Genomic DNA, 72,089 nt, shown 5'->3' with positions numbered 1-72,089 from the left:
ATTTCTTTAAAAGGCTTGTAACTTTATTTTCACCTCTTTATGATGTTGGATTTTTTTTGAATTATTCTTACTTGATTGAAAATATTTATACATGTGTAAATTTCATGCGTATAAACGATTGCGGATTAATATAATTTTATACGGTTACTATTTTTGTAAATTGACAATAGATTTGATAAAGTAAATAATCGTGCCCTTGTGTGTTTCCCTTCCAGTGGTGGTGGTTGTTGTCTCTCACTAAGTCCTTGTGACTTACTCTTTCATTCTCTATTTTTTTCAGATTTCCAAGCAGCTAAGTAGAGAGCTGCTAGTAGACTCAAGTTCTGCCGCGTCACTTTTTTTTGGTAGGCTTCTTTGATGGATGTCTCTGTTGTTTATGTATTTGTTGAGTCAGATTATCTGCAGCTATTTGGAGTTTAGGAATGTTTTATTTTGAGATGTACAAATATGTAAATATGTCAATTTGAAACTCCGGATGAGAATACAGGTTTATAAACAGGATTAAAACCTTGGAAAATGTTAAAAATACGGAGGATACTCTGTCGAAATTTCAGTTGATAGCAATTTATAAATTGTAAATTATAGTTGTCATGTGTCGTCAATAGGCTTGCCGGACTAGAATGTTCTAGTTCGTGCGCCGGTCACGATTGTGAATTTTGGGTCGTGACATTTAGTGTCAGGCATGCGGAACTTGGTGCTTACTGAAACAATAGAAAAGGAACACCATGGCTAGATATATTCCTTGGTCCAGGTACATCATTATCATTATTATCATCTTTATAAACCAATTAATTGTTTCTACCTGGAAGAGTTTTTCAAATGACGAGACATGATATAAGATTCTGTCGAAAATGCTTTGTAGACACACGTCTGATCGAGGGCATGTTCGGGGTCCGATTTGTGTCTGTACCCAATACAGACATATGTGATTTTCTCAAATTACTGATAATAATTTGACTATCTTATAAGCAAACAGGATGTTTAGAGTGATCTAAATGCAGCATAAATGTATATTGTGTTAGTTATCACATCTGTTATAACTTGAATTTTTGTTCAATTATTTCATAAGGATGCTTCAGAGACATCAGAAGAAACCAGGTCTGAAGAAAGTATGGGAATCCATCTCTCAGGGCCTCCAGATGTATCCCTTCAGTCCCAAACTTCTGAAAGGTGCAGTGGACGTTTGCCACTTTCACGCAGCGTCTAATAAATTATGGCGGATCCTAGATGAATGTTGTTACAAGTAAGATCCTTATACCTTGAAAGCATAAATGGTTTTAATCATAATCTCTATGAAAGATCTTTTGAATAAAATGTTGGTTGTCATTCCATAGTAATATTTTTATAAATATGTTAGAAAGAAGCCTTAATTTTATCTTTGGTTGTAAATGCGTATCTTTTGTCCAAAATGTCATATTAGATAGAAACTTAATCTTATATCATAGTTCAATAGCTAGTTTGAAAGATTTAAACTTGCAAAAAAAAAAAAAATCTGTTGCGGAAACATTTATATGAACTTGACGGTGTAAAAAAGTTTTTCTCTATTTTGTTTTTATCTTGAAAATGGAAGTGGAGAATTTCATTTCATAAATCAGTTTTGGTTTTGTACTTCTAAGCATTACGTTAAGGTTGGCATGAGTGGATTATACATCAAGAAGAGAACTGAATTACGTTACAAACTTAGAATGTTTGTTTTCTGCATAATGGTGTGTATGACAATTTCAAGAGTGGATCCTCTCATGTTGAAATAAACATGAGGACGTTATGTTTCTAATATCAACCTTATATCTCCCTATCTCCACTTTTTAACAAAAATCTCTCGCATAAAATTGAACATTTGTCGGTAATTTACACAACTTTTCTCTAACCAAAACTAAGCATTGTCAGGAAACCATCTTTAGTCATCATGCGACAAGTCTACAGGTCGCTCGTACTTCAGAATCCGTTGGTTGTTCGAAAGGGCAGTGAGTATTGATATGCTTTGCACCTCAGTTGGAGAGTTTTGAGAATTTCAATCTTAGTAGACAAATTAGAATCCACTGTGTTCAAGAAGAAAAAAAGCATGGAGCAGGATGTGATATTCATCAATCCTTATAGAAAGAGAAAATCAGATGAAGAACAGAACTTGGAAGTTTCAGAGACAAAACTTGTGTTTTCCATATTTGGTAGAAAAGCTATTTATCGAACAAAGAAACGGGAGTATTCTTGTGTTTCGTCAAAGTTCTGGTTTGTAATTAATAGCAAGTCTATTTTTTTTAATCTATCTTGATATTTTTTTTTTTAAAAAAACAATGTACTGGTCATGTATGTATGATTAAAGAGTTTGTACATATTTTCATACCGACAGATGGTTCATCACAATTTCTATTAGAGTTTGATTCTTAGTTACCAAAATATTACATTATGGTATTTCAATGTAATGTATGTAGCATTTCAAAATAGGTTTAGTCACACTCTAAACAAATGTGTGTTTGTATTCTGAGGAGTACCAGCAACACACCCTTCAACACACACATTTGTACAGGTAACTATCCTTGCCCATGCGCATACTTATAAAACAGATTTTTACCCTATCAATTTTTGTGTATCCAATGACTTTGGTTCCAATTGCCGTCCATTACCATAAAGCCTTATGCAAATCAACTCTAATAAGAAGAAGAAAAAAAACTCTCTTTAAAGAAACAAGGGAAAGGTTATGGGGGTTTTAAAGGGTTTCATTTGTCAAATTTTAAAGTTCCTCCAAATTTGGAGGTTTTGGGGGGTTAAACATACTAATTGACAATTTTGCCCTCATAATAATTCAAAATTCCAATTTTAGACATTACTGAATTATTACCATCTTTTTCAAAGACAACTTATTCAAAACAACTTATTTATACAAAACAACTTATTACGACCTCATTTTCAAAAACTGCTTATTCAAAACAACTTATTTATACAAAACAGCTTATTACGACCTCTTTTTTAAAAAACAGCTTATTCAAAACAACTTATTTATGCAAAACAGCTTATTACGACCTCTTTTTAAAAAAACAACTTATTCAAAACAACTTATTGATGCAAAACAGCTTATTACAACCTCTTTTCAAAAAACAACTTATTCAAAACAGCTTATTGATGCAAAACAGCTTATTACGACCTCTTTTCAAAAAACAACTTATTCAAAACAACTAATTGATGCAAAACAGCTTATTACGACCTCATTTTCAAAAACAGCTTATTCAAAACATCTTATTTATGCAAAACAGCTTCTTACGACCTCTTTTTCGAAAACAGCTTATTTATGCAAAACAGCTCATTAAGATCTCTTTCAAAAACAACTTATTTATGCAAAACAGCTTATTACGACCTCTTTTTTAAAAACAGCTTATTTATCCAAAACAGCTTATTCCAACCTCTTTTCAAAAACAGCTTATTTATAAAAAACAACTTATTACGATCTCTTTTTCAAAAAATAGCTTATTCAAAACAACTTATTTATAAAAATAAAAAAAAAACTTATTACATCATCTTTTTCAAAAACAGCTTATTTATGCAAAACAACTTATTACGACCTCATTTTCAAAAACAACTTATTTATGTAAAACAACTTATCACGACCTCTTTTAGAAAAACACCTTATTGATGCAAAACAGCTTATTACGATCTCTTTTTCAAAAACAGCTTATTCAGAACAACTTATTACGACCTCTTTTTCAAAAACAACTTATTCAAAACATATCATAATAAGTTGTTTTGCATAAATAAGTTATTTTGAATAAGCTGTTTTTCATAAATAATATGTTTTGAATAAGCTGTTTTTGAAAAAGAGATCGTAATAAGTTGTTTTGTATAAATAAGTTGTTTTTGAAAAGAGGTCGTAATAAGCTGTTTTGAATAAGCTGTTTTTGAAAAAGATGTCGTAATAAGCTGTTTTGCATAAATAAGCTCTTTTGAGTAAGTTGTTTTTTTAAAAGAGGTTGTAATAAGCTGTTTTGCATAAATAGGTTGTTTTGAATAAGTTGTTTATTAAAATGAGGTCGTAAAAAGCTATTTTGTAGAAATAAGCTATTTTGAATAAGTTGTTTTTGAAAATGTCGTAATAAGCCGTTTTATATAAATAAGTTGTTTTGAATAAGCTGTTTTTGAAAAAAGAGATTGTAATAAGTTGTTTTGCATAAATAAGTTGTTTTGAATAAGTTGTTTCTAAAAAAAAAGATAGTAATAATTTGTTTTTCACGAGATAAGCTATTTTTAAAAAAAGAGACCGTAATAAGTTGTTTTGTATAAATAAGTTGTTTTTTATAAAGTGATTGTAATAATTTTTTTTTATTCTATAAATAATTTATTTTTAATGAGATAAGCTCTTTTGAATAAATTAGAAGATAAATTACAAACTAGAACACATTGTATTAATTTTAAGAGAAAAAAGGGTAAAATAGTAAAATTATAACATAAGTCATTCATCTCCTTTCTTTGGTGGAGTGTTTTAACTCCCAAACAAGGGGAAGGTTTTCCCTCCTTTCTCCCTTCCCTCCCTTTCCTTTCCTTCCCCTCCTTAGCCTTTCCTTTCCTTCCCCTCAAAACTCTCAAACAAAGCCTTAGTAATTTATTATTTTAGGCCAATTTTAATAATGTCTATTTTTATGTTCTATTTTGGATTTTCAGCCCATTAGGGTTTTATTATTTTCCCATTTATTAACAGTTATAGTCTAAGAAGAAACTTTTATTCATTCAATAATATTTTATATTTTATAGAGTCATTCAATAATATTTTATAGAGTTTTCTCAATTTCTGGTGGATTCTGCAACCCTATTTTTACAAGTTTGTCGCATGCAAACTTTTTTCTTTTCAATCTAGGTTTAGCGCTCTCTAGCTGCTTCTGAGTGCATCATGAAGTACCCAAACTTCACAACTATAAATGGTAATAACTAATTTCCAATAAAAAAAACTAATAACTTAAATTACATTTTACTATTTTTTACGGGATTGAAGAGTTACGACCCGGAGCATTAAGGAGAATGTTAAACTTGGCCCGGAGCAATGGTTAAGCAAGCAAAACTCTTACAAAGCAATTCAACTGGTTATGACCTACAGTGGTGAAGATTTTTATTTTCTCACCTAACATTTTTATTTCCATATAGAAGAAACTTCAGCAGCTATTAAGTAAAAATCCAGAGAGCATTATTGGTGGTGGGACTGTCAATTTCATTTGATTGTTTCCACAAAACTTCCATAAAGATCATTCATTGTTGACTTCACATGTTGACGCATAACTTTTTCTAACACTTCACTTAACAATCCTTATTGTTAATCTTCTTGCTTTATACTACCACACTACATTTCTCAGTCATACAAACAAACCTGTTCTTTAATTTTGCGAGTAAACCTAGAAGATGGCTGAAGCTGTGCTTGAACTTGTCCTTGATAATTTGAGCTCACTCGTTCAGAAGGAGCTTGGCCTACTTCTTGGTTTTGAAAAAGACTTCAAAAGTTTTTCAAGCATGCTCACTACAATCAAAGCTACACTTGAAGATACTGAGGAGAAACAATTTACTAACAAAGCTATCAAGGATTGGTTGCTTAAGCTTAAAGATGCTGCCTACGTCCTTGATGATATCCTGGACGAGTGTGCCACCAAAGCAGTGGAGTTGGAGTACAAAGGATCCAAGGGTGGACTACCCGATAAGGTACAAAGCTCTTGCCTATCTTCTCATGAGATAGAAATTATGCATGAAGTAAAAGGGATGTCTAGGGAAAATGCTCTTGAATTGTTGAGGTGGATGGCTTTTAAAAGTTATAAAGTTCCTTCAAGTTATGAAGAGATTTTAAACCGTGCAGTCGTGTATGCTTCTGGCCTTCCATTAGCTATAGAAGTAGTGGGTTCCAACTTGTTTGGAAAGAGTATTTCAGAATGTGAGTCTACATTAGATAAGTATCAAAGAATTCCAAACGAAGATATCCAAAAGATACTTAAAGTAAGCTTTGATGCTTTGGACGAAGAACAACAAAGTGTCTTTTTGGATATTGCTTGTTTCTTCAAAGGATGTATATTGGCAAAAGTCGAAGAGATACTTAAACTTCATTATGGTTATTGCATAAAGAGCCACATTGGAGGATTGGTTGATAAGTCTCTCATAAAAATTAGTGAATGTTACACTTTGAATGAAGTGACATTACATGACTTGCTAGAGGTCATGGGTAAAGAAATTGTCCGGAAAGAATCACCTAAAGAGCCTGAAAAGCGTAGTCGGTTGTGGTGTCGTGGTGACATAATTCAAATTTTACAGGAAAACAAAGTAAGATTGATATCTATGAACAAATATTTATTTTACCCTTAATTACATTTACATGTTCTCAATATTTTATTTGTATTGTGGTTGATTCTTTTTTTTTTTTTTTTTTCTGTTAAAAGGGAACAAGTAAAATTGAGATGATATATCTGAATTCTCCCTCAATGGATCTGGTAATAGACTGGAATGGAAAGGCTTTCAAGAAGATGACAAATCTCAAAACACTTATTATTAAAAATGTCTCTTTTACTAAAGATCCCAAGTATCTTCCAAGCAGTTTGAGAGTATTGAAATTGAATGGATGTTCTACAGAGTCTCTATCATCTTGTATTGGCAGCAAGGCAAGTGAAATAATTTCATTTTCTAAATGTATATATTTATAAATTCACAATGATTTTGTTCTGTCAAGAAAATAATATCATTACGAGAGTATAGTGTTTTATTTTTAATTTATTTGTTTGTTTCTTCTTTGTGTTTATGCAGAGGTTTGAGGATATGAAAGTCTTGACATTGGACAATTGTCAATATTTAACCCATATACCCAATGTCTTAGGTCTTCCAAATTTAGAACAATTCTCGTTTCAAGATTGTAATAATTTAATTGCAATTCACGATTCGATTGGGAACCTAAATAAACTTGAAATCATAAATGCATGGGGATGCAGGAAGCTTGAGAGTTTTCCACCCTTATGGCTGCCCTCTCTGAAGGAATTGGACATCTCTTATTGTAGGAGACTCAAGAGTTTTCCAGAATTATTATGTAAGATGACAAATACAAAAGAGATTGGAATGTGTATAACTTCCACAAGAGAATTGCCATTTTCATTTCAAAATCTCAGCTTATACCTAGAGGGATGTGAAATGCTCAGGTGCCCAAAACATGATGATAAAATGTATTCTACAATGTTTTCAAATGTGGAATTTCTTCGTCTCAATACTTCCGATCTCCCATATGAATGTGAATGTCTCCAAATAGTTCTTAAGTCGTGTGTTAATGTGAAATTTCTAAACTTATCCTTTGGCAATTTCAAAATTCTTCCCGAGTGCCTTAGTGAATGTCACCTTCTGAGGACCCTCCTATTGGATTTCAACACGCATCTTGAGGAAATTAGAGGGATTCCACCGAATCTCAAATATCTTGATGCATATGATTGTAAATCATTGAGTTCCTCAAGTAGAAGAATGTTATTGAGTCAGGTTTGTTGTTGTTTTTTCTTGCAATAGTATTTGATATGTAGTATTTCACATATAATCAACAATGTGTAATATATATCTTATGCTAAACTAACAGCAATTACATGAGGCTGGGTGCACCTCATTTTATTTCCCAAACGGAACAGAGGGGATTAGGAATAGGATTCCAGATTGGTTCGAGCATCAAAGCAGGGGTCAATCAATTTCTTTCTGGTTCTGTAAAAAGATCCCTTCTATAACTTCTATAATTATTCTTCCGGATGTTCAATATAATTTCAGATTTAATTTGTTTGTCAATGGTTATGAATGTACATTTCCAGAATTCAAATTTAGATCGCCGCATTTTTCGGGACATACATTTTTGTTTGATATGAATTTGGAAGAAAATATTCAAGGCTGTAAAATATTTCACGGGATCAATTTCGAGTCTGAAATGGACAAAGCACTTTTAAAAAATGAATGGATCTATGTGGAGTTTAAGCTTCATTTTTTCATTGGGGTTCCTGTGAATGTGATTAAAAGGTTAAGAAGTACAGAAATGGGAATCCACGTGTGGAAGGAGAAAAACAACACGAATGAGGATGTGATATTCACCAATTCTTATAGTAGAAAGAGAAAATTAGATGAATATCTCAATGCTTCATTATCACAATTTCATCCTTCGCTGAAAAAGCATAGATTTGTGGAAGTGGGAGTTTCAGAGACAGAAATTTTGCAGCAGCAACATCTAGCTTTAGTGTCAGGCATGCGGAACTTGGTGCTTAATGAAACAATAGAAAAGGAACACCATGGATAGATATATTCCTTGATCCAGGTACATCATTATCATTATTATCTTTATAAACCAATTAATTGTTTCTATCTGGAAGAGTTTTTCAAATGACGAGACATGATATAAGATTCTGTCGAAAATGCTTTGTAGACACACGTCTGATCGAGGGCATGTTTGGGGTACCCAATACAGACATATGTTATTTTCTAAATTACTGATAATAATTTGACTATCTTATAAGCAAACAGGAGGTTTAGAGTGATATAAATGCAGCATAAATGCATATTGTGTTAGTTCAACTTAGTTATCACATCTGTTATAACTTGAATTTTGTTCAACTATTTCATAAGGATTCTTCAGAGATATCAGAAGAAACCAGGTCTGAAGAAAGTATGGGAATCCATCTCTAAAAGGTGCAGTCGATGTTTGCCACTTTCACTCAGCGTCTAATAAATTGTGCCGGATCCTAGATGAATTTTGTTACAAGTAAGATCCTTATACTTTGAAAGCATAAATGGTTTTAATCATAATCTCTATGAAAGATCTTTTGAACAAAAATGTTGGTTTTAATCATACCCTTGCCCATGCGCATACGTATAAAACAGATTTTTACCCTATCAATTTTTGTGAGTATCCAATGACTTTGGTTCCAATTGTCATCCATTACCATAAAGCCTTATGCAAATCAACTCTAATAGGAAGAAGAAAAAAAAACTCCCTTTCTCCTAATGATTCATGTTATATGCATCAATTCTAATATTTGTTTGGTTGACAGTTCCTACTTCCCCAAATAGTTTTTATTTACAGAATTTAACCGAAAAATCATATGGTACAAGAAGAAAGATCAACATTCCAAACAACGCAATCCGAACGTTAGTCACCAAATCGCTATAAACATCGCACGATGCAAGAAGCGGGTTAACAACGACGCTTGAACCTGAATCACACATTTCAACTTTCATTTCTCCACAATGACCTTCAAGCTTGTCTTTCAAAACCGGCCACATTGGTTGAATGTATCTCGCATTAGCACTAAATCGTAAATCCAAAAACACCAACCCGCAAGCCTCTCCAATACCATGAAATTTCCATCCATCGATTGTCATAGACACGTTACGAAACTTTGCTTCTTGAGTTGAAGCATCTACAGGTTTGTTGTAAAACAGCTTTGAAATAGAGAAAGTTGAGAGGTTTTCTTGACGGTGGAAGAGGAAGAAATGAAGAGAATCATAGTGAATTGTGCTTCCAATAGTGTTGGAGTATTCCGCAAGAAACTCGACACCCAAGTTGGCTGTGAAGGTTTTTCCATTGGTAACATTAAGAACAGTTGAAGTTGTTGAATGGAGTGTGAAAGAAGGAGTTAGGGGGATGAAGAACAAGGCGATCGAACATGTGAGAATCAAGATCATCCATTCACCAAGAATTGCGAAGAGTGTAGTTGCTGTTGCATAAGCTTGATTCAAAGATGAATCATCAAGATCAATGGTGTAAAGAGATTGTTCTTTATTGTTTTTCATGGTTGAAAGATTTTTGGTGAGAATGTGAGAAAGTGAAGATATAACAGAATTGAAAGAAGTTGTTTCAAGATTAAACAACTGAGTATGAATATAATGTGAAATAAGCGTTAGGTTCCAAATACTAACATATTATAAATACAGATAGCTTTATGAAGTGTGTATTAACCAATATTTAAAATGTCAAAGAAATACAAGTTGAAATTATAGTTTCCTCAAATCTATAAAACCATGCATGTATGCATATGTAGGGCTGAGCAATTAGGGACGAGTTTGGTTGAATGTAATCACATTTGTCATGTCAGCGTGTCTGTGTTGGTGCATTAGGTTATTATTTTCTCTCTTTCAATTTCTATAACAATATCTCGCCACTTCCAACGATATGCATTACTAACTTTCATGAAATTCAAGATGGCTGCATCCTAAGTTTCATGAAATTCATTTTATTTCCTTCATTAAATCGTCAACAAAAATACCACAATCTACACTTCAGAGCCTGCAAATTCAGAACACTTAACCTTCAATTGAACAAACACATGTGCTATGAAGTCAAGGATTTCTAACATGCAGGTTTGGAACAATTCTAGACAATACTTTATTTTTAGTAGCTAATTGATTGGTAGACTTAAGGGCAACTTTCTATAAGAAATTTGTTGCAACAAGGAATTCCTTGTATGCCTATAGCATTTCGTTTCAGCAGTGTCTGCATACTTTACCATTAAAATAACATACTTTACCTTTAGGTTATAGCATTTTATCCAATTTAAGAAGACATAAATTTTTACCTTGTTTTTACCTTTCTTTAAGAAAAATGATGGTTACTTTGCAGAAATACGAAATGGGAAGGAAGTTTCCCACTTGGTAAAAGTGTAGAACCATATAAAAGAGGGTTCTACTAATAGTGCAATGAAAACCTGAATCGTTAAATTGGGGAGAGAATATTAAGCTTTTTTATGAGTTTACTAAATACTCTTTTCGTCCATATAGGTAAGCACTCGTTGCATCTTTTATATTTCTTAAAAAAAGTTGTTAATACAATTAATGTGTTTATTTTGTGCGTTAATATTACCAACTTGTCCTTTGTTTGTTTGTATTAAATTTGACTTTTCACTCAGGGCTTCCAGATGTATCCCTTGAGTCCCGAACTTCTAAAAGGTGCAGTGGACGTTTGCCACTCTCATACAGCGTCTAATAAATTGTGCCGGATCCTACATGAATGTTGTTACAAGTAAGATCCTTATACTTTGAAAGCATAAATTGTTTTAATCATAATTTCTATGAAAGATCTTTTGAATAAAAACGTTGGTTGTTATTCCATAGTAATATTTTTCTAAATATGTTAGAAAGAAGAGCCTTAATTTTATCAATGGTTGTTGATGTAAATAAGTATCTTTTGTTCAAAACAACTTTTCTCTAACCGAAACTAAGCATTGTCAGGGAACCATCTTTAGACATCATGCGACAAGTCTAAAGGTCGCTCGCACTGCAGAATCCGTAATTGGTTGTTCAAAAGGGCTGTGAGTATTGATATGCTTTGCACCTCAGTTGTACTGCAGCTCAGTTTTTGAGAATTTCAATCTTAGTAGACAAATTGCAATCCACTGATTCAAGAAGAAAATAAGCATAGAGCAGGATGTGATATTCATCAATCCTTATAGAAAGAGAAAATCAGATGAAGATCAGAACTTGGAAGTTTCCGAGACAGAACTTGTGTTTTTCACATTTGGCAGAAAAGTGATTTATCGAAAGAAGATACGGGAGAATTCGTGTGTTTCGTCAAAGTTTAGGTTTGTAATTAATAGCAAGCCTCTTTTTTTTAATCCATCTTGATATTTTTTTTTTAAAACAATGTACTAGTCATGTATGTATGATTAAATTGCTTTTAAGAATACAAGAGTATGTACATATTTTCATACCGACAGATGGTTCGTCACAATCTCTGTACAATGATGTGAACCTTCATTTCAAAAAGTTGGATGCTTAACTTATATTTTTTAATTTTTCAGCTCAATTGTTTGATTATTAGTTACCAAAATATTACATTATGGTATTTCAATGTAATGTATGTTGCATTTCAAAATATAGTCACACTCTAAAGAGAAATTTCCACATAAAATAAATAAATAAATTCAAATGTGTGTTTGTATTCCGAGGATTACAAGCAACACACCCTTTAACACACACATTTGTACAGATTGGAATGTGTATAACTTCCATAAGAGAATTGCCATTTTCATTTCAAAATCTCAGCTTATCAATACAGGGATGTGAAATGCTCAGGTTCCCAAAACATAATGATAAAATGTATTCAATAATGTTTTCGAATGTGGAAGTTCTTTATCTCGGAAGTTACTATCTCCCATATGAATGTCTCCAAATAGTTCTCAAGTCGTGTGTGTTAATGTGAAATTTCTAGACTTATCCTTTGGCAATTTCAAAATTCTTCCCGAGTGCCTTAGTGAATGTCACCTTAGAGGGTTTCCACCGAATCTCAAATGTCTTCGTGCATTAGGATGTAAATCATTGAGTTGCTCAAATAGAAGAATGTTGTTGAGTCAGGTTTGTTGTTGTTTTTTCTTGCAATAGTATTTGATGTGTAGTATTTCACATATAATCGACAATGCGTAATATATATCTTCCGGATGTTAAGTATACTTTAGGATTTAATTTTTTTGTCAATGGTTATGAATGTACATTTCCAGAACTCCAATTTAAATGTCTGCCTTCTTCGGGACATACATATTTGTTTGATATGAATTTGGAAGAAAATATTCAATGCTGTAAAATATTTCACGGGATCAATTTGGAGTCTGAAATGGACAAAGCACTTTTAAAAAATGAACGGATCTATGTGGAGTTTAAGCTTCAGATTTTATCTATGATGCCTGAGAATGTGATTAAAAAGGTTAAGAAGTACGTGTTGAAGGATATTGCAATCAGAATTTCTTTTTTAGAATCACATAAATATCCATAGAATCACATAATTATATCCATAGAATCACACTGAAACAATAATAATTAAAGAAAAGAAAAAGGGCTATTGGATTGAAGGATATGGAATGAAATTAAATAAAGATTTATTGAAAACAAATACAACAAACACAACAGTCTTCTTGTTATTGCTAACTATATGGTTGTTACTTTATGGAGTCTATAGAAGCAACAAAGCAGGAAGGTTTGACAAGATGTGAATGAGTAAATTGCAGAAGTGGCATCAAGAGGACTGGTTCATAGCTAATGCCACGACCAGAAGAGGTAGGCATGGCTCCCGTACATCAAAAACAATTGATGTGGCAGAAGATTGCGATGATGCAGCAGACAACACAAAGCACGGTGGCAAGGGCTGCAAGAAGGAAGGTATAAGTGCAATATAGATGCTTAATTTTCATTTCGGCAAAATTGGACATATATTGGCATGTGCTTAAGAGGTGATGAAGGTGTTTTTGTGATCGCCAGAAACACGTGTAATATGAATTTGGGTGAAGCGATATTCATGATCTAAACTTTTATAACTTGAATTTTGTTTTCGATAAAGCAGTGGTGGAAGCATTCAACAATGTTAGAGAGGATGCTATACATTGTTTGGTTATGTTTTATTATAATGAATAATTAGTTTTGCTTCTTAATTTACAAACTCTCACATTGTGCTTGAGAGACAAATAAATAAGGTCACTCATGTCTTAGTCGAAGTAACTATATTTTTAGTTAGCTCTAGGATTTTCGTTGATGTTTATACCTTGGAAATGTTATAAACATCTTGGATTTGTCTGACTTGTGCAATATTGTACACAACGATACAAAATTTACTATTTTGAACTTCTTAACACATGCAAATGCGACGTTTAATTTTTTATTGGTAGGTTTAAATTGTTTTTCCTATATCATTTTCAGGTCTGTATTTTTTTTAATGTCTAACACCAATTCAAATAATCACCTCTTTATATTTTATTGTCTTTTTTTTTTTTTACGTCTAAATTTTTTACTCTTAATATTTTTTTTAGAGATACTCTTTATATTTTAATAATAACATAAAAAAAGATATTAAATTAATAATTCTTCTGTTTTTCCATACATCGGTCAGGAATCAAACCTTGGACCTAATGCTGATTCTTTTTAAAGTTATTAATTATAAGAAAACATAGTGATGTAAGCAAGTTCTTTAATTAATCCTCTGGTCAATGGTCTAACTTCCTGGATGTTGCCATTGTTCATAATCTTGTTTTCTTCTTGCTGTCTAACCAATATTCCATTAAACTAAATTAAGAACCCCCATTGTACTCTAGAGCTAATATAATCAACCTTGCAATTATGTAAGCACTCGTTGCATTTTTCACATTTTTTAATATTACCAAATTGTTATTTGTTTGTTTGTATTTAATTTGACTTATGTGTCCAAATAAAACTATAAGCGTCAAAAACAAAAATAATAGTTCCGGTACTTATTACACTATTCTTTGGTTTTTAATTTATTTATTTTAGTTTTTTCCGAAAGTTGAACAGCAATCACATTGAAGAAATTAGCAAGAAGATGTGGCAGTAGAATGTTATTTAATTAATGTGTGATTGGTCCACACGGCTATAGGAAGTAGTCAGGAAGTTTAACAGACCATTTTTGTCATAAGTTTTCTCCTTGTTATATAGTTACATACTGAAGACTCTCACATCACATACCACAAAAACTTAAACTCATATTCTGCATTCTCAAACTCTTTTTTCATCCAGTTTCTCTCAATTTTCATGGCTATGCAATCACCTTCCTCATGCTCTTCATTTTCCTATCGATTCACTTACCAAGTGTTCCTCAGCTTCAGGGGCAGTGACACTCGTAACGGTTTTACTGGTCATCTCTACAAGGCTCTTACTGACAAAGGAATCCACACCTTCATTGATGACCGTGACCTGCAAAGAGGGGATGAAATCAAGCCATCACTTGACAATTCCATTGAAGAGTCTAGGATCTTCATTCCTGTGTTTTCTATCAACTATGCCTCTTCTTCATTTTGTTTGGACGAACTTGTCCACATCATTCACTGCTACAAGACAAAGGGTCGACTTGTTTTGCCTGTTTTCTATGGCGTGGATCCTACTCACATACGACATCAAAGTGGGAGTTACGGTGAACATCTCACTAAGCACGGAAAGAGTTTCCAAAATAACAAGAAAAACATGGAGCGGTTGCATCAATGGAAGTTAGCTCTGACTGAAGCTGCTAACTTGTCCGGCTACCATTTTAGTCCTGGGTACTCCTCTTTACTTAATTCTTGTTTTCCTTTTTGCATTTTATTTATTTAATATTTATTCCTCAATAATACCAACCGAAAGCCTAAATTGGAAACACCTTTTTATTTACGTTTTTAAACAAGTATTAGTTATTTATAAGTCAAAATAGTTTGAATTTAGAAATGTATGATATATTATGAGTACATGGGTGTGACTGTGATGTTGTTACATACTGACTTATCTTATTGGACATGAATAGATATGAATACAAGTTTATTGGAGAGATAGTCAAATACGTCTCTAACAAGATCAGTCGGCAGCCCTTACATGTTGCCAATTACCCTGTTGGATTGCAGTCTCGAGTACAACAAGTGAAATCGCTTCTTGATGAAGGATCTCATGATGGAGTCCGCATGGTAGGACTTTATGGCATTGGAGGCATGGGTAAATCAACACTTGCAAAAGCAATTTATAATTTTATTGCTGATCAATTTGAATGCTCATGTTTTCTTGAAAATGTGAGAGAGAATTCAGCTTCAAATCAATTGAAACATCTCCAGGAGGAACTCCTTTTAAAAACACTTTCACTGAAAATTAAGTTAGGAGGTGTTAGTGAGGGAATTCCTTATATAAAGGAAAGGCTACATACAAAGAAGATTCTTTTGATTCTCGATGATGTGCACAATTTGGAACAACTGCATGCTTTGGCCGGAGGACGTGATTGGTTCGGTTGTGGAAGCAGAGTTATCATTACCACTCGTAACAAACACTTACTAAGCAATCATGAGATAGAAATTATGCATGAAGTAAAAGGGATGTCTAGGGAAAATGCTCTTGAATTGTTGAGGTGGATGGCTTTTAAAAGTTACAAAGTTCCTTCAAGTTATGAAGAGATTTTAAAACGTGCAGTTGTGTATGCTTCTGGCCTTCCATTAGCTATAGAAGTAGTGGGTTCCAACTTGTTTGGAAAGAATATTTCAGAATGTGAGTCTACATTAGATAAGTATGAAAGAATTCCACATGAAGATATCCAAAAGATACTTAAAGTAAGCTTTGATGCTTTGGACGAAGAACAACAAAATGTCTTTTTGGATATTGCTTGTTTCTTCAAAGGATGTAGATTGGCAGAAGTCGAAGAGATACTTCAACGTCATTATGGTTATCGCATAAATAGCCACATTGGAGGGTTGGTTGATAAGTCTCTCATAAAAATTATTTGGTGGAAAAAAGTGACATTACATGACTTGCTAGAGGTCATGGGTAAAGAAATCGTCCGGAAAGAATCACCCAAAGAGCCTGAAAAGCGTAGTAGGTTGTGGTGTCGTGATGACATAGTTCATATTTTACAGGAAAACAAAGTAAGATTGATATCTATGAACAAATATTTATTTTACCCTTAATTACATTATATGTTCTCAATATTTTATTTGTATTGTGGTTGATTCATTTTTATTTTTTTATCTGTTAAAAGGGAACAAGTAAAATTGAGATGATATATCTGAATTCTCCCTCAATGGATCTGGTAATAGACTGGAATGGAAAGACCTTCAAGAAGATGACAAATCTCAAAACACTTATTATTGAAAATGTCTCTTTTTCTAAAGGTCTCAAGTATCTTCCAAGGAGTTTGAGAGTATTGAAATGGAATGGATGTTGTTCAGAGTCTCTATCATCTATTATTTGTTGCAAGGCAAGTGAAATAATTTCATTTTCTAAATGTATATATTTATAAATTCACAATGATTTTGTTTCTGTCAAGAAAATAATATCACTATGAGAGTATAGTGTTTGATTTTTAATTTATTTGTTTGTTTCTTCTTTGTGTTTATGCAGAGGTTTGAGGATATGAAAGTCTTGACATTGGACAATTGTCGATATTTAACCCATATACCCAATGTCTCAGGTCTTCCAAATTTAGAAAAATTCTCGTTTCGATTTTGTGATAATTTAATTGCAATTCACGATTCGATTGGGAACCTAAATAAACTTGAAATCTTAAATGCATGGGCATGCACCAAGCTTGAGAATTTTCCACCCTTATGGCTGCCCTCTCTGAAGGAATTGGACCTCTCTTTTTGTAAGAGACTCAAGAGTTTTCCAGAATTATTATGTAAGATGACAAATACAAAAGAGATTGGAATGTGTATAACTTCCACAACAGAATTGCCATTTTCATTTCAAAATCTCAGCTTATCACTACGGCGATGTGAAATGCTCAGGTTCACAAAACATAATGAGAAAATGTATTCAATAAGGTTTTCAAATGTGGAAACTCTTCATCTCCATTATTGCAATCTCCCATATGAAGGTCTCCAAATAGTTCTCAAGTTGTGTGTTAATGTGAAATTTCTAGACTTATCCTTTGGCAATTTCAAAATTCTTCCCGAGTGCCTTAATGAATGTCACCGTATGAGGACCCTCGGATTGAATTCCAACGAGCATCTTGAGGAAATTAGAGGGTTTCCACCGAATCTCAAATATTTTGAAGCATTAAGATGTAAATCATTGAGTTCCTCAAGTAGAAGAATGTTATTGAGTCAGGTTTGTTGTTGTTTTTTCTTGCAATAGTATTTGATATGTAGTATTTCACATATAATCAACAATGTGTAATATATATCTTATGCTAAACTAACAGCAATTACATGAGGCTGGGTGCACCAATATTTGTTTCCCAAACGGAACAGAGGAGATTAGGATTCCAGATTGGTTCGAGCATCAAAGCAGGGGTCAATCAATTTCTTTCTGGTTCCGTAAAAAGATCCCTTCTATAACTTCTATTATTATTCTTCCGGATGTTCAACATTTCAGATTTAATTTGTTTGTCAATGGTTATGAACGTACATATCCAGATTTTAAATTTAAATGGGGATTTTCTTCGGGACATGCATATTTGTTTGATATGAATTTGGAAGAAAATATTCAACACTTGAAAATATTTTACGGGATCAATTTCGAGTCTGCAATGGACAAAGCACTTTTAAAAAATGAATGGATCTATGTGGAGTTGAAGTTTCATTTTTTCATTGGGATTCCTGAGAATGTGATTCAAGGGTTAAGAAGTGCAAAAATGGGAATCCACGTGTGCAAGGAGAAAAACAACACGAATGAGGATGTGATATTCACCAATCCTTATAGTAGAAAGAGAAAAATAGATGAATATCTCAATGCTTCATTATCACAATTTCATCCTACGCTGAAAAAGCATAGATTTGTGGAAGTGGGAGTTTCAGAGACAGAAATTTTGCAGCAGCAACATCTAGTTTTATTGTCAGGCATGCGGAACTTGGTGCTTACTGAAACAATAGAAAAGGAACACCATGGCTAGATATATTTCTTGGTCCAGGTACATCATTATCATTATTATCTTAATAACTCAATTAATTGCTTCTACCTAGAAGAGTTTTTCAAATGATGAGACATGATATAAGATTCTGTCGATAATGCTTTGTAGACACACACTTCAGATCGAAGGCATCCAATACCGACATATGTGATTTTCTCAAATTACCATTAGTGTTGACAAATCAGTGTCGAGTCTGGTGTCCGTGTCTGTGTCGGTATTTCATAGGAAGGATGTTTTTTTATCCAGCTTGATTGATGGACATTTTAGAAATTATAACTGAACATTGTTACACATAACTTTTACCAATTTTGTTTTGTTCAAAATGTCGAAATAAAGGTTCTCAGAGTTTGCAACCACTTAAAGTTCAATAGGTAGACCATCTTATTGTAAATTTTAGCCACTTTATGCTTATAAAGATTAAGAAAATCTAGGCGTGTTCTCCCCTTCTATTTATTTACTTATTGTGTACTATGTGGATTGAATGCATCGTTTGAGTGAAAAAGTTAATAGCATAAACACTATTTATTGGTTATTAATAGCTTTATTGGATGTAGTTAAATTTTTATTAATCTCATTAATTATGATTCAGATTGGAATTGTTGAATTACTTTTCACAGGGGTTTCTGCTAGGAAGTGACATCTATAATCTATTATATCTTAATGCACTTAATCATGTATCTATCCCTATGTCATATGATCGGCAATGAAACAACGCTTATAAAAATTCGACTATGTTATAAGCACATAGGACATTTACAGTGAGCTAACTGCAGCATAACTGTATATCGTGTTACTTATCACATCTATTATAACTTGAATTTTTGTTCAATTATTTCATAAGGATGCTTCAGAGACATCAGAAGAAACCAGATCTGAAGAAAGTATGGGAATCCATCTCTAAAAGGTGCAGTCGACGTTTGCCACTTTCACACAGCGTCTAATAAATTGTGCCGGATCCTAGATGAATGTTGTTACAAGTAAGATCCTTATACTTTGAAAGCATAAATGGTTTTAATCATAATCTCTATGAAAGATCTTTTGAATAAAAATGTTGGTTGTCATTCCATAGTAATATTTTTATAAATATGTTAGAAAGAACCTAAATTTTATCATTGGTTGTTTTAATGTAAATGTGTATCTTTTGTCCAAAAAGTCATATTAGATAGAAACTTAATCTTATATCATAGTTCAATAGCTAGTTTGAAAGATTAAAACTTGCAAAAAAAAAAAAAAAACAAAAAAAAAAAAACTGTTGTGGAAACATTATATGACCTTGATGGTATAAAGAATCTTTTTTTTTTCTATTTTGTTTTTATCTTGAAAATGGAAGTGGAGAATTTCATTTCATAAATCAGTTTTGGTTTTGTACTTCCAAGCATTACGTTAAGGTTGGCATGAGTGGATTATACATCCAGAAGAGAACTGAATTACGTTACAAACTTACAATGTTTGTTTTCTGCATAATGGTCTGTAAGACAATGATCCTCTCATGTTGAAATAAACATGAGGACGTTATGTTTCTAATATCAACCTTATATCTCCCTATCTCCACTTTTTAACAACAATCTCTCTCATAAAATTGAACATTTGTTGGTAATTTACACAACTTTTCTCTAACCAAAACTAAGCATTGTCAGGAAACCATCTTTAGTCATCATGCGACAAGTCTACAGGTCGCTCGCATTGCTGAATCCGTTGGTTGATCGAAAGGGCAGTGAGTATTGATATGCTTTGCACCTCAGTTAGCTCAGTTGGAGAGTTTTGAGAATTTCAATCTTAGTAGACAAATTGGAATCCACTGTATTCAAGAAGAAAAGAGAAAATCAGATGAAGATCAGAACTTGGAAGTTTCTGAGACAAAACTTGTGTTTTCCATATTTGGTAGAAAAGCTATTTTTCTTGTGTTTCGTGTAATTAATAGCAAGTGTCTTTTTTTTAATCCATCTTGATATTGTTTCTAGTCATGTATGTATGATTGAAGATTTTGTACATATTTTAATATCGACAGATGATGGTTCATGAAAATATCTGTACAATGATGTGTACTTTCATTTCAAAAAGTTTGATGCTTAGCTTATATTTTTTAATTTATCAGTTCAAGTGTTTGATTATTAGTTACTGATGACATCTTGTCATTACGTAATTTTTATGTACTTTTTATCACATTTTGGAGTTCACAAAGCAACTTATGCAGCAAGAAAAGCAGAAATTCTGTAGAAAATACAAAGAAGCAAATCGTGTCACGATTTCTAGAAAACGTGCCACGATTCGAGAAGACTTAATCCAGTTTCGACATTGAAGAAATCGTGTCACGATGGTCGAATCGTGACACGATTGGAGGAAACCCTGATTCAGTAAATTGCGATTCAAAGAGGATCGTGCCACGATTTAAGGCGAAATTCTGTGCCTATTTAAGCTGAAGACTATTCTGAAAACAGAGGTTACGATTTGGAGAGAGCAAAGTGCGATTTTGAGACTACAAGACGGCAAGAAGGGCGATTTCTTCACTCTTTTACCAGTTCATGTATGTATTGATTCCTCTAATGATTATGTTATTTGTAAACACCATTATGAGTAGCTAAATCCATTAGAGGTTAGGTCTGAGATGATTCTTTGTAACCCTAATTGAAACATGTTGCTGTGAAACTCTATTATTTGTGAATGACAATCTAGTTTTTATTCAATTAATGCTTTTTATATCCTGATCAAATATAAACATGATTTAGTGAGAACGAATGACTACTGACCATAGCTTTCGACTTAGACGTAATTGAATTGTTCTAATAAACATGGTTAGTCTAGGAATGGATAATCGTTTGTTAGTGATATTAGGTTAACGTGCTTAAACCTTCAAAGGTTATTAGACCACCTAAGGAATTAGGGGCTTTAACCCTAGAAGAGGGTCCTAACTCAAGGGATTGATTAGGAATATTTTGTTAACTATCGTAAAACTAGTGACTCTTTCACAAGAATATGTGCAGTATACCAATTAGGGGAACATAGATGATTCGAAAGACCTAAACTCATCTCTCTCTTATTCTTTAAACCAATCTTTATTTTATGTTATTGCTTATGCAAACAAATCAATCAACTGCCTAGCGGCAAATTAAAAGAACTTTTATACATCTTAAGTTACAACGTAATTGAATTATTGAGATTAAAACCAATCCTTGTGGAACGATATTTTTACTACTTCGATAGTATTTGGTACACTTGCCAAAATTCTATCAGTTACCAAAATATTACATTATGGTATTTCAATGTAATGTATGTTGCATTTCAAAATAGGTTTAGTCACACTCTAAACAAATGTGTGTTTGTATTGCGAGGAGTACTAGCAACACACCCTTTAACACACACATTTGTACAGGTAACTACCCTTACTCGTGCACATACTTATAATACAGAATTTTACCCTATCAAGTTTTGTGAGTATATTTATTTGATTGTTAGGTCCTACTTTTCCAAATACTTGCACCAACTGATAAAAATTGTCCACCACTTATTCAAATAGTTTTTATTATAGAATACAACAGAAAAATCATATGGTCCAAGAGATTGCCAAACTCCTATTCTAAAGATTGCATTCTTAACTTCCTATTTATCTATAACAGTTGTTAAAACATTCATAATTTCAGGACTTACAACAGAAAATGGTCAACAAGCTCTTAACCTTAAGTGCGGAGTTCAAATACATTCAAGTAATTATCGTAAAATGACCGTTAGTGTCATTTAATAAATAATTTTTTTATTCCAAAAAAGAAAAGTAAAGGTTATCAAAAATATTATCGTCAAAATTGTTATCCAAAAAAACATGGTTAACAAACTTTCAATCATCCAAAGTGTTGCATATTATTATTACACTATTGTTTATCTCTATTACACTTTCATCATTCAGAATGAAAGAAAAAAAACTGAAACTCTACAACACAACTAACACATAGAAACTATGAGACTCAACATTCAAGAAAAAGTGGCAGAGCAAAAGAAATGCTCAACAATAAGAGGAACAGCCACAGCAATCACAAGAAGAAAGATCAACATTCCAAACAACGCAATCCTAACGTTAGTCACCAAATCACTATAAACATCGAACGGCGCAAGAAACGGGTTAACAACGATGCTTGAACCTGAATCACACATTTCAATTTCATTTCTCCACAATGACCTACAAGCTTGTCTTTCATAACCGGCCACATTGGCTGAATGTATCTCGCATTAGCCCTAAATCGTAAATCCAAATACACCAACCCGCAAGCCTTTCCAATACCATTAACTTTCCATCCATCGATTGTGATAGACACGTTACGAAATTTTGCTTCTTGAGTTGAAGCATCCACAGGTTCGTTGTAAAAAGGCTTCGAAAGAGAGAAAGTTGAGAGGTTTTCTTGACGGTGGAAAAGTGAGAAATGAAGAGAATCATAGTGAACTGTGCTTCCAATAGTGTTGGAGTGTTCTGCAAGAAACTCAACACCCAAGTTGGCTGTGAAGGTTTTTCCATTGGTGACATTAAGAACAGTTGAAGTTGTTGAATGGAGTGTGAAAGAAGGAGTTAGAGGAATGAAGAACAATGCGATCGAACATGCAAGAATCAAGATCATCCATTCACCAAGAATTGCAAAGAGTGCAGTTGCTGTTGCATAAGCTTGATTCAAAGATGAATCATCAAGATCAATGGTGTAAAGAGATGCTTCTTTGTTGTTTTTCATGGTTGAAAGATTTTTTGTGAGAATGAAGTTGTTTCTAGATTAAACAACTCAGTATGAAGATAATGTGAAGTGAATAATTGTTTTTATAACCATTAGGTTATAAAAACAATTATTCACTTCACATTATCTTCATGGGAACCATTCATATACATTGGTACATTATTATTTATTGATAAATAATGAACCATGACATTGATTTAAGTGTATATGGTTATAACCTTTGGCAAAATGGTGCTTAATGAACCATAACATTGATTCAAGTGTATATGAAGATAACCTTTGGTAAAAGAGGGCTTAATGAACCATAGCATTGATTCAAGTCAAATGGGTGCTTTCTCTCATGTGAAGGGTCATATAATGGACTATAAATGCTTGGCATTTGGGAATTAATTTGGACACACAACAAAGACAATAGAAACCAGAATTATGTTGCATTAACAACATAATTCTCCCTCATTCTCTTACTCTAAATCATCCATCAATTCTCTAATGCATGAGTGACTTGTTGGAACCATAAATCTGTAAAATATTGTTAGGAGATACACTTGGTGTGGTTGTGCAATACATGAAGGAACTCATAGTATCCTGAAGGGATTCGCCGGTCATTCCTTATTGCATTCAATATATAGTTATTGGTGGGGTGTGAATCGAACCTAAAGGTTAGTGTGGCAACTCCATGCGCTTTGAATTTTACATGCATAACCATTAAACTTTTCAGGTTTCAAGTGCAGCAGCAACTTCCCAACAATCAAGATATACAACAATCTTTGAAATTTATGTGCACACTTCATCATGTTCATCTTTATCATCTTCTTGGTCAAGTTATTGCAACAGACGCCCAACACTAATTTCAATAAAAAAATAGTTTATAGAACGACTGTGTCCAAATACAAATGCATTGTTCGATGCAAGAATTTTGACGATGTGTGATTCAAATACAACTTCAATATAAACCGCTAAGATGCACGTGGATAATGTATTATCTCATTCCGTAACATGGTCCCTGCGGATCCAATTTAACTTAAACTCACGTGACAAAATTACAAGCAACAAAAATGTGAGCACATGCTCCCTAGCCAACACATTATATTCTAACACACCACCAAAAATGACTTCATATAAAAAAAAAACATGATATCTACACGCTCTTAAATATTAATTTAAAATTTCTATTAATTCAATCAAAGAAAAAGTAAAACCTATATGATTTGAAGGATCATTGTTGCGGACTCCAAGAAGCAACAATTAGCGAAACGTATAGGACTCCTACGAGACCTTAACACCATATATTTACCAAAAACCTTAAGACATTAGGTGTGTGGACCGTCTATTTAGTATATCCAACATTTTCATCATTTTGTAGTCGATGTGGGACTTAAGCACTCGCTTGATTTCCAACAATCTCACATACATTTTATTCAATAAGATAAAGAGTAGTGGTGTGTAAAAACTAAAAAGAGCGTTAGATTATGCTAATATTCCACTTATAATTAATCAATCTTCAATAGCTAACTATGTTTGGCTTCAACTACGTTGCAGTTCTTCCCAATACCCAACAATTTTCCAGTGTTTTTTGTAGAAAAGAAGTCCACATCCAAGTCCCCACAAGAAACACACAATGTCTTTTCCTTGCTTGGCCATATTCCAGCTTCAAATCCAACTCTAACAACCATCTTCACATCAAAATTCACCACCCCCTTATGCAAGAACTTTGCTGAATTCGTCGTTTCCAAGTCAACCTTCATATCTTGTTGCTTATCTTCACCGTAAAGTATCACCACATCGAAATTATTGAGAATCAATTGGATTTTTTTGTTTTGGTTTGTTATGGTCAGTCTCACCTCGAACATGCATGTAAGCTGTGAATTCGATACAATGAAGTTTGAGACAGAAAGTGATGTTACCGCAAAACTAGGGTCGTGAGGATGCATAACAACAGTGCAGGAGCCAGAAAAAAAAAACTTGGTGGGGCACTAAAATTAATTATAATATATAAACACAAATTAAAGTTGTAATCAACATTAAGTACGCAAGTTGAAATGACGGAGTTTGACTAAAAAGTTAGGGTGGATACTTAAATAATTACGTATTTAACAACTACTATAAATTATGATTTTTTTGTACTGAGAGAATTTTCAGTTGACATGACAATATGCTAAGTATAAGCATCACAAAAATCACGTATGCCACTTTTGAAATCGCATAAAACTATAAACGTTGAAAAATTGTTTAAAGATCGCAAAATAGACCTATAATTGAATAATTTAAATTTTGCGGGTGGACGACTACACTACTTTGTGGAAATTTAGATTAACCGAAACCTGTCACCGACACAAAATTAATTGTATAAAATCTCGCAAAGTAGACCTATAATCGTTAATTTTTTAATTTTTCCAGGTGGGCCGTGATCAACCCTAGCCCATGAAGGGCTCCACCACTTCATAACAAACAAGCTATGCCAATGATAGCCATGAAAATGACAAAAATGGATACAACCGTCAAGGTCAGACGCAGGACAAAACCAGATTCCGGCGTCCGATATCTTCTTGTTGGGATATTTGTAGTAGGAGGGTGCTCCATGTTTGTTATTTTGGATTTTGGAAATAAGGTATGGCCTTAATCTTATTAGTGATTAGTGATATGATGCTAGCTATAGTAGCTAGTAACCAATTCAGTTTGGTCTAGTGTTGTTACTATATATCTTTCAAAAGCAGTGCATTAGTATAGGTATTTGTTATGAAGGTGAAGGTAAAGGTGATGCAGTGATCAAAAGTACTATATTATTTTTTAAAGTAGGTCCCTTTAGTATCAACAAAGGATGATTAACTTCTGCTTCTTAATCTGTATGATTAGAAAACAAAATCTTGATATCTTGTGCTTTGCTTCATGGGAACAACTTTTCCTATCATACATCATGAGTTTAGATGTATAGATTTGAAAAAACATAAATTTAGTACCATCCAAAAATACACTTTCAGACAAAGCAATGCAGTCTGAATGTACACTTCCAAAAATATAGACTAAACTGAAATTGTTCCTCAACAACTACAAGAAAAATATTCCCAAATAATCAAAATTACTAATGTAATCTTCAAAATTTTCAGATGTGTTGATCAAATGGAGAGTAAAATGTTCCAAAAAATTGTCTTGAAAAAGTATTAATTTGACCAATATTTCAGATTTTTGAGGATCAAATTAGTACTTTGCATTTTCAGGGGCTAAATAAGATTAGTTCAGATGTTTGCTGAAGACTAGATTTGACCACTGTTAACTATTTCAAGGCACAAAATGTCCATACAATTAAGGATGCTTCAACACCTGAGATGCCTTTGAGAAAATATAGTTCATAATTCACAATTAAAGATTCACATAATTAATAAATTTAATCAACAAATATGCAAGCTCAATCAAGCATACATATAATTCATCTTGTGCAAGTATTCACAACAATCACCAAAAGTTCACCAATGCACATATATACTGATTCACATATTCAAGTAAGGACTCGACTCACCAAGTAATAAGTACATGCAATGTTCTATACTCTTCTAGATGCATGTGGTACCGTAGGATTCTGGAGATAATTTTACCGTTAAAGAATTCGTCGACATAATAATCAACCCGCATTTATGTCTCATAAAAGTTATGTAATAGTGAACCCGTATTTTCAACCCACATATTTACTATATATAAAGAAAAGGGTTAATACCTCTTTTCGTCCCTGTAATATTAGCGAATTCCAGTTTTAATCCTTGTAAAAAAAAAAAAAAAAGATTTTGACCCTGTAATTTCAGATTCTTCCAGTTTTTGTCCCTTATTCCACCACGTCAGTAGAATCTGCATACATGGCACGTAAAATGAGGGACCAAAAGTGGAGGAATTTAAAATTACAGGGACCAAAAGTTGGAGGAATCTGAAATTACAGGGACGTAATTTATGCAGATTTTGTTGACGTGATGAAAGGAGGGACCAAAAGTGGAACAATATGAAATTGGCTTAAACATACTTTTTACCCTTTATGTTTGCAAAAGTTGCAATTTTGGCCCCCTTTTAAAAAAAATGGCAAAAGTGACCCTCCATATTTTCCCCCTTTAGCAAAACCTCAATTTTGACTGGTTACGCTTATGTGGCACTTCACTTGAGTGAGTTTTTTTTTTTTTTTTGGTTACAAAGCTAAGAAAAAGAAAAAACAAGACAGGAAAGAAAAAGGTAAAAACACGCCTAAGCTCTAGGAAACGCAGTTCCCATGGCGTCTAATCTAATCAAAGGAATGAGATCATAAGGTGGGGTTGTATGTCTTGCAAACTCTTCGTTTGAAATTGCACCAAGCTTTACCATGAAATCTGCACATTGGTTTCCTTCTCTATGACAATGTTGTATGGAGAAGTTTGTTGATAATAGCATGTCTTGAATGTCTTGAATTAGTTATGTCACATGTGTAATTTTTAAATTAAAAATAAAAAATAAAAAAGGAATTGGAAGGGGGCACGTGAGAATCCAACCCTTCTTTCTTCATCAATCTCTTCCCTCCTTCATCTTCTTACCCCCACAATTCATCAAACCCAGCAACTTCAAATTCTTTTTTCATAATTTTTTTTTTGACACAAACTCAATATATAAACATAAATTTCTCACAAGAAACATGGATAAATTATCTAAACAACAACGACCATAAAGCTTCATCCAAGTTAACAAGTAAGGTGCTCAAACATAGCTATGTTCATGAAATCATGTAAAAAAGTCTCTTCTTTTAGAGTCAGTTTACTCAATGAAACAAAGTAAACATTTGATGAACACATTCATGAACCCATATCCTGCAAGTTCTGATGCTCTTGATTTTGCAGCTGAAGCCTAAGAAAATAAACGCAGATCCAAAAAATTTGGGGGTGAGGTTTTTGCACAATTTTACCAAAATCAACCTTTAAATACGTTCAAAACTGTCACCAAAAACCCCAAATCAACCGCAAAACGCTTCTCATCCACCACCACAAAACCCCTTTCTCATCCGCAAAACGATTCAAGAAAAAGTGGCAGGGCAAAAGAAATGCTCAACAATAAGAGGAACAGCCACAACAATTACAAGAAGAAAGATCAACATTCCAAACAACGCAATCCGAACGTTAGTCACCAAATCGCTATAAACATCGCACGATGCAAGAAGCGGGTTAACAACGACGCTTGAACCTGAATCACACATTTCAACTTTCATTTCTCCACAATGACCTTCAACCTTGTCTTTCATAACCGGCCACATTGGTTGAATGTATCTCGCATTAGCACTAAATCGTAAGTCCAAATACACCAACCCGCAAGGCTCTCCTTTACCATGAATTTTCCATCCATCAATCGTCATAGACACATTACGAAACTTTGCTTCTTGAGTTGAAGCATGCACAGGTTCGTTGTAAATAGGCTTCGACAGAGAGAAAGTCGAGAGATTTTCTTGACGGTGGAAGAGTGGAAATGAAGAGAGTCATAGTGAATTGTGCTTCCAATAGTGTTGGAGGTTGATGTCAGATATTCTATCCAGAATAAAATATAATAAAAAATAGTAGTTGATAGGTCCATGTATGTGCTTACAAACATACTTCACATACATCAACTTTTTAACTACCATTTTTGTTTATTTTTCATGTAAGAGTGAGTAACTCCCTCTTATTGAAGTGATAGGAGGTTTCCTTAGGCTTTGTTTGCGAGTTGGGTTTTGGAGGGGAATGGAGGGGAAGGAAAGACTTTGTTTGCGAGTTTTAAAAAAACAAGGGAAAGGTTTTGGGGGTTTTTAAGGGCTTCATTTGTCCAATTTTAAAGTTCCCCCAAATTGGGAGGTTTTAGGGGGGGTTAAACATACAAATTGATAATTTTGCACTCATAATAATTTAAAATTTCAATTTTAGACATTACTGAATTATTACAATCTTTTTCAAAAACAACTTATTCAAAAGAACTTATTTATACAAAACAACTTATTACGACCTCATTTTCAAAAACCGCTTATTTAAAACAACTTATTTATACAAAACATGACCTCTTTTTTAAAAACAGCTTAATCAAAACAACTTATTTATGCAAAACAGCTTATTACAACCTCTTTTCAAAAAACAACTTATTCAAAACAACTTATTGATACAAACAGCTTATTACAACCTCTTTTCAAAAAACTACTTATTCAAAACAGCTTATTGATGCAAAACAGCTTATTACAACCTCTTTTCAAAAAAACAACTTATTCAAAACAACTTATTGATGCAAAACAGCTTATTACGACCTCATTTTCAAAAATAGCTTATTTATGCAAAACAGCTTATTGATGCCAAACAGCTTATTACGACCTCTTTTTCTAAAACAGCTTATGCAAAACAGCTCATTAAGATCTCTTTTTCAAAAACAACTTATTCAAAACAACTTATTTATGCAAAACAGCTTATTACAACCTCTTTTTTAAAAACAACTTATTTATCCAAAACAGCTTATTACGACCTCTTTTTAAAAAACAACTTATTCAAAACAACTTATTGATGTAAAACAGCTTATTACAACCTCTTTTCAAAAAACTACTTATTCAAAACAGCTTATTGATGCAAAACAGCTTATTACAACCTCTTTTCAAAAAAACAACTTATTCAAAACAACTTATTGATGCAAAATAGCTTATTACGACCTCATTTTCAAAAACATCTTATTCAAAACATCTTATTTATGCAAAATAGCTTCTTACGACCTCTTTTCAAAAAACAACTTATTCAAAACAGCTTATTGATTCAAAACAACTTATTACAACCTCTTTTCAAAAACCAACTTATTCAAAACAGCTTATTGATGCAAAACAGCTTATTACGACCTCATTTTCAAAAACAGCTTATTTATGCAAAACAGCTTATTGATGCCAAACAGCTTATTACGACCTCTTTTTTCTAAAACAGCTTATGCAAAACAGCTCATTAAGATCTCTTTTTCAAAAACAACTTATTCAAAACAACTTATTTATGCAAAACAGCTTATTACGACCTCTTTTTTAAAAACAACTTATTTATCCAAAACAGCTTATTACGACCTCTTTTCAAAAACAACTTATTTATACAAAACAACTTATTACGATCTCTTTTTCAAAAACAGCTTATTCAAAACAACTTATTTATAAAAAAAAAAAAAAAAAAACTTATTACGACATCATTTTCAAAACCAGCTTTTTTATGCAAAACAACTTATTACGACCTCATTTTCAAAAACAACTTATTACGACCTCTTTTAGAAAAACAACTTATTCAAAACAGCTTATTGATGCAAAACAGCTTATTATGATCTCTTTTTCAAAAACAGCTTATTCAAAACAACTTATTTATAAAAAATAGCTAATTACGACCTCTTTTCAAAAAACAACTTATTTATAAAAAAAACAGCTTATTACGACCTCTTTTCCAAAAACAGCTGATTCAAAATTGTTTATTTATGCAAAACAGCTTGTTACGACCTCTTTTCAAAATACAACTTATTCAAAATAACTTATTTATGCAAAACAGGTTAATATGATCTCTTTTTAAAAAACAACTTATTCAAAACAGCTTATTTATCCAAAACAGCTTATTACGACCTCTTTTCAAAAACAACTTATTTATACAAAACAACTTAGTACGATCTCTTTTTCAAAAACAGGTTATTCAAAACAGATTATTTATGCAAAACAGCTTATTCAAAACAACTTATTTATGCAAAACAACTTATTACGATATGTTTTGAATAAGTTGTTTTTGAAAAAGAGGTCGTAATAAGTTGTTTTGCATAAATAAGTTGTTCTGAATACGTTGTTTTTGAAAAAGAGATCATAATAAGCTGTTTTGCATCAATAAGCTGTTTTGAATAAGTTGTTTTTCTAAAAGAGGTCGTAATAAGTTGTTTTGCATAAATAAGTTGTTTTTGAAAATGAGGTCGTAATAAGCTGTTTTGCATAAAAAAGCTGGTTTTGAAATTGATGTCGTAATAAGTTGTTTTTTTATTTATAAATAAGTTGTTTTGAATAAGCTGTTTTTGAAAAAGAGATCGTAATAAGTTGTTTTGTATAAATAAGTTGTTTTTGAAAAAGAGATCGTACTAAGTTGTTTTGTATAAATAAGCTGTTTTTGAAAAGAGGTCGTAATAAGCTGTTTTGGATAAATAAGCTGTTTTGAATAAGTTGTTTTTTTAAAAAGAGATCATATTAACCTGTTTTGCATAAATAAGTTATTTTGAATAAGTTGTATTTTGAAAAGAGGTCGTAACAAGCTGTTTTGCATAAATAAACAATTTTGAATCAGCTGTTTTTGGAAAAGAGGTCGTAATAAGCTGTTTTTTTATAAATAAGTTGTTTTTTGAAAAGAGGTCGTAATTAGCTATTTTGTATAAATAAGTTGTTTTGAATAAGCTGTTTTTGAAAAAGATGTCGTAATAAGCTGTTTTGCATAAATAAGCTCTTTTGAATAAGTAGTTTTTTTAAAAGAGGTTGTAATAAGCTGTTTTGCATAAATAAGTTGTTTTGAATAAGCTGTTTATTAAAATGAGATCGTAATAAGCTATTTTGTAGAAATAAGCTGTTTTGAATAAGTTGTTTTTGAAAATGATGTTGTAACACCCTGTTTTCCCAACGTAAAAATTTCAAAACATTTATCAGAGTAATTCACATAAACGGAATGTCACACTTCTTTTCTTAAAATCATAAACGGAATAATTAACTAATTATCCTTCAAAATTCAATAACATAATTTTTAATACTTCGCAGCGGAATTTATTCAAACATCTTAAATAACTTTGGCACTAAGGCCTCATCAAAACATCTCATAAAAATCAAATTAACAATTTAGTCATGTAAATTCATAAACATTACGTAAGGAATAGAAAAGCATGCAACAAAGTTCTCATCCCGTTACGTATCAGAGCACCTAAGACACACGTGAGAGATAGTCCACTCACGACAGCAATTTAACAACAACTTAAACTCGATCACCTGCAAGTTACTCATACGAAGAGCAACATTTCCAAGCAGAAGGGGTGAGATTTCACAAACAATAATATCAAACATATAATTCATTAATTATATTTAACAACATAAATAACTTCATATATTAGTAATAATAATCCTTAATGTAATAATTTTTATAACTCAACCAACTTCTGTTTATCATTAACTTCATATTCATCACACTATAAACATCATCATATAGCACATAATAACCAAATCATAACCAACATAGATCATCACATCATAAATATCATCTTTAATACACAACATAATCATCACTTTATGATAATAATCAATCACAACATAATCATCACTTAATAATAATAATCATATACAACTCAACATAATCATCACTTAATTATAATAATCATATATAATACAACATAATCATCATCTCATCATAATATAATAACACATATTCATCATCTTATAATAATAATAATAATAATAATAACACATAAACAACAATGATTAATAAATATTAATACTTCACTTAGTTCTTTATTAACAACTCATTGACAAATGACAGCTCAACGACAACGACAACGCAACTTCTACAACTTATCAACTCGACAACTTGACAATCTTGACAACTCGACAACTTGACTATGCAACTTAGACCTCTTATATGCATGTGGTACCAATACGGAGCATCAAGCCCCTATCGCTATTTGAGTATTATTATACTTCCGGAGCATCAAGCCCCAATCGCTGAATGCTAATGCATGGACTCGACCTCTTAAACATCTTAATTCAACGACCTCTTAAATAGTCCAATAATTTGGAACATCATCACCAACATCTTAATCAACTTAGACCGACTCATGCAGCTTAGTTAAATAACAACAGCAACACATCAGTATACAAAAACAACATGACATAATAATATCAAATGCAAGTCAACAACGTCTCAATTATTCACATATAATTCAAGTAATGCATATATAATTATATCACAATATAACAACATCAAATGGTAATCAACATCTTAAAACATCATATATACATATAACACTTCATCAATCATGAACAATATCGTATTCACAAACATATACATATACATATATTAATTCATCAATCATATTCAATTATTCACTGTGACCTACGTGCAGTAATTTGACCATAACTCAAGTTCTATAAATCATTTTGAAGTCAAACCAACGGAATTAGAAAGCTAACAACCATACCTACAACTTTCGTGTTTACACCTAAGACCAATTCTGTACCAATCAATACCAGTTTTCATTTCAAATTCGGACAAAGTTGTGCTGAAATTCATAAAATTTCACTGTGACCTACGTGCAGTAATTTGACCATAACTCAAGTTCTATAAATAGTTTTGACATCATACCAACGGCATTAGAAAGCCAACATCCATACCTACAACTTTCGTGTTTACACCTAAGACCAGTTCTGTATCAATCAATACCAGTTTTCATTTCAAATTCGGACAAAGTTGTGCTGAAATTCATAAAATTTCACTGTGACCTACGTGCAGTAATTTGACTATAACTCAAGTTCTTTAAATCGTTTTGACGTCAGACCAACAGAATTAGAAAGCTAACATCCATACCTACAACTTTCGTGTTATCACCTAAGACCAATTCTGTACCAATCAATACCAGTTTTCATTTCAAATTCAGGGCAGAGATGAAAAGAAAAATCAGAAAAAGCAACCTATATTATTCAACTTCACTTTCATTCAAAATCATCACAATCATCACTCTTAACCCTAATTCTCAAATTCTCAAAAACTAAACTTACAACATGTTAAATACAATTTTCAGAATCATAGACTCAAGATTATTGAATGTTAGTCCCACCCTTACCTTAGGTTAATCGATCGAACTCTACAAGATTGCTCCTCTTCTCACAAGATTCTTCTCTTTTCTGACTTCTCTCTTCTCTTGGTTTCTCACTTTCTCCCTTTTTCTCCCAAAAACAGTTTGCACGTAATCCTTATTTTCTAATCTAACTCTCCCCTTTTATATAAATCATTAACCTACTTATTTTCTCTTAATTCCAAATATGCCCTACAAGTCTCAATATTCTATTCTAATATATATATATAAAATATTTCTATATTTCTATAACATATATATTTCTACACCAAATAACATATATATTATACTTTTGTCAAAAAAAAAAATATATATATTATACTAATAAATATCAACATATAACTTAACAATATATCACTCATCTAATTTCTAAAACAGCCCCCACAACTTAATCTTATTTTATTTTCAAATCCTATTCCATTAAATAATAAAATAATCCACTTAATAAATCACATAATCATATAAATATATCCTAAACTTATTAAAACAATCAAATAATTCAAAGAGGGCGTTACAAATGTCGTAATAAGCTGTTTGTATAAATAAGTTGTTTTGAATAAACGGTTTTTGAAAAAGATGTCGTAATAAGCTGTTTTGAATAAATAAGCTGTTTTTGAAAAAAGAGATCGTAATAAGTTGTTTTGCATAAATAAGTTGTTTTGAATAAGTTGTATTTTAAAAAAAAGATCGTAATAATTTGTTTTTCAGGAGATAAGTTGTTTTTTAAAAAGAGACCGTAATAAGTTGTTTTGTATAAATAAGTTGTTTTTTATAAAGTGATTGTAATAAGTTTTTTTTATTCTATAAATAATTTATTTTAATGAGATAAGCTCTTTTGAATAAATTAGAAGATAAATTACAAAGTATAACACAATGTATTAATTTTAAGAGAAAAAGGGTAAAATAGTAAAATTATAACATAAGTCATTCATCTCCTTTCCTTGGTGGGGTGTTTTAACTCCCAAACAAGGGGAAGGTTTTCCCTCCTTTCTCCCTTCCCTCCCTTTCCTTTCCTTCCCCTCCTTAGCCTTTCTTTTCCTTCCCCTCAAAACTCGCAAACAAAGCATTGGATTATGTTCTATTTTGGATTTTCAACCCATCAGGGCAGGGGCGGATCTTGATCAAAATATTAGGGGGAGCCGCAAATATTAACTAAAAGGTCAAATGTATTTAAAGGTTTTTAAGTTTTTCATTTTTTCCAAAGTCGTCCTTTAAGTTTCAAAAGTCCCAAACAAATCCTTTAAGTTTCAAAAGTCCCAAACAAATTATTTTAGTTTTTGAATCGTTTCAAACAAATCCTTTTAGAGGATGATGGTGATGATTTAGATGATAGCAACAAAGAGCATTATCCACCATTTGTCATGCCTAAAAAATGACTAATTTTAAGTGGGTGTTAGGAGCCAAATTTGGTAGCAAAGATGAGTTCAAGGAAGCAATTACCAACTATGTTATCTACAATAGGACTTGTTTGAAACGATTCAAAAACTAAAAGGACTCGTTTGAGACTTTTGAAACTTAAAGGACGACTTTGGGAAAAATGAAAAACTTAAAGGACTTTTAGATGCATTTGACCTAACTAAAATGTTATAATTAAAATTCATAAGAGATTTATATACTTTTTTTCTGAAAGAAAAAAAAAAAGTAAAATATCTATTAAAGGAGAGGGTTTTCTTGTAAAAAAAAAAGTAATAATGTAGGCTTTTAAAACCATTTGTTGCACTTAGCATATTGTGAGCTTTTAGAACCAGTGCTCTTTCAAATAAGGCTAAAATATGATTTTTGTCCCTGCAAATATGTCTCGTTTTGGTTTTAGTCCCTGCAAAAAAAATTTGTTGTTTTTGGTCCCTGCAAATATGTCTCATTTTGGTTTTGGTCCCTAGCTCCACTTTTGTGATAATTTGCACACGTGTCACATGATGACTTAACCATTTATTAGAGAAATAGTCCCTGCAAAATCTTTTGATTTTGAAAAAGGTCCCTGCAAAATATTTTGTTTTTGGAAATAGTCCCTGCAGGGACTATTTCCAAAAAACAAAATATTTTGCAGGGACCAAAAACAACAAAATTTTTTTGCAGGGACTAAAACCAAAACGAGACATATTTGCAGGGACCAAAACCATATTTTAGCCTCCAAATAATAATGATAAGAGAATTAATTTACCCACATCCACTTTTACTAATACTACTATTTACTACTACTAGTTTATAACTATTAGCTATCTGAGAAGGGTGAAAAGAAGTTCTATCGTTTTCTTCACCCCTTCTCCAAACCCTTAAACCTTTCTCAATCAATTTTTATATCAAGTTTCTCAATCAAATTGAATATACAATAATTTCTCAATCAATTTTCCCCATTTTCCATTATCATCATCTTCTGCCCCACTTTTGTTTCTTCTGTTCAGTCCAATTATCTTACACCCCCTGACCCCTTTCGTCTTCTTCAGATGGTTATGTTCTCCAACCCCATCTCTAATTCAAATCTTAACTGGGCTTTCCAGAACACTAAAGGTATCACTGTATTCTTTCTAATCAAAGGCAATGGAATTTCAAAAGAGAGAAAACAGGAGAGTTAAAGGAAGGAAAGGAATTGAGATTCGAATCTGCGGCGACATGGATATGAAAATTTGAGATCATTGGCCGAAAGATTCTGTGTGGATGGTTAATGAAATGAACATATGGGGGTGCCATGAGGGAGAAGTGTTCAGCCATGGAAGATGAGCTCTGCACTAGCACTATATATAAATAAAATAAAATAAAGTGGGGGGTGCCGTGGCTACCCTCCGCTCCCAAAAAGATCCGCCACTGCATCAGGGTTTTGTTATATTTCCATTTATTAACGGTTATAGCTTAAGAAGAAACTTTTATTCATTCAATAATATTTTATATTTTATAGAGTCATTCAATAATATTTTATAGAGTTTTCTCAATTTCCGGTGGATTCTGAAATCCTATTTTTACAAGTTTGTCGCATGCAAACTTTTTTCTTTTCAATCTAGGTTTAGTGCTCTCTAGCTTACGCTTCTGAGTGCATCATGAAGTACCCAAACTTCACAACTATAAATGGTAATAACTAATTTCCAATAAAAAAAACTAATAACTTAAATTACATTTTACTATTTTTTACGGGATTGAATAGTCATGACCCGGAGCATTAAGGAGAATGTTAAATGTGGCCCGGAGCAATGGTTAAGCAAGCAAAACTCTTACAAAGCAATTCAACTGGTTATGACCTACAGTAGTGAAGATTTTTATTTTCTCACCTAACATTTTTATTTCCATATAGAAGAAACTTCAGCAGCTATTAAGTAAAAATCCAGAGAGCATTATTGGTGGTGGGACTGTCAATTTCATTTGATTGTTTCCACAAAACTTCCATAAAGATCATTCATTGTTGACTTCACATGTTGACGCATAACTTTTTCTAACACTTCACTTAACAATCCTTATTGTTAATCATCTTGCTTCATTTGATAGTCATGTTGCTTCATTTGCTATCACACTCATTATTCTATTATAGTAGCAGATAGTCAAGTGGCTATTTGGTGTATAAACAAATATCTAACTAATGTCACCAATTTTAAAAGCATGTGCATGAGAAATGTTAAAGATACAAATAGTATTATTTATACCAAGAGACATAAATTTTTACCTTTTTTTTACCTTTCTTTAGCTAAAGTTACTTTACAGAAGTACGAAATGGCAAGGAAAATTCCCACTTGGTAAAAGTTGTTAAGAATCATGGAATCATAGGGAGAAAAGTCATAGATGTAAGCAAGATAGCAAGCATAAGAGTACTCATGAGGGAGATACTCAAAGTAACTCATTGTAGAAATGAATAGATTGATAAAAGATGATGAATGAGTACAATAGTTTTCCTATATATAGAGATTAGTTTGAGTAACTAACTCTAACTAACTTCTAACTAAGCTACTAACTCTAGTTTAGCTATCAACTAACTATAGTTGATTACTAACTCTAGTCTAACTACCTTAACTAACTTCACATAACTTCCGGCTATTTTAACAAAAGTGTAGAACCAAATAAAATCAGAGGGTCCTACTAATAGTACAATGAAAACATGAAGAAATTGCCAAGAAGATGTGGCATTACAATGTTATTTACTGTGTGATTGGTCCACACGGCTATAGAAAGTAGTTCAGGAAGTTGTTACATACTGAAGACTCCACATCACATACCACAAAAACTTAAACTCATATTCTGCATTCTCAAACTCTTTTTTCATCCAGTTTCTCTCAATTTTCATGGCTAGGCAATCACCTTCCTCATCCTCTTCATTTTCCTATCGATTCACTTACCAAGTGTTCCTCAGCTTCAGGGGCAGTGACACTCGTAACGGTTTTACTGGGCATCTCTACAAAGCTCTTACTGACAAGGGAATCCACACCTTCATTGATGACCGTGAGCTGCAAAGTGGGGATGAAATCAAACCATCACTCGACAATGCCATTCAAGAGTCTAGGATCTTTATTCCTGTGTTTTCTATCAACTATGCCTCTTCTTCATTTTGTTTGGACGAACTTGTCCGCATCATTCACTGCTACAAGACAAAGGGTCGTCTCGTTTTTCCTGTTTTCTATGGCGTGGATCCTACTCACATACGACATCAAACTGGAAGTTATGGTGAACATCTCACTAAGCACAGAAAGAATTTCCAAAATAACAAGAAAAACATGGAGCGGTTGCATCAATGGAAGTTGGCTCTGACCGAAGCTGCTAACTTGTCCGGCTACCATTCTAGTCCTGGGTACTCCTCTTCACTTAATTCATGTTTTCCTTTTTGCATTTTATTTATTTAATTTTTATTCCTCAATGATACCATCTTAAAGCCTAAATTCGAAACACCTTTTTATTTACATTTTTAAACAAGTATTAGTTATTTATAAGTCAAAATAGTTAGAAATGTATGATATATTATGAGTAAATGGATGTGACTGTGATGTTGTTACACACTGATTTATCTTATTGGACATGAATAGATATGAATACAAGTTTATTGGAAAGATAGTCAAATATGTCTCCAACAAGATCAGTCGTCAGCCCTTACATGCTGCCAGTTACCCTGTTGGGTTGCAGTCTCGAGTACAACAAGTGAAATCGCTTCTTGATAAAGGATCTGATGGTGGAGTCCGCATGATAGGACTTTATGGTATTGGAGGCATGGGAAAATCAACACTTGCAAAATCAATTAATAATTGTATTGCTGATCAATTTGAATGCTCATGTTTTCTTGAAAATGTGAGAGAAAATTCATCTTCAAATCAATTGAAACATCTCCAGGAGGAACTCCTTTTAAAAACACTTTCACTGAAAATTAAGTTAGGAGGTGTTAGTGAGGGAATTCCTTATATAAAGGAAAGGCTACATACAAAGAAGATTCTTTTGATTCTCGATGATGTGGACAATTTGGAACCACTGCATGCTTTGGCTGGAGGACGTGATTGGTTCGGTTGTGGAAGCAGAGTTATCATTACCACTCGTAACAAACACTTACTAAGCAATCATGAGATAGAAATTATGCATGAAGTAAAAGGGATGTCTACGGAAAATGCTCTTGAATTGTTGAGGTGGATGGCTTTTAAAATTTACAAAGTTCCTTCAAGTTATGAAGAGATTTTAAACCGTGCAGTTGCGTATGCTTCTGGCCTTCCATTAGCTATAGAAGTCGTGGGTTCCAACTTGTTTGGAAAGAGTATTGCAGAATGTGAATCTACATTAGATAAGTATGAAAGAATTCCACATGAAGATATCCAAAAGATACTTAAAGTAAGTTTTGATGCTTTGGACGAAGAACAACAAAGTGTCTTTTTGGATATTGCTTGTTTGTTCAAAGGATGTAGATTGGCAGAAGTCGAAGAGATACTTCAAAGTCATTATGGTTATTGCATAAAGAGCCACATTCGAGGGTTGGTTGATAAGTCTCTCATAAAGAGCAACTTTAATAAAGTGACATTACATGACTTGCTAGAGGTCATGGGTAAAGAAATCGTCCGGAAAGAATCACCTAAACAGCGTGAAAAGCGTAGTAGGTTGTGGTGTCGCAATGACATAGTTCATATTTTACAGGAAAACAAAGTAAGATTGATATCTATGAACAAATATTTATTTTACCCTTAATTACATTTACATGTTCTCAATATTTTATTTGTATTGTGGTTGATTCATTTTTATGTTTTTTCTCTGTTAAAAGGGAACAAGTAAAATTGAGATGATATATCTGAATTCTCCCTCAATGGATCTGGTAATAGACTGGAATGGAAAGGCCTTCAAGAAGATGACAAATCTCAAAACACTTATTATTGAAAATGTCTCTTTTTCTAAAGATCCCAAGTATCTTCCATGCAGTTTGAGAGTATTGAAATTGAATGGATGTTCTTCAGAGTCTCTATCATCTATTATTTTCTGCAAGGCAAGTGAAATAATTTCATTTTCTAATTGTATATATTTATAAATTCACAATGATTTTCTTTCTGTCAAGAAAATAATATCACTATGAGAGTATAGTGTTTGATTTTTAATTTATTTGTTTGTTTCTTCTTTGTGTTTATGCAGAGGTTTGAGGATATGAAAGTCTTGACATTGGACAATTGTCAATATTTAACCCATATACCCAATGTCTCAGGTCTTCCTAATTTAGAAAAATTCTCGTTTCAATTTTGTAGGAATTTAATTGCAATTCACGATTCGATTGGGAACCTAAATAAACTTGAAATCATAAATGCATGGGGATGCAGGAAGCTTGAGAGTTTTCCACCCTTATGGCTGCCCTCTCTTAAGGAATTGGACGTCTCTTATTGTAAGAGACTCAAGTGTTTTCCAGAACTATTATGTAAGATGACAAATACAAAAGAGATTGGAATGTGTATAACTTCCACAAGAGAATTGCCATTTTCATTTCAAAATCTCCACTTATCATTATTGGCATGTAAAATGCTCAGGTTCCCAAAACATAATGAGAAAATGTATTCTATAATGTTTTCAAATGTGGAAACTCTTCATCTCGATGCTTACTATCTCCCATATGAATGTCTCCAAATAGTTCTCAAGTCGTGTGTTAATGTGAAATTTCTAAGCTTATCCCGTTGCAATTTCAAAATTCTTCCCGAGTACCTTAATGAATGTCACCTTATGAGGACCCTCGTATTGAATTTCAACGACCATCTAGAGGAAATTAGAGGGTTTCCACCGAATCTCAAATATCTTGAAGCAATAGGATGTAAATCATTGAGTTCCTCAAGTAGAAGAATGTTATTGAGTCAGGTTTGTTGTTGTTTTTTCTTGCAATAGTATTTGATATGTAGTATTTCACATATAATCAACAATGTGTAATATATATCTTATGCTAAACTAACAGCAATTACATGAGGCTGGGTGCACCAATATTTGTTTCCCAAACGGAACAGAGGGGATTAGGATTCCAGATTGGTTCGAGCATCAAAGCAGGGGTCAATCAATTTCTTTCTGGTTCCGTAAAAAGATCCCTTCTATAACTTCTATTATTATTCTTCCGGATGTTCAATATATTTCTTTCAGATTTAATTTTTTTGTCAATGGTTATGAATGTACAGTTCCAAAACACGAATTTAAATTGCCGTATTTTTTGGGACATACATATTTGTTTGATATGAATTTGGAAGAAAATATTGAACTCTGTAATATAGTTCACATAGCACTTTTAAAAAATGAATGGATCTATGTGGAGTTTAAGGTTCAGTTTAGTAGGATGCCTGCGGATGTGGTTCAAAGGTTAAGAAGTACAGAAATGGGAATCCACGTGTTGAAGGAGAAAAACAACACGAATGAGGATGTGATATTCATTAATCCTTATAGTAGAAAGAGAAAATTAGATGAATATCTCAATGCTTCATTATCACAATTTCATCCTTCGCTGAAAAAGCATAGATTTGTGGAAGTGGGAGTTTCAGAGACAGAAATTTTGCAGCAGCAACATCTAGCTTTAGTGTCAGGCATGCGGAACTTGGTGCTTACTGAAACAATAGAAAAGGAACACCATGGCTAGATATATTCCTTGGTCCAGGTACATCATTGTCATTATTATCTTTATAAACCAATTAATTGTCTCTACCTGAAAGAGTTTTTCAAATGATGAGACATGATTTAAGATTCTGTCGAAAATGCTTTGTAGACACACACTTCTGATCCAGGGCATCCAATACCGACACATGTGATTTTCTCGCTATTGGTGTTGACAAATCAGTGTCGAGTCTGGTGTCCGTGTCTGTGTCGGTATTTCATAGGAAGCATGTTTTTTTCCAGCTCGATTGATGGAAATTTTAGAAATTATAACTTAACATTGTTACGCATAATTTTTACCAATTTTGTTTTGTTTTGTTTTTCTCCTTGCTCTATTGGTTCAGAATGTCGAAATAAAGGTTCTCAGAGTTTGCAACTGCTTAAAGTTCAATAAGTAGACCATCTTATTGTAAATTTTAGACATTTGATGTTGAAAGTCTTCATGAGTTATTGTAAAGATTAAGAAAATCTAGGCTTGTTCTCCCCTTCTATTTATGTACTTATTGTTCTATATGGATTGAATGCATCTTTTGAGTGAAAAAGTTAATAGCCTTTAAACACAGTAAATTTATTGGTTAATGAAAAAGTTTTTGAATATTATTGGATGAAGTTAAATTTACTATTAATCTCATTAATTATGATTCAGATTGGATTTGGAATAGTTTAATCACTTTTCACGGGGGTTTCTGATAGGAAGTGACATCTATTATATCTTAATGCATTTAATCATGTATCTATCCCAATGTCATATGATTGGCATTGAAACAATACTGATAAAAATTTGACTATCTTAAATGCAGCATAAATGTATATTGTGTTAGTTATCACATCTGTTATAACTTGATTTTTTGTTCAACTATTTCATAAGGATGCTTCAGACACATCAGAAGAAACCAGGTCTGAAGAAAGTATGGGAATCCATCTGTCAGTGCCTCCAGATGTATCCCTTCAGTCCCGAACTTCTAAAAGGTGCAGTGGACGTTTGCCACTTTCACGCAGCGTCTAATAAATTATGGCGGATCCTAGATGAATGTTGTTGCAAGTAAGATCCTTATACTTTGAAAGTATAAATGGTTTTAATCATAATCTCAATGAAAGATCTTTTGAATACAAATGTTGGTTGATAAATATGTTAGAAAGAAGCCTTAATTTTATCATTGGTTGTTAATGTAAATGTGTATCTTTTGTCCAAAACAACTTTTCTCTAACCAAAACTAAGCATTCACAGGAAACCATCTTTAGTCATCATGCGACAAGTCTACAGGTCGCTCGCACTGCAGAATCCATTGGTTGTTCGAACGGGAAGTGAGTATTGATATGCTTTGCACCTCAGAATCTCCAAACTCGCTCGCATTGGAGAGTTTTGAGAAATTCAATCTTAGTAGACAAATTGGAATCCACTGTGTTCAAGAAGAAAAGCAGCATAGAGCAGGATGTGATATTCACCAATCCTTATAGAAACAGAAAATCAGATGAATATCAGAGCTTGTAAGTTTCTGAGACAGAAGTTCTGTTTTCCACATCTGGCAGAAAAGCTATTTATCGAACAAAGAAACGAAAGTATTCTTGTGTTTCGTCAAAGTTCGGGTTTGTAATTAATAGCAAGTCTCTTTTTTATCCATCTTGGTATAGTTTTTTAAAACAATGTACTAGTCATGTATGTATGATTAAATTGCTTTTAAGAATACAAGAGTATGTACATATTTTCATATCGACAGATGATGTTAAAACATTCATAATTTCAGGACTCACAACAGAAAATGGTCAACAAGCTCTTAACCTTAAGTGCGGAGTTCAAATACATTCAAGTAATGATCGTAAAATGACCGTTAGTGTCACTTTAATAAATAATTTTTTTATTCCAAAAAACAAGAGTAAAGGTTATCAAAATTGTTAACCCTGTTTTTGAGCTCCATTTTATTATTATCTATCTAAATTATTGCAATCAAAGATTTAACTTTTAGGTCTCTTGATGCTTCCATTAGTAGATACCTCCATTCAGAAGAATGAAATTCTATTCTGTAGTTCTAATTCAGCAGAATCTTGAAAAACAATATAACACAAATATCCATAGAAACAATAATAATTAAAGAAAAGAAAAAGGGCTATTGGATTGATAAAGAAAAAAATGTAAAAGGGAAGAAAGTGGCATTGCATTATTACATTTTGAACAAATACAAACTTTCAATCATCCAAAGTGTTGCATATTATTATTACACTATTGTTTATCTCTATTACACTTTCATCATTCAGAAAGAAAGAAAAGAACTGAAACTCTACAACACAACTAACACATGGAATTGAAATCCATCAAGAATGAAAGAAACCATATTTACAATTCCTATAGAAGAAGAAAAAACTGAGACTCAAGAAAAAATGGCAGAACAAAAGAAATGCTCAACAATAAGAGGAACAGCCACAGCAATCACAAGAAGAAAGATCAACATTCCAAACAACGCAATCCTAACGTTAGTCACCAAATCACTATAAACATCGCACGACGCAAGAAACGGGTTAACAACGACGCTTGAACCTAAATCACACATTTCAACTTTCATTTCTCCACAATGACCTACAAGCTTGTCTTTCATAACCGGCCACATTGGTTGAATGTATCTCGCATTAGCAGTAAATCGTAAATCCAAATACACCAACCCGCAAGCCTCTCCAAATCCATGAACTTTCCATCCATCGATCATCATAGACACGTTACGAAACTTTGCTTCTTGAGTTGAAGCATCCACAGGTTTGTTGTAAAAAGGCTTCGAAATAGAGAAAGTTGAGAGGTTTTCTTGACGGTGAAAGAGTGATAGATGAAGAGAGTCATAGTGAATTGTGCTTCCAATAGTGTTGGAGTGTTCCGCAAGAAACTCGACACCTAAGTTGGCTGTGAAGGTTTTTCCATTGGTGACATTAAGAACAGTTGAAGTTGTTGAATGGAGTGTGAAAGAAGGAGTTAGAGGAACGAAGAACAATGCGATTGAACATGTGAGAATCAAGATCATCCATTCACCAAGAATTGCAAAGAGTGTAGTTGCTGTTGCATAAGCTTGATTCAAAGATGAATCATCAAGATCAATGGTGTAAAGAGATTGTTCTTTGTTGTTCTTCATGATTGAAAGATTTTTTGTGAGAATGTGAGAAAGAGAAGATATAACAGAATTGAAAGAAGTTGTTTCAAGATTAAACAACTCAGTATGAATATAATGTGAAGTGAATAATGCCTTTTATAAGCAGTAGGTTCCAAATACTAACATATTCTATTAGTTTTTTTCATAAGGTTAAATTAAAATTTCCATTTTAATTTATGTTTACAGTTACTGGGATTGTTACAGTTACTAACTACTTAAGTAGTTTTCTGTTATGATGTTTCAGATATAGTTGAACAGCATAACAGAAATTTGTTGGTTAGTTGAGTGGGGGATAAAAGCAACAATGAGTATGGGTCTAGTTCTCACATGTCATACAAAATCTTATACGATGTTAAATAGGTTTGTATCTCAATCTCAAAAGTAGTTTATAAGACGACTGTCTCCAAATACATATGCATTGCGCGATGTAAGAATCTTGACGATGTGTGATTCAAATACAGGCGCGTGGACAGTTCATAAATATTTTATTCTCTCATTATGCAACATGGTCCCTACGGATCCAATTTAACTTAAACTAAGGTAACAAAGTTACAAGCAACAAAATGTGAGCACATGCTCCCTAGCCAACGCATTATTCTAACACCACCAAAAATGACTTCACAAAAAAAACATGATATTTACACACTCTCAAATATTAATGTAAAATTTATATGAATTCAATCAAAGAAAAGGTAAAACCTATATGATTTGAAGGATCTTTGTTGCAGAGTCTTAGAAGCGGCAGTTAACTAAACGTCCAGGACTGGTACAAGACCTTAACACCACATATTTCCCAAAAACCTAAAGACACTAGGTGTACGGACCGTCTATCTAGTATATCCGACATTTTCTCCATTTCAAGTCGATGTGGAATATAACCACTCGCTTGATTTCTAACAATTTCACGTACATTTTATTCAATAAGATAAAGAGTAGTGGTGTGTAAAAACTAAAAATAGCGTTAGATTATGCTAACATTCCACTTATAATTAAGCAATCTTCAATAACTAACTAACTATGGTTTAGCTTCAACTATGTTGCAGTTCTTCCCAATACCCAATAGTTTTCCAGTGTCTTTTGTAGAATAGAATTCCACATCCAAGTCCCCACAAGAAACACACAATGTCTTTTCCTTGCTTGGCCATATTCCAGCTTCAAATCCAACTCTAACAACCATCTTCACATCAAAATTCACCACCCCTTTGTTCCATTCCTCAACTAGATTCTCTTGCACCACCTTATGCACGAACTTCGCTGAATTCGTCGTTACCAAGTCAACCTTCATACTCTTGTTACTCATCTTTACCAAAAGTATAGGTTGTTGCACCTCAGCTTCCGAGAGCACGGTTTCACCGTAAAGTATCACCACACCGAAATTGTCGAGAATCAATTGGATTTTTTTGTTTTTGTTTGTTATGGTCAGTCCCGCCTCGAACACGCCTGTAAGCTGTGAATCAGACACAGTGAAGTTTGAGACAGAAAGTGATGTCACCGTAAAACTAGGGTCGTGTGGATGCATGACAAACCAAGCTATGCCAATGATGGCCATGAAAATGACAAAGATGGTTACCACTGTCAACGTCAGACGCCGGACAAAACCAATGTCAGAAGATCTTGTAGGGATATTTCTAGTGGGAGGGTGCTCCATGTTCATTACTTTGGATTTTCAAAATAAGGTTTGTGCTTTAATCTTACTATATATCTTTCAAAAGCAGTGTATTGGTATAGGTATTTGTTATGATGGTGAAGGTGATGCAGTGATCAAAAAAAGAAAGTATATCATGAATTTGAATATGAGGAGATAGAAATAAAAACCACACATTAATAAAGTAAGAAAACGCGTTAAATGTTGCATGAGATAGAGTAGCTTTGATGCTTCCTAGAAAGCAAAATGTGCATATATGGAAATTTAGTGGAAGTGTAGGAACTACTGATTTTTAAGGTAGGTCCCTTTCAATGACAAAAACTATGTTATTTTGTATAATACTAATAAGGTAGGTCCATTTACATTTATTACTTTCTCTCAAAGTAGGAAAGATTCATTATGTGCTTTGTTGAAAATTATAGTATCAACAAAGATTGGTTTCTGCTTCTGTAATCTGTATGATTAGAAAATAAGCTCAACTTTTCCTATCATACATCATGAGTTTAGTACCATCCAAAAATACACTTTCAGACAAGCTATGCAGTCTCAAATGTACACTTCCAAAAATATAGACTAAACTGAAATTGGTCCTCAGCAACAACAAAAAAAATTCCCAAATAACGAAAATTACTAATGTAATCTTCAAAATTTTCAAATGTTGATCAAATGGAGAGTAAAATGTTCTGAAAAAAGTATTACTTTGACCGATATTTCAGATTTTTGAGGATCAAATTAGTACTTTGCATTTTCAGTGGCTAAATAAAATTAGTTTAGATGTTTTCTAAAGACTAGATTGGATGTTTACTGTAATATTTAACAACTATTCCAAGGCACAGAATGTCCATACAATTAACCGTAAGTTGGTATTATTATTTGTATGATCACTATTTACAGCGTCAAAAAAAGTACTGAAAGAATTACAATAATGAAAATAAGAAGAAGCAAGGCCAAACATTTTTCTCTTAGGTAGCTTTTAACTACAAAAGAAAACTTTGAACATCAAATACAAACAAACTCATCAAGTAAAGAATCAAGATACCTCATGATGAACAACGTCCTCCATTTTCCTCGGACATCATTCCCTTAAGACTCCTTGCTAACCAAATCGCCGTCTCCCTTGGGGAGACCTTATCTTTTCCAAATGGCTTTAGTACAACTTGAAGTTCCTCCAATCGATTATGTTGCAGCAACTCTGCAGACAATTCCAAGAGCTCTTCAAGTGCTTCTGCTCTCTGCCTGAATGATTTCACGTCAAGTATTTCCTTTTCCGGTGGTTTGTCTTTGGTTGTAGGCATGTTGCATTTACTGTGCTCAGATGAATCAGATTCCGAAACTAAAGAAACAGTGTTACTCACATCTTGAGGATTTTCAGAAATGCTCGATGATTTCAAGCTTGCAGCATCGGAGAAACTTGAGGATTTAAGTGTAGGAGGGGTGCTTGTGCTTGTATTTCTCATCTCCAACTGATCAGATATATTAGATTTCAAGGTTTCAGCTTCAGAGGAATTCGAAGATTTAAGAGTCATTTGAGGGTTTGTGTTTCTCATTTCTATGTCATCCCTCATAACATTGATAAACTTGCCAACATCGACATTCTGAACTCCCATTTCAACCGATTCCATTACCGGCTGATCACTCCCAACGCGGTAACTACTATGGCGTATAACATGGATCACGTCATCAAAGGCTGCAGGAAGATGACTAGTATCTGGCCTTTCTTGTGCTGGATTCTGCGTTACAGTTCCTTTCTCTTGCAAAACTTTCTGGCTCGATGCTTTGGTAGAGGTAATTACAGGAGCAGTTTCAGAGACCAATGACAATCGCTCCTTCACCGTGAATTTGTCATCATCGGTGACAGTTTCAGGTCTATTATTGAGTTTGTTTACCGAACCAACTTCTTCACAAATAGACTTTTCTCCAGAAACTGAGTGTGGATGTTTAAGAGACTTGGTTAAAGCCATTTCATTAGAAGTATCTCGAAGACCTTCGATTTCTTCGGCCACTTCGGTAGATGTATCAACATATCTATTATCACACATAGAAGCAGTAGGTATATCAACTGATCTATCATCACATATAGAAGCAGTAGATACAGTTGTCTGATTTCTCGGAAGACTATCTTCGGAAGCAAACATTTTCTTAGAATTTTCAACAGGCTGATCAAGTGTTAAATTTGAACTCACTTTTTCATCATTACTAATAGTATTCTGAAAATTCAGGGTGACTTCAGAGGTTTCCTCTGACGCTTCTTCAGCCATCGTACAACGCGAACAGGTTGTCGACGGACTACTGTCAGGACGTGAGTCTACACCGACACTTTTTGTTACATTGTCATGATCAGGAAGTATATGTTCTCTCATGTCAATAAAAGTTGTTGCATCATCAGCAAGTTCACATCCCTGAATAGAAACCGAAGACGAGGCAGAATTACTACTCTCTGTTTGCATTGCTTTAGAATTTCTTTCAAAAGCCTTGTGAGGTTCTCTAGTAATTGGTCTAGAAATACGCGGTACATTTCCATTGAACAAATGACAATGGCTCATCTCAGATTCCTGGTCTGTATTACTTGGACCTAGCTTCCCGCTATCGTTCGCTGCATTTGGAACATCAAACCCTGCCAGCCTCATTCGTCCTGGAAAAGTAGGCCGCCGAAGTAAGCTTGGAGGAGTTCTTTGTCTTGGCCTAGGAGGAACTCCATCCCCTTCTACTTGTTTGATAGAAGCAGATGGTGGAGTCATATCATGTTTCGGTTTAACTTTCGGTGAGGGCTCGGTCATCAGTAACTGCCAGTACATAGAAGTAAATAATTTTAATGCTATGAGGAAATCTTCGAAAATAGCTGGTACTATGTAAAACTTTTTACACTATCAAGAAATCACCATCAATCATGTATGTGACTTTAAAGATAGTTTCAGTTAAAGTCTAACTTTTTTATGATTTGACGATTACAACTAATTGAAAGTGTAAAAAAGAGTAATACTGACAATGTATATCAATCAAATCCAATTTCAAAAGGTAATGTACCTGTAGTTTTGACTGATGTGATCCATATATCCGTTTTGAAGAATCAGGGGATGCCTTTACAAGTGGAACAGTCGGCGACTCAAAATTAGGCTTCAAACTCGGAGCAATGAAAGTAGGTTTAGGTAATTTAGATGATATGTCTGTATTTACTTTCTGCGCTGATACTCCACCAGCCTTTAGACGACTGCCTCTCATCGGAGAAGTTGCTTCTCTACCTTTCCCTTCTTTCAATGCCATCATTATATTTCTAATTGTTTTTGGCTGTTTAGATTCAACATTAGAATGCTGTTCATTTTGAGATGATTTTATCACCTCTTGCTCGGAGCCATCATCATCGATCAATGCAATATCCATCTCAGTGGCTTTGTTATCACACTTCGGCGCTGTTGTTTCAATATTTCTCTCATTTGACAGTAAACTGTCTTTGTCACTACTTGAACTAGTACTGTTCTGACTTTCAGCCATATGTCTTTTAGTATAAGTGGCAGAAGAAATCGGTTTTTCAGGAGAAAAGGCTGTTAGAGGAGCGAAAGATGGACGGTATTGATCGACGTAAGGTTGCAAATAAGGATGCTTCAACACCTCAGATGCCTGTGAGAAAATATAGTGAGCTTGTTTGGGAGGAAAAAAAAAACAAGGATAATAAATAAATCATTTCTAAATTGGAAAAAAATGTATTCTCAAGAGATTCATACTGTTGGTCGATGCTCGGGACTTTTTCTCAACATGCCTTTTATTAGTATTTTCCTGTAGCAAGTAAACAGATCCACGGTTTCAATGAAGAAAATTATCAAAATCAACGGAAACAAAAATGAAGTTGTGCAACAAAACGTGGCCTATAACAATGTCGTTAAGTGCGCAAACACAGAAAACAGAAAACACAGGTGCAAACTAGCAACTATATCTTGTTATAAGTCTGATTTCGTCGAAAAGGTTATAACAAAATAGTATTGATCGTAATGGCAAAAATAGATAGATGGATGCTTACAACGAAGGAGAATAACATGGAGGTAAAGGTCCAATAGAGGAACGGTTTATCTTGCTTATCAATCCTGCCATATCCTGAAGCATAATTCACAACACATTGTTAAAAACGCAAGAAATTAAAGAAATTACACACGGTGTGATATCTCCACATACATAAAAATCTAAAACAAAACAGTGTAGAGAATCACATGGCAAGCATTCATCGTGTTGCCTATAAAGTAAAAAAGGTCAGAAGAAACTTACAAACGCTTTAAAGGCAGGACGATGAGCAGCCATCTCGTATACACAGCAGCCTGAATAAACAAAAAAAATTAATTTCAGTTGGACAAAAACCAAATCTGCAAGTATCAGATGCTTTCTTAAAAAATATATATATATACCTAATGACCAAATATCAGATTTGAATCCATACGGAATATCTGCAAGCAGTTCAGGACACATGTAATTCGGAGTTCCTACCACCTGCATAGAAACGTTAATAACAATTACTACTAATTCCACATCTTGTAACTGTGTACTTGTACATAAATGAAATGCACTTGTTAACTTGTGGTTAAGGAAATAGTTTGACTTTAAAGAAGAAAGAAACAATTTATGTATTTCATACATACCGAAGAAGCCAAATCATCTTGTTTTAGTGTCTTAGCAAGTCCAAAATCACCTATATGCCAGAAAAATACAGACAAATTTAGGATGAAAAGTTGAAACTTAAATATCTACATCGGATGTAAGAAAAACTAGACAATGAACTCACCGAGGCGAATATCTTGATCCTTGGTAAGAAAGATGTTGGAACACTGTCAGCAGAATCAACAAATCAGACCTTAAACTATCTTTCAAATCGAAGACAAGAAATGTAGGCCATATATTTTGCTTCTTATAAGAATACCTTTAGGTCGCGATGTAAAACATAGTTTGAATGAAGATACTCTACTGCCAGCAGTAATTGAGTGAACCATTTGCAGAGTTTCTGAACAATATCAAAACTTCCAGTGTGAGCCATTACATTCTTTTAACATTAATCAAGATGTTCGAAAGAAAAAAAATACATAAAGAGAAAGGTTATAAAGAAATGTGTTACAAATTTGAGGAGAAAAACAAGAAAAATTAATAATTGGAGGGAAAGAATACCTCCTCAGGAAAATAAGCACCGTTTGATTTTTTCATCAGTTCAGCCCTGTTACCAATTTGAGGAGAAAAACAAATATTTTTATTGAATGTAGGGAAAAGAGTATACCAAACATTAAGAAATTTGGCATATAAAATTTATGAACTTTTACATGAAACTGCAAGTTCATAGGTATTATCAATAGATAGACTCACATGTCTCCACCTTCACAGTATCCAGTGACAATGCAGACATAGCAACCCTACAACACAAGTAGAATATGCTTAGTTTAAAAGATAACAATCACTATCTGGTATTTTTCAAAACACGATTGCGAGCACAATCGGACCAGTGACATCACAATTTTTATGTCTGCATCACCACAGCTCCACCTCAATCGAGGCTGCATTTGACAACTATTCTTCACAACATCAAGAATCGCAACACAACTGTCAACGCGATCATGATCCACTCGTTTTCATTTAAGAACACAAATATATAGTTCTAAATTGAAGTCCACAGCCGCAATTGCAAGTATTAAGGTTTTAGCGGTCTCGGCAACAGCAAATACTATTATGATTACATCATACAAAAACTAAGAAAATATCTCACCTTCTCAACCCAAGCCTCCTTGAATTCAACAATGTAAGGGTGCCTGATTCTTGCAATAAGAGCCATCTAAGATTCGCACCACACAAATAAAAGCAGATTCCAAGTCTATGGATCAAATCAACAAAAAGGGATATTCCAAAAATTGAAAAAAATAAAAAAATAATAATAATAAAAAACTCACCTCTTGATGAGCAGATCTTCTGCATCTTTCAGTCTGTCTAGCAAGCCTGATTTTTTTCAACACATACCTACAAACCATAAACAGAAAAGAACAACATTAAATCATCAAACTTATTAACCTATATAACATCAAATTTCTTATCAAAAAACACACAAAGATAAACCCATAAATGTAATTGAAACCCAAAAAATTATTAAGTGTTGACTATTACTTTTTCTTCTCAGCTTTATGATTAACAAGAATAGCAGCACCAAAAGCTCCACGACCGATCTGTTCCATGATCTCATACTGATCCATCTTAGATTCCATCACTCTCAATTCAACACAATTCACCAAACAAAACAAAACCCAATTTTAGTAACCAATCTTACACCATTACCCACTTCTCAAAATCCTCACTTTCAACCTCAAACAGTTCAAAAACCTTCTCCTACATTGCTTCAACAACACACCATCAAAAATATTTCTCACTTTTATACAATGAGCAACAAAAATAGCATGACCCTCAATGTTTTTTCTATGAAACTACAATAAACAAGATTGAAAGTATCAATCTTTGTTACCAATGCTATAAGAAAAAACAAGCACCAAGTACAAAAAAAACACACTTTCTCTCTCTTATGTTTAACAGTTGAAGAGTTTTTTAGAGAGAGAGAAGAACAAGGGGGGCTTATGGGTGTGCTTTGTTATTCGCCGACAGTCACAGCTGGTCTACCAGGTTCATTTCAAGGCTTACAATTTTTTCATGTTTTTTTAATGTTTTTTTTTTTTAATTTTGATATTTTACTATTTTTTTTTTTTTTGCAATTTGAATCTTGTTGTTGTTTGATAATTGATAATTCAATGTGTTAGTTTGATGGTGAAAATGAAGTATGAAAAAAAGTGTCAACTTCATGGGAGAAAAAGATACTATACTATACTGCTGTCAGATTATCTATTTATTTTGCTATAAGAAGTAACATTTCAATTGTCACCAATAGTATGTGGGTTGAATTTCTTATGTGTGTGCTTTAGTTAGTATATACATAAAATAATTCTATAAGTATAAGAAAATTTAATTATAACTGTGTATGTTTGTTTTAAGATTATCATAAACATTTTTAGAAAAGTGAGTTACAAATATAACATTATCATGTTTTCTCTAAAAAAAACACATTAGCATGTTTGATATGAGTTAATAATATACATACACTTTTCAATTTTACATTCTTAGGGTCGGTCCAAATGTATGACTACTAGATAAATATTTTTTTTTGGGAGAAACTAAATAGATATTTATGTATGTCACATATTCGCACTAGTGTCCAATAAATGGATGATCTACGAAATTTAAAGTACCGACCAGTATTTACAGATATTTATGGATAAGGTTATTTTATTTTATATTTAAAAAAGACTTTTTCTAAAAAAATTGTAATTATTTAAAATTTAACAACAAAAGATCATTACATTCATTTCACTTTGAATTTAACACACTACATTTATTATTCAATATTTTTATCAAAACATAATAATATTCATACTAGTACATTTCATTTCTAACCAAAACAAAGTTCATCACATCCAACACAAGAATACATATTATTCTAGCTCCTTAAGGCTAAATTTGTTGAAGATTTATTTTTGTTTTAATAACTTTTATATTTGTAAGGATATTTAAATAATTTAATTAAGTCGCCTATGTATTCATTAAGTTTAAGGTATTTAAAATATCTGTTTATTATTCCTTAAAAAATATATGTTTATTTTATCCACGGATATCCATTAAGATAGTTGCTTAGTGTGTGACCAATTTTATCTGCAAATTTCTTTGGATACCAATTTTTTTGTCATCCCTAATTGTTATCACTTATCAAACAATGGTAATAATTATTTTTTTCTAGGTCTATAAATTTTTGCTATGTTAATATTTTTATCATTCATATGTTGATGTGTTTTTCATATATAATATTGCCACGTCATTTGATATTTTTGAATCCGTCACTAATTGTCCCATATCAAATGTAAACACATGTGTATTAAATATGGACACAAATGGACACTTCTTTCAACCAAAATTTGACATTTCGAGTCGCATTGATCCTTTAACTCCTCCAAACTCTTAACTTAAATCAGTTGACCTAAAAATTTTGGAGATATCCTCCATTTAAGAATCCTCCAATTTTATTAAATTCCACTCGTCTCAAATGTTGGTAAGCTAACTAGCTAAGTATGGATCAAGACATTCTCATAAAAAATGTTTGTTAGCTAAGTTGTTATACTAAACATTTTTTTTATATAAATAAAAATTTAGACTATGTAAAGCACATCGCTATGTAACTCTTAATCTGTTCTAATTGCAATTGGTGTGAAATTAATGTTGTTGTATATTGATAGAATCATATTCTTCACGTTTTTCTAATTTGGCAGAAGTTAGGTAAACAATTACGTAATTTAAAAAGCTATCCGTACTAAAATTGATGCATTTAAAAGAAACTATTGCTTTGGCTTGATTAATGAGCAAAACTATGCACCGTAGGTATAGATAAAGAAGTATAACGTGTTGTATAACAAAAAAGTACTACTTGGTCGGTTTATAATTATTTTCCATCATGCATCTTCTTCCTCTTCTTATTCTCCATTCATAATTCAATGTTGGTTTGATGGTGATGCTAATAATGTACGAATGGTACTGTCAACTTCGTGGGAGAAAAAGAAATATACTGCTGTCAAAAACAAAAAAGTACTGATGTTACCGACAGTCATCTATTTATTTTTCCATGGTAATTAAGGAACATGTTAATTTTCATTCATTTGTCACCATCAGTTTGCAGATTGAATGTCTAATGCATGTGCCTTAATTAATATATTGGATAAATCATGAAGGATTGATTGTTAATAAAATAAATATTAAATAATGCTATCAATAAAAAATAAGGTTAATAGTGTTTTTCACCCCTGTAATATATGTCATTTTTGGTTTTCGTCCCTATAAAATTTTCGGTTTGATTTGCACCCTCGTAAAATTTTTATTTTCCGGAAAACACTCATAGTAGGCCATTTTCAGAATTTTTTTTCAAGAAATTTTGGTTTTTGAATGGTCTATTAAGGGTGTTTTCCGAAAAATAAAAATTTTACGAGGGTGAAAATCAAACTGAAAATTTTATAGAGACGAAAACCAGAAATGGCATATATTACAGGGGTGAAAAGTACTATTAACCCTAAAAAATATTATGGATTGGATACCAAGATTTTAAAAAAAATTTAAAAATAAAAGAAATTATTAGGAGTAACAAAGTGACTTGGTACATATGGCAAGGATTTGAGTATGTTGTTGAACTTGAAAGTAACTAATAACATTCTTAAGTTTGAATGACATAATAATTCACTCATATAAAGAGATGATTGACATTAACTATTTTTGTTCCATGAATGTGAGATCTGCATCACTAGCCTCCTCTGGAGTAGTCAAATTCAAGTTGAAATGGTCAATACAAACCTTGACTTGACCATATTTTTTTTATCACGAACACCATATTGGACAACTATTCGTATCATATAGTCGTTTAAATTAAGTTTTCCTTAAAGCATCTCTATTTCGGCTTTGATTTGAGACATCAAATGTGGATCCCAACTAGTTGATTCCGTTGGAGTCATCAAATTCAGTTCGTAATAGTCGATACAAAATTTGACTTGACCATATTTTGTAATCACGACGAGCATTATATTAGACAACCACGCCACATTTCAAATTTATATCGTTTTTAGAAGTGTATCTACTTCAGCTTTGATTTGAGACATCAATTGTGGATCAAATCTTCTTGGATACCCGTCCTTTGAAGTAACCAAATTCAGGTGGCAATAGTCGATATAAACCTTGACTTGACCATATTTTATAGATATGATCAATATGATATAAACTTTCAATTCAATACTCAATTTTGCAAAATATTGTTGAGTCAAAAAGGGTGCTTAAAAGATCATCTACATTGAGTCAAGAGCAATCACACAATAAATAAAAAAACATTGTTCCAATTTCATATAATATGGAACTTCTACTCACCTCACATTTTTCACAACATTCTTTCCATTGATTGTGAGTCATTTCATTCATTTTACTCACACAAGTGACTTGAACATTACATCTTAACCCAAAATCTTAATACATCAGATTTATGAGTTCTCTCACTTATACATTGTTCAATACTCACTTTTGCATCTAACATGAAACTTCTAATCATCTCACACTTCCCACTACGCCGATATAACATTATCCTCATGTTCTTATTAAAAGTTCTTGTTTCTCAAAATAAACTAGAGTTCTTATTTTATTTACTCTAAATAGATTATGTTTAGGATCAGTATCTCTCCTACTCCAGCTAGGTTAACATGAATTCTTGATGACCAAGACAACCCACTATCTTATCTTACCTAATATAGTAATAATAATAGAAATAGAGGAAGTAAAAGCACACCAGGTTCAAGATTTTAAAACTTTATCAATGAAAGATTCTCTAAAAAGAAACTTTATCCACGAAAGTGATTATTTTACTGTGTTATTTGTCAAACACATAGTAGATAATGGAATTAACAAAAATTGCACATAAGGGACCACCACGACACCAGCATTTACACAAAGTTCAATGAGTTGAAAACGATAGAAAAAACAATGATTAGTTTATGATACTATACGAATAATGGAAGTTGAATAAGATCAAGCAACTAGAAAACATTAAGAATGCAACCTGTGCCATGGTTTCAGTGCTCTGTCGTACTATAGGAACACCATGTCATGTGCAAATTTCTCATCCACGTTGAAATTATATTATTATGTTATGTATAAAGCACATGGCTTTGTACTTCATCAGCATATGCAGTTAAGGGAAACGACATAGACGTTTGGAAAATTAAGTGAGATCTCTTGCCTCATCTATATTTTTACCTATTGCATCCTCCAATCAAATTACGTCTAATTGATCTTTTGGTATTAAGCTTTCAATTTTTAGAAAAATGGTCTAGTAATTCAAAATTTGGTTGGAAGATAATCGAAGCCTAGTAAAAATTTGTTCAAACTATAAATCGGTTTAAGTTAATAATTTATTGTTTGGTTGAGCTCATCAACCTCGTATGATATTAACTTACATAAGAATAAGAAAAATATATTTTTTAATTATTTGATTAGATAAAATGAAAAATAGTTGGCAAAACTATATTTCTAGTCCTTTAACTTAATTTTATGTAACAATTTGATCATTTATCTTTTTTTCATTACAATTTTGTCTTTTTGGTAAATTTTTATATGGATTTTCAAGTTTCAAATCTAATATTCTTATACAAACATAGATGAAGACCATGGATTTGAAGATTGAAAGGTCATAAGAAAATAAAAGCATGAGTTTAAAGCTTGAACATTCATATATAAATGGATCAAAAGGACAAAATTAAGTTATTATCTTCATATCATAATTTTCTCCATAGAGATGCTAGTATTCTCTACACTCACCTCTGAAATGAGGATCTTGCGTATCAGAAAACATCTGACTATATATCCATACTACGATCCTCTATATTATGGGATGCCAATTTTAATTGATAATCTGTGATTGAGACTTTTTTTATGTCTATGGTTGGCTATTTATTTTTTTGCTTGATGATTTAATTAAGATCACTAATCTCATGATATGTGACGAGAACTGTTATCTAAAATTATGTCAAGTGACTAAAAGTGTAATTTTGTCAAAATAGTTTTTTTGGCGGTGTCTGGGATTCAAACCCCAGACCTTGTATATATTATGCATTGTCCTTATCAACTGAGTTAAGCTCACGGGGACTGCCAAAATAGTTTATGTAATATGCTTAGTTCTTTTTTTTTTTTTTTTTATAGCAAATAATATGTTTTGCTTCTACCTTGATACATCGAGAACTTATTAATAGTTTGAGAGAACTCAAGTTCGATTTCTATGTAAAACAATTATTCGTCAAGTTATATTTACCTCATGGTCAAACTTCAGACTATCAAACCCCCCTTTTCTCCATGAAAAGTTGATGGTTAACACCGAAAAAAAATATTATACGAGAGAGGAGTGGATGCAACATATATTTAATATGAGATAAAGTCTAAACAAAAATTGTTCCAATCAAATTTTAATTCTGATTCTTTTAAACAATTCTTCCGATTAAAGACAAATATTTTAGGAGAATTTAGATTCGAAGTTGAAATAATTCTTAAACAAATTTTATTTACCTTTCGATCATACTTTGAATAACAACGGCCCTTTTCGCTAAATATCGAGGTTGAGATGAAAATAAAAAAAGTGTATTGTGTAATCTCATATGAAGTATTTTTTTTTTCCATTGAAAAAAAAAAATCCTAAAATTATTTCTTATAACCAGGCGTAAGAAATCAAAGCAATAAACCAGAAAAAAGACCTAAAAAGATTTACGTTTCTTCATTTAATTTTAAAGAAAATGAGTAATGATATTTATACAACCATTTTGAAACAATTTTTAAGACAACCTTATTTTTCTCTCTTCTTATTGATAAAAAACAATCGAGGAAGAAAAAGGAAGTGAGCGAATAAAAATATAATATGAATATAAACGAGAAAGATGTTAAAAAATTGTCACAAAATAATTATACAAATATAATTTCTCAATAAAAAAATAAACGTGATGTGAGTTTCATATCAATTTTAATTTTTCGGTGTGTAACCAAACAAAAGAAAATACTATAAATGATAGTTTATTTTAGGCACCTATAGGAAGATTTGTCATATTCGTAACTAACAAGTAATTAATTAGTGATAATATTATTTTTGTTGCTTGAGATAATTTATTAGATTAGAATGTGAAATCGATATGTTTAGTAGTCTAAGATATCAAATTGACTTCAAGTTCAGGTTTTCTTTAAGAAAAAGGTGTGGCTTCATTCTCATTTTCTTGATTTGTACGTGAACTTTGAAAAAAAGGTGTGGCTTCATTTTCAGGTCAATTATATTAATTCAGTTTAGAATATTGTTGTAGTGATTTGAAGACATCATAGCAACACAATAATCCTCTTATAAGTACCCTCAAAAAAATAATCCTCTTATAAGTCTATCTAGCATTTTTTTTTCTCAGATGAAGTGGTAATTCACTAAAATTAAACTTTATAACATTTTTTTTGTTTTGTTGTTGAAGGATTGTCTAAATAGCGTTGTTTTCTAGTTAAAGTCCATTAAGTCATTAACCAAACATTCTCTTGAGTCTTTCTTAGAACTTTTATTTTGTTATTGTCGATTAAAATTAGTAGGAAAATGCAAACTATATGTCCATATCCAAACAAACAATGAATGATGACAAACAAAACAACCCATCAATGATCATTTTTATGAAACTTAAGTGAATGTCATTATTGGATGTTTACTCTTTTTTTTTTGGTCGAAGGATGTTTAACTTCTTTAGTTATGTTGTTTTTCCAAACAATTTTTTAATGGCATATTTTCAAAATGACAGATATTTCAAATGATTTTTTTTTTTCCACTTAAAGAATCCAGAATTCCTTTTTCAACCCCCTCTCTTTCTCACGCATCCTTCAAACTTTCAATTTTGTCTCAATTTGGATTATATAATTTTTTTTTTTTTAAAAAAAAAAACTTCGAATTATACAATCTGTTGACCTAAACTTCTCAAAACCACCCAAAATTCAAACTACCATATGTTGTGTCATTCTTGAAGTGAATTTGGTCTATTTCATGGGATTTCAATTTCAACAAAAAAAAAAATGTTAGTTCACATTGGTTCAAGCATTTGTTTCATATTATAAAGATTGTATAATCTAAAACAAATTATTCAGATTCGAATTATATAATCTAAAACATACTCATATGCATCGAATGTTAATTTGTTGAATTGCATATGTGATTTTGATTGCATTTAAATATAGATGCACAACCCGATTGTGTTAGAGGCAACAAAACTATCATGATTGCATTTAAATATGGACCCACCATTAGGTTGAATTAGCACAATAGCCGCTAGATACTGACTAATGGCCAAGTGGTGCAGGGTGGTCTAGTCTAGAAAGGTTTGGATCAGATCATTGTTGAGGCTCATGCAAGAATGATGTATCGCCAGAGGGTGGAAGGGGTGGCTAAGGGGCATGCTACATAGTAGGGTTTATCACTTTGTGTGTTTTATATGAGTTTTATGACTCTGTATTATTTGGCCATCACCACTAAATGTTTTGTTTCAGATATATTGCATGATTTGGATTATCATAGGTATAATATTATGGTATGGTTTATGTTGCAAAGTTAGTGTAAATTTTGATCTAATTAGTGCATAATATTATCATAGGTTATATTTTGATGCGTATCAATAATGTGGTTTGATTTGTGTTGCAAGATCAGTGTAAAATTGCAAATAAATGTGCTTTTTATACAAATAGGTATGGTCTCTGTGTTGATACCCAACACGTATTTTACTTCTTTGGATTTTTAATCCGAAATATGTCAATATTTTGACTACCATTTATGGTTGAAACATGTTTTGAGGATTAACACTTTTCATATTATATAATCCGAAATGTTTCGTTAGTTCTTCGGATTATGTAATGCAAAAAGTTTTCAAATATGAATTAAAATAATTTGATTGAAAAACACTGACTTATGAGTTTTTAGAGGATTTATATTATATATCCTGAAATAATATAAAAATGCTTCAGATTATATAATTTGAACAAAGATAAAATAGAAAATGTGGAGGGTGCGTGTGAAATGAGTAGGGTGAGAAAAGAAACTTCCATCATATAGCTATTACAAATAAATTTTTCAAAGCCCAATGAATTAAATTAGGCCCATTAAGTTTTCAGTTTAGCCTTTTAATTTTTGTAAGAGATTTCTTTTTCCACCCTCATGCACTTCTCATGTCCCCTCTAAATTGACCATTTTACCCGTTCGAAGCGTATTTGACGTTTTTTGGATTATGAAATCCAAAATGTGGTTACATAATTTAAAGTGACATGATATAAAATTGACAATAAAATTTAATAATACAACACATTTTATTAATTAAAGAAGAATTTATATTATATTTACAATAACTTAACACTGATTAGTACAAGATGTTTGACACCTAAAGCTAAACCAACAATACAAGGAGATGGTTTGTCATCCCTCTCGTGCGCCCTTCTAAGAATTTGGAAACACAAGACAATGGAGCATGAGAAGGTGAAATTTGATATGAAAATTCAAGATCAAAACTGATTTGAAATAAATGGTTTATTTTCAGAGGCTTCTTGAATCTTCATTCCATGTCTTTCCAATTCTTCATAAAGTGTCTTGCTTTGCCAAATTACATGATTTTTCAATAGAATACTTACAAAACACATAATAATTGCTTGTTTAGAGAAAAAAAAATTATAATTACATGACTCAATATGAAAATATTACAAAATGTCCCTTAAACGACGACCAACTCTTCTAAAACCCCTCTTTATTGACTCAAATCACTACTAGAATGACAGAAAAACATGCTGAAAATAACGTAAGATGATATGTGATCAGTGTACATGATAAAACAAGTGATCCAAATGCAATTAAGTGTTGATTTAGATAATAAAATTGTTGTTGCTACTCGCCTACAATCCACTCTACATAATAAAATAAGTGATTCAAACACAATTAAGTTTTGTATGCTATTTTTATAGCGTGAACGCACGTAAATTATGAACAATATTTTTTTAATGAAATTAGTTAGATTTTGATTAAAATTATATACATAGATGTTTCAAATTTTAAATTGTAACAACATGATTATCTTTTTAAAAAACATTTTAAATAAAACAAAAATTGAAAAGGGAAATATACAGCCAAATCCAATCCATGCAAGCATAGATCAAGATAAATTAGTTGAATTACAGTTAAGATAATAAAACATTAAAAAAACAAACTTTTACCCAATTTATCTTTTGTCATAACCTAACCCAAGAAGCAAAGCATCATGAAGAGAGTTATCTTAACCTAAAAGAAAAGCCTTTAGCAAAGTATTTATTGAAGTGTAAGAAAAGAAGAAAGCGAGGAAGAGAAAATGAGAAAACTAAATGAAGAACGAGTTGTTATCGTAGGTGGTGGTATTGCTGGTTCTATCGTCGCTAAATCTCTTCAATTTCATGCACATGTCATCCTCATTGATCCGTAATTATTCAATCTTCTTTCTTTTCATTGTAACTTTGTTTAATTATTCTTTTACTTTCAATTTTGATATACCCTTTTGTGTTTTTGGAATCTTAATTGCTTTTTAGAATTTCCCAATTTTTCAAGTTTCAATTTTGAGGTTGAAAACTGTTTCATATTGTCGTTATAAGTGCTTATGTATTAGCTCTTTTTATAGCAAAAGATGCCCGTTTGGATTGAGCTTTTATTTATTATCCATGAGCTTGTTAAGGTAGTTTATGAAAAAACAGCTTATGAAGATAAAGTTTTCGTTAGTGAGAACTTATGAATTAATATAAAAGCTTATTTATTTGCATAAGCTATTTTTCATAAGCTCAAAATAAGCTCAATCCAATCAGGGGTAAAGTTAAATAAGCCAATCCAAACAGATCCTTGAAGCTGTTCCGAAGAGCTTATGGAAACAACTTATGATATGCCCATTTTCATAAGCTCTGTTGGATAGCTTGTGAAAACAACTTATAGCTTATATGAAAACCAATTGACTTTATTTTATCTTTTGTTATTGAAATAGTTTATGCATAAGCGCTTATATGATACATGTTTATTTTATAAGCGTTTTACTGCGTTGTTTATACAAATAGAGCCTAACTTTTCGGAAAATAAAAGTGATGGTATGTAATTACAAGTGTTACGTTCAGACACCAACACGTGTCAGACATTCAGACACGTCTTCAATCTGAAGTGTCGGTGCAATATAGTTAGTTTTCCATGCACATGGCTGTCGAATTGTAATTGTCTTTCTGTGCTTTTCCTAATTGAATTCAATCGAATCCAGGAAGGAATATTTTGAGATTACATGGGCAAGTTTGAGGTCAATGGTGGAACCATCCTTTGCAGAAAGGACATTGATAAACCATAGACAGTATTTCACAAAAGGTGACCTTGTTACATCCAGTGCTGTTAATGTGACGGAAACCGAAGTATTGACTGCAGACGGCCAAAAGATTGCATATGACTATCTTGTTATTGCCACCGGCCATGCAGACCCTGTACCCAAAATTAGGAGCGAAAGAATTCATCAATATAAAGAAGGTAAACTTGAACTTGTATTTTTTATTGAGTAAGATGACGACAATGTTATGAATTTGAATTGACGCAAAATATATAGACAGTTGATTGAGCCTAGAGTGCCATAATGACCGCCTTTTAGTGTTTATGGCATTATAATTGCTTAGCTAATCTTTGAGGATAGTAGACTGAACATATGTTTGTTTTCACGGTTATTTTACTCCCACCATACCTTTACATTGAAGCTCCAAATAGTAGCTTCCCTTTCATCCAGTGTTGTCAATCACGGATAGTAAAAAAACAGTGGTTTGTCCAAGTTCCGCTGCACTACAATGCCACAACTCTGCTATAGCCTCCATTTTACATCACTTTGTACTACACCATGTAATGCGGAACAATAGAGGTTTGTTGAAGTTCTGCTATGCTATAGCGCTTTAGTGCTGCTATATCTGCTATTTGACTACACTTTCATCATGAGTTTAAAAGACTTTAAACCGTGATTTCGAACACTACTTGAGTTTCTTCCTTTGAACTCAGGTAGGCTAATCTTTAAAGTTGACTGCAAGGCCTTCCTTACATGGTATGAAATGAATCAACGTATAGTATTCGTTAAATAAAAGGACCACCGACTTTTTGTATCACCATGGAAGAAATATAAGAACCCAAAATAACTGAGACTAATTTTTATTGTTGTTTTTGATTCAGTCATATCATATACCGACACTGTTCAATTTAGTATAGCGTATCATGAATGATTTATGGAATAGATTCATTTTATGGCAATGTAATAAATTGTTACTGTCAGCACTTGATTTATGAAGTTCATTTTCTCTGCAGAAAATGAAAAGATAAAGTCTTCTCGTTCGATTCTGATTGTTGGAGGAGGTCCTACTGGTGTAGAACTTGCTGGAGAGATAGCTGTTGATTTTCCGGATAAGAAGGTTACACTGGTGCACAAAGGACCAAGGCTGTTGGAATTCATAGGCTCAAAAGCTGCTGATAAGACTCTAAGATGGTTGAAATCTAAGAATGTTGAGGTGAAGCTAAACCAAGCAGTCAACTTAAACAGTGACACAGATGGACATAACAAAATCTATCGAACTTCAGCAGGGGATACCATCGAAGCAGATTGTCATTTCTTGTGCACGGGAAAACCGTTTGGTTCGTCATGGCTTAAAGAATCTGTGTTGAAAAATGACTTGGATGTTCGGGGAATGATAAAGGTAGATGAAAACTTGAGAGTCAGGGGTCGAAACAACATTTTTGCAATTGGAGATATTACAAACATTCCGGTAAGTGCTTGTATTAGCAACATATTCTGTTTTTTCTTTGACCACTGTTTGTATATGTAACCACTCCCTTTCATAGCACACTCAACTCCAACAAGTTGCTCAGGTCATGTTTGGATAAACAACTTAATTAATCGCTTATAGCAAAAAAAATTATCGTATTAGTACAAAATGTATAAATTATTTCTTTAACAAAAGGAAAAATATAGTCAAACTGTTTTTATATAAGTTATAAACTGTTTTCATAAGTTATCTTGGAGAGCTTATGGAAATAAGCTGAAAACAACTTCATAAGTTGTTTTCATAAGCTCTCCCAAACAGTCTCACAAGTGTTTATGTCAGTAGATAAGCTCAAATACGTCAATCTAAATACTAAATAGGCCCTTAGTCTTGTGATGCTCCAATGATGTTGTGTGTTCCTCGTTGAACTAAACTCAGACCATGCTTTATTACCCACCCAAATTCTGACTAGAATTGAGTTCTACTCACTAATGAATAATGATGAAGATATTAATGCAAAATGAATCAGAAGTACAACTTATGAAACAAAATAGTTGACTTGACTTTTTTAAACAAAATATAGCAAGCTCATGAAACATTGTGCGACATAAAATATTTAAAGTAGGCATAATATGAATAATTTCCTACTGATTTTAGTGTTGGCATTTATTGAGTGCTTATGTACACATACAACTCTTTCTTTAATTTTGTCCTATGTAAACTTTGACTCTCCATTATAAACCTATTGCATTTTAATCTCTTTACAAGCTTCCTCCTGATAGTTTATTTCTTAATGGACTTCAATACAACAGGAAATCAAGCAAGGGTTTTTGGCACAGAAGCAGGCAGAAGTGGTTGCGAAGAACTTGCGGATGATGATTGAGGGAGGTAAAGAATGTTGGAGGGAAACATACAAACCACATTCAGTATTGGCAATAGTTTCACTTGGGAGGTATGATGCAGTCGCACAATTGCCATTCCTAACGATAAGTGGAAGAATTCCTGGCTACATCAAGTCTGGAGATTTGTTTGTTGGTAGAACAAGAAAACAAATGGGGCTCAGCCCTCATATTGTAGAAACTTGACTTGATATTATTAAATGCTTAGTGTGTATAAATAAATCTGTTTCGTAGTTTGTGTAATATGTAATTTATTTGAACATGTAACTTTTTATGCTGCTGAGAAATAGTGTTTCTTGAGATGTAATTGTGCAAGAGTCAAAAGCTGGATGTGGATCATGTTAATGAATGATGCATTATTGTAGTTTTGATATATCTGGATTTTCATAACAATAGTTTCGCTTACCTCGGCTTCCATGCACACACAACCCTACCTTTATCTGGTGTGATGTCAACTAAGATGTCATCAAATTGTGTTCCAATAAGAGGACTCTATTTGTATTACATAGTTTTGACACTTTTTATTGTCTTTCATATAAAAACTCATTCATCTAATAACTTGATACGAGCATTGACCTCAACAGCTTCAGCAAGCAGCTTCTTTGCATCTATAGTGAGACTAATATCATTTGCTATTTTCTGTGAACTATAAACAATGCCTTGTAATGCTCTTCTTGAGAATGCACAGTATAGTCCATTTTCTCCTTTCCAGTGATTTGGATAACAGCCTTTAGGCATTCCATTCTCATTGAACAACTCTTTGTAATCCTGCATTATATTTTCAACATAAACAACACTATAATTAGTTATAGTGTCAAATCTACATTTTGGTGTCATTATACAATAATATATATAATTAATTAATAATGCACCTTAAGCCACTCCAACACATTGCTTCTATATCCAGTAGCAAAGACTATAACATCAAATTGTCCACTTTTTCCATCTACAAACTCAACAATCTTGCCCTTTTTGATGCGTGAAATCGTCGGATACACCTGAGTACATTACATGAGAAAATTAACCGATTTGAACTTTGTAACAAGCAGACATTTCACACGTTTCCATGGATGAGGCGGTTGATTAGATGGTTGACATTAAAAACCGTGATTCCGTATATAAATTTACATTTTAGATTTATTCAATTAATGATGCATATGATCTTTATTATAAACCACATACATCATTTAATGAATGAATCTAAAATTAATTTTTGCTTATAATAGTGATTAGAGAGTGTGTATACCTTTACTTTGCCTTTCTTGATCATTTTAATGCAACCAACATCAATGCTAGGGGGACGACCCGTCCTAACTCTAATGGAGAAAGGTCCTTCCTTTGGTCTGATCAAACCATACTTAGACATATCTCCATACATCATTTTGCTCATAAACACCAACAGTTTGTCCACCTTTTCTACACTTAAGTATTTCATCAAACACATTCCCACGAACACCATTTCTTTTGTAAGAGGATGCATCTGAACATATCAAATACATTTTTTTTTGAAGAACATAACAAACATATATTTATTCTCAACGGATAGAAACAATTGATTTGGTGACAAAAGAGTTAATTGTTAAAATAATTCATGTAATATGCACGATGTTTATAAATGATCCCCATACAAAATAAAACACAGATTTTACCTTCGTAATTTGATATTCTTTCTAATTAATTAATTTGGTCTTCCAAAAGCTCAATCACACAAAACAACACTGACATAACATAGAATCTTACCACGTGGATGCTGCCGCATGTTTTTTTTTTTTTTTTTGCTGATGCGGTTTTTTTTTGCCTCACAATTTTTTTTGCATCAATTTTTTTCTAACATCAATTATGGGGCTGAAATCAAGCAAAAATGTACCATTTTTTTTATAGGCATAAAGTCTAGAAAAATGAACTAGAGATCAAATTTTTTCACGATTCTTTGGAGGCATGTCTAGAGCGTTAGAGTGAGCCTCACAAATAAAACTATAATTTTTTAACAAGGGACAAATTAATTATGATATTTTAAACCACATAAAACTCAAAAACCAAAACAACGAAAACCTTAGCCTAGAAATCAAATTTTGAGCTGATATTTTGTACAAACTTCTTTAAAAAAATACATAGAAAAGATCGCCAAAGTTTCTTAGTATTCTGAAAGTACCTCAATTTATTTTGAATTTTCAAACAAAACGTGTAAAATCACAATTTCGTTCAAAGAAAGCATATATTCACGAGTCTAATTTTTTTCGTTAATTTTCCAAGTAGTTTTATAACATCATAATAACATTAATCACAAAATTTTGGAGCTTTTAAACGAGAGAATAATTATTTATGAATTTTCGTTCCCCACAATTATGAATTTCTTTAAAAATTCATAATTAATTTGTCACTCGTTTAAAATCATCAAAATTTCATGGTGGAGGTTCTAATGATAATTTAAACATGTCTACAAAATGGGGGAGGGAAATTTGACCCCTGAGTATATGCTTTCTCAGAACAAAATTGTAATTTTGCACATTTCGATCAAAATTTTATAATTAATTTGTCTCTAATTGGAAAATTCAAATTTTATGTGGGAGGCCTTATTTTAATCTCCTAAACATGTTTGAAAAAAAAATGAAATACTTCAACTTCTATGTCACTTTTCTAGACTTAATTTCATCAGAAAAATTATCTATTTTTATTTTATTTCAGCCCCTCAATAATGGTAGAAAAAAATATAGAGTAAAAAGAATTATGAAAAAATTAGACTGTCATCAAAATAGAAAGAATCTCAAATTACAGGGTTAGATTATATAAACAAAGATCGGTCAAAGATAATATATAGTTTAAATTTGGAACCATATACATATTTTAGAATGTTGTTTTTTTTACTGAGAGAGATGAGTGTTTATTTGTTTTGGAAGATAGAGGGGAACTTACATGACTTCTTATAACGATGGAGGTATTTGCACCCCAATTTGAGACATCATAAGCAATCTCCATGCCAGAATTTCCACTTCCAACAATTAAAACATTCTTATCATACCATGACCTTCCATTAAGATATTTGCTACTATGAAGGTATTCACCTTCAAAGCTTTCAAGCCCATTTATCATGGGAATATATTCATCACAGTTTTCTCCAGTTGCAACCACTAGATAATCAGCAACATAAATCTCATCAATATTTAATCTATTATCCCTCACACAAACCCTCCATTTCCCACTCTTGACATCAAAAGATGCATCATCAACATACCGGTTGTACCGAATACAGATCTTAAAATGATTCACATAATTGTCTAAATAACGAAGGAAATCAACCCTAGGAACAAAGTTTGGTAAATCAGATGGGATAGGTAAGTGAGGTAGGTTACAAAACTTTTTACCAATGTGAAGTTTCAAACGGTCATAGGTTCTTTTCCTCCAAAGAGATGCATGACAATCATCTTTTTCTAAGATAATGTTTGGAATGAAAAGTTTGTGAAGACGTACTGAGGTTGCTAAACCAGCAGGTCCTGCACCTACAATCACAACAGGCATTTCAATTTCCATGGTGTTGTTTTTCTTCTTCTTTATCATTATTATTGTTTTAGTTCTTCACACTGTTATAATCATCTAGCTAGGTCTGCTTTAGTGAGCATCTTAGTGAGTTGTCACTTGTCATCTATAATTTTTTAGAAAAATGATATTTCAACGTCCATTTTGTAATAATTTTTGCTACAACTTTCTATCTCATATTCACGTTATTTTTTCTTTTATCATTCTACTGTTTTGATTTTCGTGCAAATACCTATTCTTTCTTTACAAATTATGATTATCCCCATAAGTTGTCAATTAAAGGTTGTTCAAATAACACTCCACAATTTTTTATGGGCTTGTCCAATATGTCTAATATTGTACGTGTTATAACAACTAAAATGGAAAACTTTTTTATTAAAAAATAACAATTATGTATGAAAAAGATACATATTTAATATTAAATACATAAATTTAAATTTTTTTTTTTTTTTAAACTTCTTAAAATATGTAAATTTATACGTTAAAAAACTATTTTTTCTTACTAGCCAGCCAAAAATATTTAAAATTGTTGTACGCTCCTGCATGATTTTAGCGTGCTATTTAAAAAGATACATATTAAGAGATAAGGTCAGAATAGTACAAAGGAAGGGCATGGTAGATCTTCCATCGATACCTTATCTGATACCAAGATAGCTAGTTGGGCCATAAAATGTGCCAACCTATTACCTTTTCTTCTAGAAAATTGCTATTCAGACATAGAAAAGTTCACAATAACATAAGTAAATTAGCGGTAGTTAACAACTGTTTAATAATACGTCGATAGTTAACAACCGCTGCCACCAATGACAGTTAATCTTCCGGCAAGAAGGTGCCCTGCTACATACCACACCATCTCATGGTTGTGAACGCCATTAAAAATAGCCAATTTCCAAGCATTGTTTTCTCTCACGACATATCCACACACCTTGAACAAACACCCACTTTTTCTTGATCCCGTTGCTTCATGCTTCACTTTTATCTTCGGTAATTTGTGCTCGCCGCTCTGTTCACAAACCAACTCCAACATAGCATTTCTACCTTCACAAGATCTTCTAATGATAACCGTAAATCCATCCCTATTTGCTTGTCGAAGGACCCAACCGAGCAATTCCTCTTTATCTTTCCATGTATCTCGTGTCGAAAAGAAATGAGTCGTGTCCACTTCGTTGTCACGAAGTTTACACACATCGGAATTGACGCTTGAAGCCTCTACTTTAACGGAAGCTTCAACCTTCACGGAAGCTTCGACCTTAATGGGAGCTTCAATCTTAACGGAATCGACAACACTAGGTTTTCGATCACCCGGTCATCATCCGCATTCTCAACCGTATCTATAAATAAACAACATATAATTTATAAATTAATTAATAAACATGTATATAATATCATATAATAACATAAACAAACAAAAAAAAACAAAAAAAAAAAATTGGAAAAAAAATTTGGCCAGTAGCACGGCCATTTGAAAATTTTGCAAAATTTTCTAAGTTACCAACGGCAGTTAACTGCCGCTAATTCTCGTGACTGCACAAAAAAAAAAAAAATCAGAAAAATCAATCAAATGTAATGGATTTTAACGTTGTAATACATGTTCTTTGATGCATATTGTGTGTAGAAACGTCCTAGCAATCGATCAGCAATGATTTGAAAGCAAGATTTTGACACAAAATTTTGAAATGGGATTTTTTTAGGTATGGTAATGGTGAGGTAAGGTGGTAAGTGAATAGGAGAGGTAGGGGTTTTCTAGTTTTGAGGGAAAAATACAACGGTAGTTAACAAGGTTTTCCATGGCGAACGAGGAAGTTGCCGCACCTGCCTCTTCTTGGCTGGGGGAGGAAGCCCTGGAGACAGAGTCGTCGTTTGCTGTAGGTGGAACAGGAGAGATCCCTTTTAACTCCGTTGGTAGAGCCGAGTATTGGGAAGTTGTACTTCCAAGCACATATCCAAGCAGAACCAAAACTCTCTAGTTGCATTTACTTTTTCAAAGAGGGGTTTTCAAATAGGGGTTTTCAGTTATGTCGCTGTAATAAAATATATCACTAAGTTTTCAATATTAAAGGGTTTGAACTTTCATCTTAACTAGTATAAGTTATCAAGTAAATTTTTAACCTAATTCAAAGCCCAATGATAAGATAAATAGTTTCGTAAATCGACTAACAAATCATAAACAATTTTCATGTAATTTAAGACCAAAAAAAAATTCAGGAATGTGAATAATATGACCTTTGTGATAAACTAGATAACTCTTACAACATCTTAAACATATATTTCATCACAAAGTTTCAAATAGAGGGAAAAAAGTGACAAAATATACCTTCATATTCATAATCAGAGTTCGAAGACGCAACTTGATCATCTTCATCAATTTTAATGCCACATTTTCCATCAGTGTCATCCATTGGTTGTTTCTACGTCCCGATTTCTAATTTATACATAAAACATCAATATAATTAACAAAGAAATCAATAATCAAGAACAAAAAGTAAATCACACATAACAATGCTAAAATGAACATATTAATACCACACAAAGAATACCTGATTCGAACGCATATACACGTTACTTGACATC

General features: G+C 32.4%; 7 protein-coding genes across 14 annotated transcripts in view; 4 read left to right on the top strand and 3 right to left on the bottom strand.

Moving 5' to 3' along the window:
- LOC25492231 (disease resistance protein RUN1) overlaps positions 1 to 2,439 on the top strand; it is a 7,858-nt gene extending 5,419 nt beyond the window's left edge. The window contains exons 6-8 of the transcript XR_005645734.1: positions 281 to 344; positions 1,070 to 1,243; positions 1,888 to 2,439. The gene's annotated coding sequence lies outside the window, so the exon portion shown is untranslated. The remainder of the gene's footprint in view (positions 1 to 280; positions 345 to 1,069; positions 1,244 to 1,887) is intronic.
- Positions 2,440 to 5,376: 2,937 nt separating this feature from the next.
- On the top strand, positions 5,377 to 6,947 carry LOC120579956 (disease resistance protein RUN1-like). Its single transcript, XM_039832726.1, has 3 exons — positions 5,377 to 6,279; positions 6,396 to 6,614; positions 6,939 to 6,947. The coding sequence occupies exons 1-3, from the start codon at positions 5,377 to 5,379 to the stop codon at positions 6,945 to 6,947; spliced, it is 1,131 nt and encodes a 376-aa protein (XP_039688660.1).
- Positions 6,948 to 14,356: 7,409 nt separating this feature from the next.
- On the top strand, positions 14,357 to 43,622 carry LOC25492222 (disease resistance protein RUN1). 7 transcript variants are annotated; one of them, XM_039833193.1, is made up of 7 exons: positions 14,357 to 14,993; positions 15,233 to 16,331; positions 16,445 to 16,663; positions 16,807 to 17,514; positions 17,609 to 18,316; positions 19,168 to 19,293; positions 19,954 to 20,436. In XM_039833193.1, the coding sequence occupies exons 1-5, from the start codon at positions 14,491 to 14,493 to the stop codon at positions 18,296 to 18,298; spliced, it is 3,219 nt and encodes a 1,072-aa protein (XP_039689127.1). In that variant the 5' UTR covers positions 14,357 to 14,490; the 3' UTR covers positions 18,299 to 18,316; positions 19,168 to 19,293; positions 19,954 to 20,436. The 7 variants fall into 7 exon arrangements, with proteins under 7 accessions (XP_039689127.1, XP_039689128.1, XP_039689126.1 ...); XM_039833194.1 differs by having other exon boundaries at positions 19,158 to 19,293; positions 20,059 to 20,436; XM_039833192.1 differs by having other exon boundaries at positions 19,158 to 19,293.
- A 2,120-nt stretch (positions 43,623 to 45,742) lies between these two features.
- LOC25492218 (serine/threonine-protein kinase Nek5) lies at positions 45,743 to 53,306 on the bottom strand. 2 transcript variants are annotated; one of them, XM_013600300.3, is made up of 15 exons: positions 52,807 to 53,306; positions 52,596 to 52,662; positions 52,415 to 52,480; positions 52,018 to 52,064; positions 51,826 to 51,871; positions 51,584 to 51,664; positions 51,449 to 51,491; positions 51,306 to 51,355; positions 51,075 to 51,156; positions 50,938 to 50,987; positions 50,696 to 50,769; positions 50,403 to 50,454; positions 49,708 to 50,298; positions 47,723 to 49,466; positions 45,743 to 46,485 (listed from the first exon to the last, which is right to left on the bottom strand). In XM_013600300.3, exons 1-14 carry the CDS (start codon positions 52,902 to 52,904, stop codon positions 47,724 to 47,726), a joined length of 3,090 nt encoding a protein of 1,029 aa, XP_013455754.1. In that variant the 5' UTR covers positions 52,905 to 53,306; the 3' UTR covers positions 45,743 to 46,485; position 47,723. The 2 variants fall into 2 exon arrangements, with proteins under 2 accessions (XP_013455754.1, XP_024637478.1); XM_024781710.2 differs by having other exon boundaries at positions 45,743 to 46,478.
- Positions 46,054 to 46,686, bottom strand: LOC25492219 (NDR1/HIN1-like protein 26). Its single transcript, XM_013600301.1, has one exon. It carries the CDS (start codon positions 46,684 to 46,686, stop codon positions 46,054 to 46,056), a length of 633 nt encoding a protein of 210 aa, XP_013455755.1.
- A 9,235-nt stretch (positions 53,307 to 62,541) lies between the features above and the next one.
- On the top strand, positions 62,542 to 66,357 carry LOC25492217 (apoptosis-inducing factor homolog A). Its single transcript, XM_013600299.3, has 4 exons — positions 62,542 to 62,749; positions 63,564 to 63,820; positions 64,634 to 65,088; positions 65,898 to 66,357. The coding sequence occupies exons 1-4, from the start codon at positions 62,643 to 62,645 to the stop codon at positions 66,168 to 66,170; spliced, it is 1,092 nt and encodes a 363-aa protein (XP_013455753.1). The 5' UTR covers positions 62,542 to 62,642; the 3' UTR covers positions 66,171 to 66,357.
- Positions 66,358 to 66,370: 13 nt separating this feature from the next.
- Positions 66,371 to 69,573, bottom strand: LOC25492216 (probable indole-3-pyruvate monooxygenase YUCCA10). The gene is made up of 4 exons (XM_013600298.3): positions 68,898 to 69,573; positions 67,231 to 67,464; positions 66,857 to 66,982; positions 66,371 to 66,752 (listed from the first exon to the last, which is right to left on the bottom strand). Exons 1-4 carry the CDS (start codon positions 69,537 to 69,539, stop codon positions 66,528 to 66,530), a joined length of 1,227 nt encoding a protein of 408 aa, XP_013455752.3. The 5' UTR covers positions 69,540 to 69,573; the 3' UTR covers positions 66,371 to 66,527.
- Between the last annotated feature and the right edge of the window lie 2,516 nt (positions 69,574 to 72,089).

This window comes from Medicago truncatula, chromosome 4 (assembly GCF_003473485.1).
Source record: "Medicago truncatula cultivar Jemalong A17 chromosome 4, MtrunA17r5.0-ANR, whole genome shotgun sequence".
In the NCBI taxonomy this organism is placed as follows: domain Eukaryota; kingdom Viridiplantae; phylum Streptophyta; class Magnoliopsida; order Fabales; family Fabaceae; genus Medicago; species Medicago truncatula.
Note: the sequence above shows the minus strand (reverse complement) of the source record. Positions and strands in the feature narration are given on the sequence as shown.

Coding starts and splice junctions, on each gene's coding strand:
- LOC25492222 (XM_039833193.1), top strand. CDS start 14,491: ATGGCTATGCAATCACCTTCCTCATGCTCTTCATTTTCCTATCGATTC. Junction 14,994..15,232: donor GGCTACCATTTTAGTCCTGG/GTACTCCTCTTT, acceptor GGACATGAATAG/ATATGAATACAAGTTTATTG. Junction 16,332..16,444: donor ATATTTTACAGGAAAACAAA/GTAAGATTGATA, acceptor ATCTGTTAAAAG/GGAACAAGTAAAATTGAGAT.
- LOC25492219 (XM_013600301.1), bottom strand. CDS start 46,686: ATGGAGCACCCTCCCACTAGAAATATCCCTACAAGATCTTCTGACATT.
- LOC25492218 (XM_013600300.3), bottom strand. CDS start 52,904: ATGGAATCTAAGATGGATCAGTATGAGATCATGGAACAGATCGGTCGT. Junction 52,663..52,806: donor CATAAAGCTGAGAAGAAAAA/GTAATAGTCAAC, acceptor TATGGTTTGTAG/GTATGTGTTGAAAAAAATCA. Junction 51,157..51,305: donor AAGATGATTTGGCTTCTTCG/GTATGTATGAAA, acceptor GTTTCTATGCAG/GTGGTAGGAACTCCGAATTA.
- LOC25492216 (XM_013600298.3), bottom strand. CDS start 69,539: ATGATAAAGAAGAAGAAAAACAACACCATGGAAATTGAAATGCCTGTT. Junction 67,465..68,897: donor CCATCGTTATAAGAAGTCAT/GTAAGTTCCCCT, acceptor TGATATGTTCAG/ATGCATCCTCTTACAAAAGA. Junction 66,983..67,230: donor TCAAGAAAGGCAAAGTAAAG/GTATACACACTC, acceptor TAATGTACTCAG/GTGTATCCGACGATTTCACG.
- LOC25492217 (XM_013600299.3), top strand. CDS start 62,643: ATGAGAAAACTAAATGAAGAACGAGTTGTTATCGTAGGTGGTGGTATT. Junction 62,750..63,563: donor CATGTCATCCTCATTGATCC/GTAATTATTCAA, acceptor AATCGAATCCAG/GAAGGAATATTTTGAGATTA. Junction 65,089..65,897: donor GAGATATTACAAACATTCCG/GTAAGTGCTTGT, acceptor TCAATACAACAG/GAAATCAAGCAAGGGTTTTT.
- LOC120579956 (XM_039832726.1), top strand. CDS start 5,377: ATGGCTGAAGCTGTGCTTGAACTTGTCCTTGATAATTTGAGCTCACTC. Junction 6,280..6,395: donor AAATTTTACAGGAAAACAAA/GTAAGATTGATA, acceptor TTCTGTTAAAAG/GGAACAAGTAAAATTGAGAT.